At 48.1% G+C, this 72,089-nt stretch overlaps 2 protein-coding genes across 5 annotated transcripts in view; both read left to right on the top strand.

Annotated features, from left to right (window-relative positions):
- Positions 1–6,497, top strand: part of LOC137422918 (high affinity copper uptake protein 1) — a 29,564-nt gene extending 23,067 nt beyond the window's left edge. For both annotated transcript variants that reach the window (XM_068109578.2, XM_068109577.2), the window contains 2 exons: positions 3,669–3,837; positions 4,521–6,497. In XM_068109578.2, coding sequence (XP_067965679.1) covers positions 3,669–3,837; positions 4,521–4,722 — 371 coding nt within the window. In that variant the 3' untranslated portion in view covers positions 4,723–6,497. The remainder of the gene's footprint in view (positions 1–3,668; positions 3,838–4,520) is intronic.
- Positions 6,498–30,449: 23,952 nt separating this feature from the next.
- Positions 30,450–65,183, top strand: SAPCD2 (suppressor APC domain containing 2). 3 transcript variants are annotated; one of them, XM_068109581.2, is made up of 8 exons: positions 30,450–30,874; positions 34,193–34,860; positions 44,687–44,817; positions 46,066–46,170; positions 46,330–46,425; positions 46,529–46,621; positions 64,156–64,321; positions 64,665–65,183. In XM_068109581.2, exons 1-7 carry the CDS (start codon positions 30,858–30,860, stop codon positions 64,282–64,284), a joined length of 1,239 nt encoding a protein of 412 aa, XP_067965682.2. In that variant the 5' UTR covers positions 30,450–30,857; the 3' UTR covers positions 64,285–64,321; positions 64,665–65,183. The 3 variants fall into 3 exon arrangements, with proteins under 3 accessions (XP_067965682.2, XP_078631049.1, XP_067965681.2); XM_068109580.2 differs by having other exon boundaries at positions 30,474–30,533; positions 30,761–30,874; positions 64,156–65,183; XM_078774923.1 differs by having other exon boundaries at positions 64,156–65,183.
- The last annotated feature ends 6,906 nt before the right edge of the window (positions 65,184–72,089 follow it).

Genomic DNA, 72,089 nt, shown 5'->3' with positions numbered 1-72,089 from the left:
CACACGATCGCACCTCCTGTCTGCAAACCCTGGCTAAATCACCTGAGTTCATCCCCACCATACAAAACAACATCAAGCTCACCCTGTTCAATACCCGGTCCCTCAACAACAAAAGCCTCATCCTGAACGACTACATTCTGGATAATAAACTGGACTTTCTCTGTCTCACTGAAACCTGGCAACAACCTCTGGACTACTTCGCACTCAACCTCACTACACCCAATGGATATTCTTACATCAATAAACCACGCTCAGAGGGCCGAGGTGGTGGAATTGCCGTAATTCACCGACAAGACATCAAGACCAGCCTCATCTCCATCTCGTCTGCTCCATCATTTGAACACCTGGCTTTTAAACTCTCTGGTCACACACAGTCAGTCATGGCTGTCGTCTACCGCCCTCCCAAACCACACCCATCATTCCTGTCTGACTTCTCCTACTTTCTGACCCAGCTATGTTCCCTCTCCCCCTCAATCCTCCTCCTCGGTGATTTCAATATCCACATGGACTCCACTGACTCCACAATAACCACTGACTTCACTGATTTACTCACCTGCTTTAACCTCACTCAACATGTCAACTTTCCTACCCATAACCGTGGTCACATTCTGGACCTTGTCTGCTCTACTGGATTAATTTTGCACCATCTCTCTGGCTCCGACCTCACTCTCTCTGACCACCTAGCCATCACTATGCCCATCAACATCCCCACCCCAGCACCAAGGCATTATCGCACTATCAACTTCCGTAAGCTAAACGCTCTTTCACCTACCTCATTCTCATCCACCCTATCTGAAAGAATGTCCACTTCTCCCTTCGTTGACCTCCACACCCCTTCTGACCTCACTGACTACTACAACCACACTCTCTCCTCCTGCCTTGACCAGCTTGCGCCTATAAAAACCAAAACAGTTTCTTTCACCCATTCCGCTCCCTGGTTTACCCCTGAACGCCGCCTGATGAAAACTCGTGCTCGCCAACTTGAAAGACTCCGCAATAAAACAGGTCTCACAATTCACTCCCAAGCCTACAAGGACCACCTACAACACTACAAAGATGCCCTCTCCCGTGCCCGCTCCGCCTACTACTCTCAAATTATCCACTCTGGCTCTGGAAACCCAAAAGCACTCTTCTCTACAATAAACAAACTCCTCAGCCCCCTGAACACCACCACCCAGTCATTCACAGTAGACAACTGCATCTCCTTCCTTTCATTCTTCCAAAGCAAAATTGACAACATCTACAACAGCTTAACCACCACCGCACCCGCTCCCCCTCAAACCACCTGCCCCCCCCCTTATCCTGCCAACCCCTGTCTCAATTCTCCCCAGTCTCCCCTACTGGCCTCTCTGAACTCCTCATAGGAATGAAAACTGCCACCTGCACTCTTGACCCCATCCCCTCCAGCTTTGTCAAGGCCTCCCTTCCTGCTCTCTCTCCACTTATCACTGCAACAATGAACTCCTCCCTGTCTACAGGCATCGTCCCACCATCCCTCAAAATTGCTGCTGTTACCCCCATTCTGAAAAAACCTGGACTCAACCCTGACACCCTAAACAACTTCAGAGCCATCTCCAAACTACCCTTTCTGTCAAAAGTTTTGGAACGCGCTGTAGCCACTCAACTCAAACATCACCTCTCTGCCAATAACCTGTATGAAACATTCCAATCCGGATTCCGCTCCAACCACAGTACTGAAACTGCTCTCCTCAAAATCACCAACGACCTTCTCCTCTCCTCTGACGCCGGCTACCTCAACATTCTCAACCTCAACCTCAACCTGGACCTCAGCGCCGCCTTTGACACCATCAATCACACCATCCTCCTCACCCGACTTGAAACCACCTTTAACATTACCGGCACTGCCCGCTCTTGGATCAAATCATACCTCTCTGACAGACGCCAGTTCATCTCCATCAATAACTGCAAATCCCCCACTGCTCCCCTCCCCCAAGGTGTCCCCCAAGGTTCAGTTATTGGCCCCCTCCTCTTCATCCTGTACCTGTCCCCCCTTGGTCACGTAATCCGCCGTCATGGTCTCCAATTCCACTGCTTCGCCGATGACATCCAGCTTTTCATCTCCACCAAGTCCATCTCCACCGCCACCCACTCTATCCTGACAAACTGCATCACTGAAATAAAATCCTGGCTTCAAATCAACTTCCTCAAACTTAACTATGATAAATCTGAAATAATCATCATTGGCCCAAAAACGCTCACCAAATCCACCCATAACTTTGCCCTCAACATCGACGGTTTCCCAGTATCCACCTCCTCTCACATCCAGAATCTTGGCATCATCTTTGACCAAACCCTCTCCTTCGACAAATACACTAAACAGATCACAAAGACAGCCTTCTTTCACCTGAAAAACATCGCCCGTCTCCGTCCATCCCTCTCCTCCACGGCTGCAGAAACCCTCATCCACGCCTTCATCACCTCCCGTCTGGACTACTGCAACAGCCTCCTCTATGGTTCACCCTCAATAATCACCAATAAACTCCAATACATTCAGAACTCCGCTGCCCGTCTACTCACCCATTCCCGGACCCGTGACCACATCACCCCCGTCCTTTACAAGATTCACTGGCTCCCCATCCCCCAGAGAATCCAGTACAAAATCCTCCTCTTGACCTACAAAGCCCTCCATAACCTGGCCCCATCCTACCTGGCTGACCTCCTCTCCAGACACACTCCCACCCGCAACCTCTGCTTTGCTGGTACCAACCTCCTGACCCCCCCCCCCCCCCCATCCGGACCAAATTCAGATCCTGGGGGGATAGGGCCTTCTCCATCGCTGCTCCCACCCTCTGGAACTCACTACCTCACACCATCAGAGACTCCTCCTCACTCACCACATTCAAAACATCACTCAAGACCCACCTGTTCAACACTGCATTAAACATTTAACCCACAACATTTAACCCCTGACTATCTCTTCTCCTTCTCCTTCCTTTGCTTTGATTATTTACCTATTGATTTTTGTCTTTTTGCACTTGTTTTTTGTACTCTGTCAAAGCGTCTTTGGGCTTCTTGAAAAGCGCTATATAAAGTAAATGTATTATTATTATTATTATTTTATTAGACTTTTTTTTTTTTTTTTTTAAATGAAATTGTAAAGAAAAAATTTTAAATAAAATTTTTTTAATTTTTTTTTACTTATTATTATTATTATTGTTTTTTAGTGCTACCTTTACCTCCTACCTATTGTTCGTTAGCAATACCTTAACCTTTTACACATTGTTATTTGGTATAACCCTAATCTTCTGCCCATTGTTCTTTAATACCTCAACCTTCTCACCCTTGTTCTTTCATGCTTTACTATTCCACTCTACCCATTGTTCTTTACTATCTTAACATTATCCCCATTGTTGTTTAATATGCTAACCTTTGACCAATTATTCTTTAATGTCTTAATCCTCTTCCCATTGTTCGTTAATACCTTTACCGTCTCACGCTTGTTCCTTAATGCCTTACACTTCTACTCTACCCGTTGTTCTTCCATGAAGGTCTATTTGTCTTTTAACAAGAATTCCATAATTTTGTGAAAGTTGTCGATCATCTACCAGGTTATTTGTGATCGTCATTTGGCTCATCACATCCACTTCACATGTAAAATGATGCGAGCTGGTGTTTTGGGTTGATCGGGTGATTCCCCATGTATGCAGCAATGGCGGGAGCATTTCTTGCGGTCTTCTTGTTGGCCTTTCTTTACGAGGCTCTCAAGGTGTTTCGTGAGATCCTTCTGCGTAAGTCGCACATCAACATACGTTACAACAGCATGCATGTCCCGGGTCCACAAGGAACGATGGTCATGGAGACGCATAAATCAGTCGGGTGAGGACCTCGCACCAGGACCAATGAAACTCCATGTGTGAATGTGTGTATGATTTTTAATCGATCCTTTTTGTAAATTATTAGTACCGACACCACCCAAGGGGAGCGGAGCTAAGTGTTTCCGCCTCGCTTGTCTGTCTGTCTTGCTGTTTGTCTGTGAGCACGATATCTCAAAAAGTTATGGACGGATTGGGACGAAACCTGGTGGACATGACGTTGAGTGTGTGACAAGTACTAAATTAGATGTTGGTGAAGATCTAGATCTGGATTCTTCACCATTGAGAGATAGGACCAAAAACGACTTACAAGACGGTATCCCAAAAGGTAATGGACAAGTTATGACAAAACTAGGTGGATGAGGTGTCAGGTGACAAGAACAAGCCAATTCGATTTTGGTTCAGATCCGAATCCAGATGCGGCTTATCAGTGGGATGAAAAAGGTAGACTGTTCAGTCTGGCAGAGTGCCTGTTCTAGTTTAAATACTCAATGAGCAATGTTCTGGTTTCCTAGCAATAAGACTTCATTAGAACCCAAATATTGCTCGCTTTATCCCAGATACATTGGAATTACGTGAGCACAGTATGGGAAGAAAAGGGAGTAGCAAAGCATTGTGAAATACTAGGTTGTACCTGGTTAATAATGCTGTACTAACAGTGGTGTACCCGTGTGCGTTGCATGCCAGACAGAGGATGCTCAGCTGGCCGCACCTGCTGCAAACTTTCCTGCAGGTGTTACAGGTGGCCACGAGTTACGTGCTGATGCTGTTGTTCATGACGTACAATGGCTTCCTTTGCATTGCTATTTTGCTCGGTAGTGGCACCGGGTACTTCGTTTTCAGTTGGAAGAAAGCCATTGTTGTGGACATTACAGAACACTGCCACTAGACTGTGGGGCCTGAATAGCATGTGGAGCAGGAGATCGGGTGTAGATGGTGGATGGGAATGATGAGATGGGATTGATGGAGGTGGTGTTGGGTAGGTGAGGTTTTGGGGGTGAGATACCTTTGTGAAGATAAAAGGAACATGGAACATGAAGCAGGTGCATTTCCACTGGATGTGGATAAATAGAGATGATCGAAGTTGAAAGATCAAGTACTTGGCTGAGAACATTCCATAGATATTATTCTTTTAAACGTTTACTGTCCATATTGATTCTTCTTTTTTTTTGCAATTGTCTTTATGTTTTGCTATGCATTATGTTTTGCACTCTGTCAAAGCGTCTTTGGGCTTCCTGAAAAGCGCTATATAAAATAAATGCATTATTATTATTATTATTACTGTGAGATTTTTCACCTTTTAAATGTATCACAGCATGGAGGAGAAAACAATGGTTCGGATTCCAGCTAGGTGGCTATCACCCATTATTAGGGTGAATCGTTCGCATTGCGATACAAGCATGAAATGTGGCGGTGATGTTTCTATATAGACACTCCTTCAATTTACTCGATTAGCCAACTCGAACTTCAAAATGGCGGCAATCTTTTTCAAAATGACCGCCAGAATTACTAAAATGTGCCATAAACTTTTTAATATTTAATTTAGGATGTTATTTGAATTTTTTAATTATTTTTAATTTTTATTGTTAGAATTTTACCTAATTAAGAGAAATTGAAAATTTTAATGACTTTTTTTTATAGATAATATGTGGTTCTGTCATTTTGGATTGATACTCGTACGTCCTAAGTTCAATATTAAATAGTGGGGCAGCTTAGGTAGTGGATGGGGACATGCCGGATAAAAGCACCAAAATTTTATCAGGCAATCTTCAGGGTCCCAGCTATGATTCTATAACCGGCGCCGGTTCTAGAATTGAAGCTTAGATGCTGAGAAATGCACCCGAGACACCTAATTTTCAAATATTGTTTTAAAATACTTCTAGATGTTCGATTTTAAAAACAATTACACCAAAATGATCGGAAAAGACTATATTTCTCATTTCTGCAATAAAAACATTTCTTTTCCAAAAACCAAAAAAAACCAAAATTTCCAAAATTTTCCCAAAGAAATTTCATAAATAATAAAAATTTTCAAATAAGAGTGGTCATATCGCTTGGCGCCGGTTATAGAATCATAGCTGGGACCCTGAAGATTGCCTGATAAAATTTTGGTGCTTTTATCCGGCATGTCCCCATCCCTTTGAAATTCGGTGCTAAGCTGCCCCACTAAAAAGGTTTATGGCACATTTCAGCAATTTTGGCGGCCATTTTGAATAAAATTGCTGCCATGTTGAATTTGGATTTGGCTAATCGTCTGGATTTAAAGAGTATCCATATAAGAACATCACTGCCAAGTGTCTAGCTTGTATCGCAATGTGAACGTTTTCTTGCATTAGCCGCCGAGCTTTTAGGTGAGGGGGGAGGGGCGTTTGGATTAAAGATTACTCAGGTACAACAAGGTGTTGTCTTAAGATGCACAATCAAATCAACTTTTTTTTAAATTCAAAATGGTGAACCCGGTATTCCCAATTGTTGCAGGTGTGATGTCTGTAATGGCTTTTGTCATGATATCTGCAGCATAGTTATCTACCTTCAGCTCACAATGCTACCTGATGACTCCCTGCCCCCCTCCCTTCTCATTCCCCACCTACCGACTCACCTGTGCTGCCACGCGCCATTCAATAAATGAGTGGTCAAAGTTAATAAACATTAATCACACAACGAGTTCATGTCTATCTCCTGTACATCTCGATCATGTATGTCTCATTGGATCATCCTGGAGAAGCCAGGGTTGTTGCTCTCGACACCTCAAAGGCTTTTGACAAAGTGTGGCACAAGGGCCTCATCCATAAGCTAAAGTCATATGGCATTTCTGGAATATTGCTTGATACAATCTCTGACTTCCTTGCAAATCATCAAATCGTTGTGGGACATGAGGGTCAGTGGTCCCCTGTCCATCATCATCATCATCATCATCATACTAAAATACACCATTTCGTGTCTGTCTGTCTGTCTACCTGATGAATTTTTGACGCCAATACATTCCATCCTTACTTATCCAATCTCAACCAAACTTGACATGATGACGAGTTACATAATGAAGGTTGTAGTGTATTCATTTGTCCCCCTCCCCAAGTGGGTTTTCTCCCCCGAGCGGGTTTTCCCCACCATTGCTGTCAATGGGTTGCGTGTTGAGGTGTATATCCATGTTAAGTTAGCTTTATCGTGGCGTTTTTCCAAGGCCGCTTCGAATAACAAAACTAATGATAATAGCATAATATTAATGTTATTACAAAACAATATTAACACCATTAGTATCCCACCCCCCCCGCCCCCCAAAGTATTTTTTCCTCCTTGAACAAATCGAGTCAACGTTTATAAATAGCTCATCATCGCATTTCCGTGGGAGCAACGGCCTCTACCCACTGATCTCTACAACCACTGGATAGCACATTGGCTGATCGATCTGACGCCAAACGTACGAACCGGCCGCCATCTTAACCACTCGCATTGATTCTCCAAGAAAGCTTGCGTTAACACTCCTGCCAATACATACAGACTTGGCATTTAATATGGAATTTTTTTTTCTTTCTTGACTTGGGTTTACTTTCTTAACTCAGTATATCAATCTGGCGAGTTTCTTTTTCACTTTGGTGATTTCTTTGTTAAAAGAACCGTGTCACTGATTGTCTGTCGCAGCAAGAAGTCAACAGCAGGATTATATCACAGGTGTCGTGGCAAAATGTACAGACAGGTGCATTTGACGATTGGTTTCACAGTCGGGTATACAAGGGTTGTTGCGTTCTGCATTAGTGGAAAACAACTGCTGCACGTCTCCAAAAGTTATTGCCGCTTCCTCTGGAGATGGTCCGTCAACTCGACAATGCTGTTTGTCATGGAGTGGTGGCTTTACGAAATTACGGCATGAAACAGCGTGCTATTGCTCGGCAGTATGGCATCACTCAAGGTCAGGTGTCAAAGATCCTGAAACGAAATGCTCAGAGGGGTGTCTCTACTCCAATACCGAGGCCAGGATGTCCCCGCAGAACCACAAGGAGGGATGATCGCCAGCTGCACCGGTTAGTCCGCAATGGCCGTACCAAGTCAGCTAATCGGCTTAGGGCTGAGTGGCAGCAACTGACAAATGTGCCTGTATCCAGAAGCCTCGTCAACCAACGACTGGTTCAAGCAGGCTATCGTGCCAGGTGTCCCCTGAGAAAGCCACGCCTGACCAGACAACATCGCCAGCGCCGATTGCAGTGGGCCAGAGAGCACCGTCAATGGCAGCCAGGACACTAGAATCACGTGACCTTCAGTGATGAGTCTAGATTTCTGGTCTATCGTCAAGATGGCCACGTCCGAGTGCGCAGACAAGTGCATGAAGCCCACAACGAAGATTGTATGGTGCCAAGAGTCCAAGCTGGAGGTGGTGGGGTGACCGTTTGGGCTGCTTTTCATGCAGGGGGCAAAACTGACCTGGTTGTTCTGAATGGAAACCTGAACCAGTTCAAGTACAGGGCCATTCTGGAAGAAACATTGCTTCCATTTGCTCTGCAGCCTTTCGAGGGAACTTTGTCTTCCAAGATGACAATGCACGGCCTCATCGTGCTCGCATGATCCAACACTTTCTTGCTGACCGTGGTGTAGAGCATATGGAGTGGCCTGCCATGTCCCCGGATATGAATCCGATAGAGAACTTGTGGGCAGAATTAACGCGTCAAATCGACAACTTGGACCAGCAGCCTGCCTCTGTGCGTGAATTGCAGCAGGCTATTGTCACTGCATGGCAAGCGATTCCTGTCCAAACCTTGGCAAATCTCGTGAACAGCATGCCTCAACGTGTACGTGCTCTCCTGAATGCTCGTGGGGGTTACACGAAGTACTGAACTGTAATTTTACTGCCCGTAATCCCAGTCGTAATTTAACTTTTGTTTTTGTTAAAAAATTTTTTTGGCTAATGTTCAAAATAAATAAATACTTCGGGAAAACGTCCAGAAGTTTAACACAGTACTGTCCATGAATTGAGTTCGATATCAGTTTACATCACTTTCAAGGATCAATTTATTTGTTTAAAAATGTCAAATGTAGTTTTTGTTTCTTTTAAAGGTCACATTAACAAAAGCTAGAATAATTTCAACATAATTCCAATGAACTTTTGGTTCTAAGACATCTTGAAAAGTAAGTTCACCCCTAGAAAAAAAAAATTCCATATTAAATGCCAAGTCTGTATATAATTTTGATTCGTTATTACTATAAATGGACTCAAGATGCCTTCATGTGCTGCGGTCAACTGTACAAATAGGCAGTTCAAGGGTTGCAATCCAACATTTCATCTGTAAGTATAATAAAGTTACTGTAAATGAGACTGTTTAGAGTTAATAGCGTGCAACACATGAACGAGTTAGATGTTTGTACAGACCCATGTGTAGATTCCCTTATTAGTTGCTGTGTAAAAAAAGTTCTATATTTTAGATTTACATTACAATCTAACTTTTAGTTAGGCTACTTTAAAACAAACAGCTTTAAAACAAACAAAACCCAGATCATCGTGTGTTTGTACTCGTTGACATCTGTCACATGCTGAAGCTGATAAGAAACACACTGGCGGCAGGTTGGGTCATAACTTCACCTGATGGCGGCAAGATCAAATGGACTTACGTGAAGGAGTTGCACAAACTTCAGGAACAAGAAGGACTTCGCCTTGGCAATAAACTGAAGGCGCAGCACACATGGCCTGGGAAAAGCAAAAAATGAAGGTCAACCTTGCTGCACAAGCCCTGAGCAGTCGTGTGGCTGATGCAATCGAGTACTGCAACAAGGATCTCAAGCTTCCACAGTTTCGTGAATCAGAAGCCACGGTCGAGTTCATTCGGACCATCGACCACCTGTTTGACATCATGAACTCACGTAATCCTCTGGCACGAAAGTACAAGTCTCCGATGAGAAAGGAAAATGAGCATCTTTGGAAAGGATTCCTTACATATGCTTGCACCTACCTCACCACCCTCACACATGCAGATGGGCAGCCAATGTGCCTCACCAGGAGGAAAACTCCATTCATCGGATTTCTAGCTGGAATGAAGAGCTTGCAGGGCCTGTTTGATTCTCTTGTTAAATGCGATGAGCCCAAGCTTAAATACTTGCTCACCTGCAAGCTCTCACAGGACCAGGTCGAACTGTTCTTCTGTGCGGTACGGTCAGCCAATGGGACAAACAACAACCCAACAGCTGGACAATTCCAATCCACCTACAAGAGGCTGCTGGTTCGTCATGAAATCAAGGGGATGGGAGGTAATTGCATCGCGCAAGACAAGACACCGATCCTTCATGTGTCCAGTGTACTTGTCGGCCATGACAGAGAAGGCCGCATCACCGATGGGAGCGACATGTTTCTTATCAGGAAATATGACTTGGAAGATCGGCAGCCATGTAATGAAGACCATGATTACATTGATGCACCTAACATCCCTCCCTCGTCTCCAGTGCTACATGATGCTACAGGATACATAGCAGGCTACGTGTCCGTATGGTAAAGAGACGCACACCTTGCCTTGAATGTCAACAGGTTCTGACTTCAAATGGGATGGATGCTGGTGGACGCCTCTTGAAGAGAAAGAATCGGGGTGGCCTCATCAAATCTTCTGATGATGTGGTGAAGGTGTGCAAATCTACTGAGCGATGCCTCCAGAGACTGCTCCGTACAACAGACGGTGCTCTACCTCGGTCTGAAGGGATTGCATCTGCCCTACCGACGGCCGTTCTGCATGATGTCGGATCTCAATGTTTGTTTGCACAGCTGAACGATCACATGTTCGACAGTCCGCCAGACCACAATCACGTGTTTGTGCTTATCAAGTGCATTGCAGCATGTTACATCAAGATCCGGATGCATCACCTTGCCAAGTGCTTCACTGAGAAGATAACAGGACCCAAACTACGCAAACAATAATTGTCAAAGCTCATGTTATTTAGGCATGAGTAGTTCGAACTATTAGCAGCTTTCATGAACAAGGAAACTACCCGCATCCCATTACCATGGATGGACGTGCAGGATAACCTTTTAGATATTTTATATAAATCACTCCATCGATTGACTTTGTCAATGCAAACCAAAAGCTTGCAAGTCGAAGACCCACAGCAAATGTAGGCATATAAATGCAACTTGAGTCCCCCTGTGGCAAGTCGCTGTAATGAGAATAGCCTCAGTTGATAGCTCATTGTACCAGTACAATAGTACTCCTTTAAATACCAACGTTGCCAAAGGACGATCAATTACAAATTGCCTTTTATTGCCGCAACTGTACTTTTTGCCTTACATATTGCCTTTTATTGCCACAACTGTACTTTTTGCCTTACATATTGCCTTTCATTGCCACAACTGTACTTTTTGCCTTACATATTGCCTTTCATTGCCACAACTGTACTTTTTGCCTTACATATTGCTTTTTATTGCCATAACAGTACTTTTTGCCTTACATATTGCCTTTTATTGCCACAACGTTACTTTTTGCCTTACATATTGCCTTTTATTGCCATAACAGTACTTTTTGCCTTACATATTGCCTTTTATTGCCACAACTGTACTTTTTGCCTAACATATTGCCTTTTATTGCCACAACTGTACTTTTTGCCTTACATATTGCCTTTTATTGCCATAACAGTACTTTTTGCCTTACATATTGCCTTTCATTGCCACAACTGTACTTTTTGCCTTACATATTGCCTTTCATTGCCACAACTGTACTTTTTGCCTTACATATTGCCTTTTATTGCCATAACAGTACTTTTTGCCTTACATATTGCCTTTTATTGCCATAACAGTACGTTTTGCCTTAAATATTGCTTTTCATTGCCACAACTGTACTTTTTGCCTTACATATTGCCTTTCATTGCCACAACTGTACTTTTTGCCTTACATATTGCCTTTCATTGCCACAACTGTACTTTTTGCCTTACATATTGCCTTTTATTGCCATAACAGTACTTTTTGCCTTACATATTGCCTTTCATTGCCACAACTGTACTTTTTGCCTTACATATTGCCTTTTATTGCCATAACAGTACTTCTTGCCTTACATATTGCCTTTTATTGCCACAACTGTACTTCTTGCCTTACATATTGCCTTTTATTGCCACAACTTTACTTTTTGCCTTACAAATTGCCTTTCATTGCCACAACTGTACTTTTTGCCTTACAAATTGCCTTTCATTGCCACAACTGTACTTTTTGCCTTACATATTGCCTTTTATTGCCACAACTTTACTTTTTGCCTTACAAATTGCCTTTCATTGCCACAACTGTACTTTTTGCCTTACATATTGCCTTTCATTGCCACAACTGTACTTTTTGCCTTACATATTGCCTTTTATTGCCACAACTGTACTTTTTGCCTTACACATTGCCTTTTATTGCCATAACAGTACTTTTTGCCTTACATATTGCCTTGCATTGCCACAACTGTACTTTTTGCCTTACATATTGCCTTTTATTGCCATAAGAGTACTTTTTGCCTTACATATTGCCTTGCATTGCCACAACTGTACTTTTTGCCTTACATATTGCCTTGCATTGCCACAACTGTACTTTTTGCCTTACATATTGCCTTTTATTGCCATAACAGTACATGTATTCCTTAAATGATTTTTAAGATTCCTTCTTCCCCCCCCCCCCCCCCCCCCCCCATTTACTACTGAAAAGAGTTTACTTCTGACAAGAAATAAGAATGGAAATAAATCACTAGAAAGTAATTACCTTTTTTTAATTACTTTTATTCAGCAAAGAAAACAAATTACCATTCAATAAGAACTGTTAGTGGACGCCATTACTGATCTCGTCTGCAAAATGCTGCAACATTAACAGCATTGTTTTGTTTTGAAGAAGGAAGCAAATGTTTGGGACTCGGTGTAGTGGGAGACATTTTTTTGATGATTAAACAAGTTGATGTTGATGTAGGCCTCTATTACGAGAATACAATTTGAAACTATAGTATAAGGGATTTGATATTGTAGCGGCTGCCGCTGGGGTTACACAATCGCCTTGCACCTATCAAGGACGCGGAGCGATCACCAGGCCGGGCTCGTCCAGGACGCCCGGGCAGGCCCGCGCTCGACTTGCCAGGCCTCGGTCGGGACGCCCGGGCAGGCTCGCCCTCGGCTTGCCAGGCCGCAGCCGGCCCGCGGGGCCACGCCCCCTGGCGCCAGGCCTGGGCAAACCCCCTGGCGGAATAGATATATATTGCCGACCGTAAAACGTTTTTCCCAGAGTGCCTGAGTGTTTGATTCTAATAAAGCAGCTCAGATGAATTCAAGCTTTTTGTCGCGTCCATTCTTTCGATCGACGTGGGAGCCACAGCTCCTTCATTGGTGACCTACCGACATGGACACGGCAGTCGCCCTTAAACTGCCTACCTTCTGGGAGGCTCACGCGGCGGTTTGGTTCGCACAAGCGGAGTCCCTGTTCGCCCTGCGGGGCATCACGGCGGACGACACCCGCTTCCACCACGTGGTCGCTGCGCTCGGTTCAGCCACCGCAGCCCGCGCCCTGAGCCTCCTCGAAAGCCCGCCAGCCGCGGACAAATACGGCGCGATTAAGAAGCTTCTCCTCGATGCTTTCGCCCTCCCAGCGGCGGAACGCGCACGGCGCCTGCTCGATTTGCCGGAGCTCGGCGACACGCGCCCTTCCGAGCGAATGGACTACATGCTTTCGCTGCTCGGCGAGCACTCTCCGGCATTCCTGTTCCGGGAGCTGTTCCTCCGTCAGCTGCCTAACCCGGTACGCCTCGCCCTGGCAAGCACGACGATCACAGATCCCCGGGCCCTTGCCAGAGAAGCCGACAAAATCTCCGCCGCGGGACAGCGCATCGCAGCGGCGACATGGGACCCGCCGCCGCCTGATGCACCATCCATGGCGCCCGAGCACCCGGCGCGTTCGACGGCCGAACTGCCGACGCAATTGGCGGCCGCTATACCGAGCCGACCACGTTCAGCACGACGTCCGAAGCCTCCACCCGACCAAGCGTGGTGTTCCTATCATGCCAGGTTCGGACAGAAGGCCCGGACATGCCGACCCCCGTGCACCTTCGGCGGGTCGGGAAACGGCCAGGCCGGCGTTCATTACCTGCCATGAGCGCCGGCCACAGTCACACGGGCAACTTACTGTTCATCACGGATAAAGCGTCCGGACGGCGCTTCCTGTGCGACACCGGCGCCCAAGTGAGCGTCATGCCCGCCTCTGACCAGGACAGGCAATCCGCGGTTTGCGGCCCCTCCTTGGTTGCGGCCAACGGATCGACTATCCGCACCTTCGGCCCGCGCAACGTCACCCTCTGCTTCGGCGGCCAACGCTTCGCTTGGACGTTTGTAACCGCCAACGTGCCCATGGCTCTGCTCGGCGCCGACTTCCTCTGCGCACACGGACTGCTGGTGGACGTCCAACGGCGTCGTTTAATCAACGCTGAAACCTTCAGCTCCCTGGTATGCACATTGAGCAGCTCCGCGCCGACCGAGCTGGCATGCACCGTCCCGGCGGCGAACGAGTTTGCTCGCCTGCTCGCGGAGTTCCCGGCCCTCACGCGGCCGACGTTTTCGGCCGTCGCAGTACGGCATGGGATCGAGCACCACATACCAACCACGGGCCCGCCGGTCTACGCCAGGGCCCGCCGCCTCGACCCAGCCAAGCTTGCCGTTGCGAAGGCCGAATTCGACGCGTTGGAGCACCTCGGCATCGTGCGGCGCTCCGATAGCGCGTGGGCCTCGCCACTGCACATCGTGCCAAAGCCGGGGGGTGGATGGCGCCCGTGTGGCGACTACCGCCGTCTTAATGACGCTACAACACCCGACAGGTACCCGATCCCGCACATCCAAGACTTCTCCGCCCGTCTGGCGGGACGGGTCATTTTTTCAAAAATTGATCTCATACGGGGATATCACCAGGTACCTGTCAGGGCGGCCGACGTCCCTAAAACGGCAGTCATCACGCCGTTCGGCTTATTCGAGTTCTTGCGGATGCCGTTTGGTCTCAAGAACGCGGCTCAGGCGTTCCAGCGCTTGATGGACGGCGTGCTGCGTGACCTGCCGTTCCTTTTCGTTTACCTGGACGACATCCTCGTCGCCAGCACGTCCCGGGCCGAGCACCTCCTCCACCTCCGAACACTGTTCGGGCGCCTCAGCGAGCACGGCCTCATCGTCAACCCGGCCAAATGCCACTTCGGCACGACGGCCGTTGATTTTTTGGGCCACCACATCACCAAGAACGGGGCTGTGCCGCTGCCAACCAAGGTCGAGGCCATCACCACGTTCCCGCGTCCCCGCACCATAAAGGCCCTGCAGGAATTCCTGGGAATGGTGAATTTTTATCACCGCTTCGTGCCCCGCGCTGCTCAACTCATGCGGCCCCTCTACGAAGCCCTCCGGGGCAAGCCGGCCAAGCACGACATCGCCTGGTCCGCAGCAATGGATGCGGCCTTCCAAAGCTCAAAGCGGGCCCTCGCCGACGCAACACTGCTCGCTCACCCGGTGCTCAACGCTCCCATCGCCCTCACCACGGATGCCTCCGACTACGCGGTGGGCGCCGTACATGAGCAATGGGTGAACGGGGTTTGGCAGCCACTCGCTTTTTTCAGCCGGCAGCTCCGGCCGAACGAGCTCAAATACAGCACGTTTGACCGGGAGCTCCTCGGTCTACACCTGGCCGTCCGCCATTTCCGCCACCTCCTGGAGGGCCGACCTTTCACGGCGTTCGTCGACCACAAGCCGTTGGTTTACGCCATGGCCAAGGTCACGGAGCCATGGTCGGCCCGCCAACAGCGCCACCTCTCCGCCGTGTCGGAGTTTACCACGGACATCCGGCACGTCGCCGGCAAAAACAACGCCGTGGCCGACTGTCTTTCCCGGGCCAGCGCGAACGCGGTCCACCTGGGCGTGGATTTTGCGCTCATGGCGGCGGACCAAACCACCGACACCACGGTGCAAGCCCTCCGGGCGGCGGACACGGGCCTCCGCCTGGCCGACATCCCCTGCGCGGACACTGTCCTGCTCTGCGACGTCTCCCAAGGCCGGCCTCGCCCCATCGTGCCCGTCACCTGGCAACGCCGCATCTTCGCCTCCCTCCACGGCCTTTCCCACCCGGGCCGGAAAGCTTCCCAGAAGCTGGTGTCGGCGCGTTTCGTCTGGCACGGCCTTCGTCGGGACGTCCGCGATTGGACCAGCGCCTGCACCGCCTGCCAACGGGCCAAGGTCCACCGACACACCCAGGCCCCGCTGGCACCTTTCACCGTGCCCGAACGACGTTTCGACCACGTCAACGTGGATCTGGTGGGCCCCCTTCCCCCATCACGAGGGTTCACACACCTGCTCACCATGGTGGACAGGACCACCAGGTGGCCGGAGGCCGTTCCCCTCGTCTCCACCACCACCGCCGACGTGGCGCAGGCCTTCATCGCCACCTGGGTCGCCCGCTTCGGCGCACCGGCGGACATCTCGTCAGACCGCGGACCACAGTTCACCTCCGAGCTGTGGGGCGCGGTCGCCCGCAACCTGGGGGTCAAGCTCCACCGTACTACGGCCTACCACCCCCAAGCAAACGGGTTGTGCGAGCGATTCCACCGCTCCATGAAGGCCGCGCTCATGGCCGGCCTTCAAGACGGCGGTTGGGCCGACCGGCTGCCGTGGGTCCTTTTGGGCCTTCGCACGGCCCCCAAGGAGGACCTCCAGGCATCCACCGCCGAGCTGGTCTATGGCCAGGTGCTACGCGTCCCGGGCGAATTCGTGCCCGACGCTACCAGCCCCTGGTCCGCAGCTCGCCAGCGCTCGGACCTCCAGGAGGCCGCCCGACGGTTTGCCCCCGTGCCGACATCCCACCACGGTGACCCCCAGTCCTACGTCCCCCCAGCACTCCGCACCGCGGAGTATGTTTTTGTGCGTCACGACGCACATCGGCGGCCACTCCAGCCGCCGTACGACGGGCCCTTCCGGGTGCTGCGACGGGACGACAAGTCGTTCGTCATCGACATCGGCGGCAGGTCGGACCGGATTGCAGTGGACCGCCTCAAGCCGGCGCACGTGGACGTCGACCACCCACCACGGGTGGCCCTCCCGCCGCGGCGGGGCCGCCCCCCGTCCACGGTGCCCCCCACTCGACCGCCCACCACCTCACCGGACCCCCTCCCACGACCCACCAGGGGTCGCTTCGGCCGGGTCATCAGGACCCCCCTCAAGTTGACCCTGCCGGTGCAAGTCGATTCTGGGGGGACGTGTGTAGCGGCTGCCGCTGGGGTTACACAATCGCCTTGCACCTATCAAGGACGCGGAGCGATCACCAGGCCGGGCTCGTCCAGGACGCCCGGGCAGGCCCGCGCTCGACTTGCCAGGCCTCGGTCGGGACGCCCGGGCAGGCTCGCCCTCGGCTTGCCAGGCCGCAGCCGGCCCGCGGGGCCACGCCCCCTGGCGCCAGGCCTGGGCAAACCCCCTGGCGGAATAGATATATATTGCCGACCGTAAAACGTTTTTCCCAGAGTGCCTGAGTGTTTGATTCTAATAAAGCAGCTCAGATGAATTCAAGCTTTTTGTCGCGTCCATTCTTTCGATCGACGTGGGAGCCACAGCTCCTTCAATATAAAGTCCAGATCTGAAGGAAAGTAGCGAGCTTAGTTGGGAATTGCATACAAATTACGTGTTGTTCACTCCCTGACTCCTGACGCGTCCGCATCCGATGCGAGTGGTTAAGATGGCCGACCTGTGTGTGCGGCAGCGTCAGTTGTGTTGTGTGTGTTACGTTCAGTGGGCGATGCGCTATCCAGTGGTTGTCGAGATCAGTGCCTCTACCAGCAGAAAAAATATTATAAACCACAAAAACGTATGATTAGCTTTTTAAACGGTCGCTCATGCTATTTATAACACCAATATAACACTAAATTAAGAAATTTGGTGGAATCCCGACGTCCGTGAGGTAAGTTTTACTTACAGAACTGAGCGAAGATCTACTGTAATCTATATACCCCACAAGGGTTGGGGTAATAACATGACCCTTCCTGGCGCTAAAAGCCGCTGTCACACCTTGACGTTTTAGCCAACGTATGCCGACGTATGAAAAATTTGGCGAATACGCTGGCACACGTCGAATACGTTATGGGTAAGTTTTGTATACGTTAAGAGCACGCTGAAGCACGCTGGCATACGTCGTAGTACGCCAAGCTCGTCGACAAATTTTGTGCATGCACAAAATTTGTCGACGTATGCCAGCGTATGACTCACACCAGCACTCAATTTTGATACGTCGGCATACGCTGGCTAAATCGTCAAGGTGTGACAGGGGCTTTACGTGGCGTTTTTCGTTGCGAACTTTTGAAACTCTCTCCTGCTATTTAACACGAAACTGAAAGGGAGGAAGCCCGGGGTGTGCTCATTTGCCAGGCAGCTAGCTAGCGCTTGCCAAGCCAGCCGTTCCTTAACGGTTTTGAATGGAGTGCTTGCTCAAATGCTTAAACCACTCGGCGATCTCTTCACAAGGAACTTGGTAAATGAACAAACACCCAATGTTCTTGAGACCAGACCATAGATCGACTGTAATCTATATGTGTTTCCTCCAAAGAGGAATGACCCTTTTTCCGCTCCCGGGGTGAACGGGTGTACTAGTAATACAAATGCGGGTGTTCCTCAGTGTCTGTGTTGGGTCTGTGGAAGAATTTTATTAATTTGTCCTGTAGCGGTTACCGGCAGTTCCTTCAGTCCTCCATTTAATCGTGGATTACATGAAGCATCTATGTCCTCTCAGGAGAGGGAGAAAAGCATGGTATGACTTTCATGACAGCAGAAATACATGGATACTCAAAACACACCAACAATTACAGGTCGAAGTCTTCCAGCTCATATTTCTCCCCGAGTCCTCATACAAAAATCATTTATATAGTGTTCAGCTATTTAATATTTTCGAGAAGGTGGTTGTGTGAATTTGAGGTTGCAAGGCAGGGGGCTGGGAGGAGGAGGGTGGAGAAGGAGGCAAGGGGGACCTTGAGGAGATATCAACATTGACATCACAAAGTTGGATCCCAGCAATCCAGCTATTAATCCCGGTTGGTTACTGAGACAACAACATTCTCCAAGGCCCGAATTTCCCAGATATTAGATTGTAAACATGCAGTTCTCCCTCCGTAAGCCTCCGCCAAGCTGTCTGACATCAAAGGAGGACAGCCTTGAGATGCCCGACTTATAGTCAGGGCCCTGAGGGATATTTTGGTTCAAATTCTTCCAAAAGCATCAAATTTGGCGCAGATGTTGCCCATGCCATACTCTTTCGATTTTTGAGGGCGCCAAGGGCGGTATGATCCGGGGACCATACCGGTCCATCCCGCCATGTCACCTGACCTATGACGTCTTAATTAGGATATGCATCCAATCACATGGCGTACTATAAGTGGCCAAAGTTCAAAATGAATCGATCGAAAAATGAAGGCAGGGATTCATTTTTAAGGTTTTCATAAAATCCAATATGGCCGCCAGGTCACATGACCTATGACGTCATATTTATGACATGTATACAATCATGTATACATGAACCCGGATCATGATCGCACCAAAATTAAACACAAGGATATGGCATACAGTTCATAAAACATCAAAATCCGTACCTTTGTAATTAGACTGATGAACTGCATATGCCTGAAAATTAGGAAATAGACATGTAAATATTTCCTCTAATTGTCAAAAATAAGGTCAGAGTTCGATTACCCAACCCAGAAACATAAAATGGTGAACCTCGCGTAAATCTTGACAAAAAACTCAAAAACCGACATGTTTGACTCAAAAATGACCTTTAAGATGACCTTGAGGGTTGACCTTGACCTCGAATCATCAAAATAACATCATAATTGGATTCCTCGACCTCGAAAACCCCTGAAAAGTGGTATCATACATGATTCCAACCCTTTTGGTTATTTAACTGGTTATTCCATCATGAGCGCGAGTAATACATGTTTGACCGCCATCTTGCTTCTCTTCTGCCTGTTCGGTGCAAAGCAATCTTCCGGAAGAGGCTTCTGTCTTCGGAAGAGACCAAATCGCACGCGCCTCAGAAAAAGAAATATTACCTCAACATTACCTTCAGAACAACAACTACACCTCCGATAACAGGATCTCTCCAGAAAAAGAAATATTACCTCAACATTACCTTCAGAACAACAACTACACCTCCGATAACAGGATCTCTCCAGAAAAAGGAATATTACCTCAACATTACCTTCAGAACAACAACTACACCTCCGATAACAGGATCTCTCCAGAAAAAGAAATATTACCTCAACATTACCTTCAGAACAACAACTACACCTCCGATAACAGGATCTCTCCAGAAAAAGGAATATTACCTCAACATTACCTTCAGAACAACAACTACACCTCCGATAACAGGATCTCTCCAGAAAAAGGAATATTACCTCAACATTACCTTCAGAACAACAACAACACCTCCAATAACAGGATCTCTCCAGAAAAAGGAATATTACCTCAACATTACCTTCAGAACAACAACTACACCTCCGATAACAGGATCTCTCCAGAAAAAGAAATATTACCTCAACATTACCTTCAGAACAACAACTACACCTCCGATAACAGGATCTCTCCAGAAAAAGGAATATTACCTCAACATTACCTTCAGAACAACAACAACACCTCCAATAACAGGATCTCTCCAGAAAAAGGAATATTACCTCAACATTACCTTCAGAACAACAACACCTCCAATAACAGGATCTCTCCAGAAAAAGGAATATTACCTCAACATTACCTTCAGAACAACAACAACACCTCCAATAACAGGATCTCTCCAGAAAAAGGAATATTACCTCAACATTACCTTCAGAACAACAACAACACCTCCAATAACAGGATCTCTCCAGAAAAAGAAATATTACCTCAACATTACCTTCAGAACAACAACTATCAGGGACTCTTCGCGGTGGTTCAATACAAGTCGGGGGCCAAATCTTCCTCATTCTTCCCTGCTGTTCGGATTCGTCAGGGCAGCACGGTTGCATTCAGAGTGCTGATTGATCCCCTTGGGCCGGCCCTCTCCCTCTTGTCTCTCTCTGTCTGTGCTCTGTCTCCCTCTAACTCTCTCACAGCCCTGACTTTGTGAAGGCGAAGGTACGCCATCCTATTCTATATGCGGGGGATCTCTGGGTCGCTCCTGCTCCTCGGGACTCGCGACAGATACAGTTATGGATGGGCTGAAACTGCCAAATGTGAAGAGTGACTGAAACTATGCTCAGGTGGAACAACCTGTGATGGACCCTCAGAGCACATTCCGTGGCAATATCTGTAGAAAAGGCTCAAGGAAGCAACAGAGCGGTGGACTGAGAGAGGTTCCAGGGATGATGCCAACTCCTGTCCCACCAGAATGGCAGCATGTCGTTAGATTCAGTATGGGGGGGGGGGGGGGGAGGGGGGGGGGGTCATAAATAACAACTAAAGGTGTTTCTCCTTGAGAGGCAAACTTTTAAGACATATTAGGGATAGATCAACTATTGGAGAATAACATATCACGCGAAATGGATTTTAAATTCGACACACTGTAATCAGATGGGGTGAGAAAAAAGTCTATTATACTCTCATGCCAGGCGGCAGTAATAGTCAGGGCCCTTAGGGATATTTTGGGGCCGTTTGGTTCAAATTCTTCCAAAAGCACCAAATTTGGCCCAGATGTTGCCCATGCCATACTCTTTCGATTTTTGACGGGCGCCAAGGCGGGCGCCCCCCCCCCCGGGGGCCCCATATTGGCGAAATAATAAATGGCCGCCACCCGGATTAGAGGAAAATCAGTTAAATAACCAAAAGGGTTGGAATCATGTATGATACCACTTTTCAGGGGGTTTCGAGGTCGAGGAACCCAATTATGATGTTATTTTGATGATTCGAGGTCAAGGTCAACCCTCAAGGTCATCTTAAAGGTCATTTTTGAGTCAAACACGTCGGTTTTTGAGTTTTTTGTCAAGATTTACGCGAGGTTCACCATTTTATGTTTCTGGGTTGGGTAATCGAACTCTGACCTTATTTTTGACAATTAGAGGAAATATTTACATGTCTATTTCCTAATTTTCAGGCATATGTAGTTCATCAGTCTAATTACAAAGGTACAGATTTTGATGTTTTATGAACTGTATGCCATATCCTTGTGTTTAATTTTTGTGCGATCATGATCCGGGTTCATGTATACATGATTGTATACATGTCATAAATATGACGACATAGGTCATGTGACCTGGTGGCCATATTGGATTTTATGAAAACCTTAAAAATGGATCCCTGCCTTCATTTTTCGATCGATTCATTTTGAACTTTGGCCACTTATAGTACGCCATGTGATTGGATGCATATCCTAATTATGACGTCGTAGGTCAGGTGACATGGCGGGATGGACCGGTATGGTCCCCGGATCATACCGCCCTTGGCGCCCGTCAAAAATCGAAAGAGTATGGCATGGGCAACATCTGCGCCAAATTTGATGCTTTTGGAAGAATTTGAACCAAAATATCCCGAAGGGCCCTGACTATAAGTCGGGCATCTCAAGGCTGTCTTCCTTTGATGTCAGACAGCTTGGCGGAGGCTTACGGAGGGAGAACTGCATGTTTACAATCTAATATCTAGGAAATTCGGGCCTTGGAGAATGTTGTTGTCTCAGTAACCAACCGGGATTAATGGCTGGATTGCTGGGATCCAACTTTGTGATGTCAATGTTGATATCTCCTCAAGGTCCCCCTTGCCTCCTTCTCCACCCTCCTCCTCCCAGCTCCCTGCCTTGCAACTTCAAATTCACACAACCACCTTCTCGAAAATATTAAATAGCTGAACACTATATAAATGATTTTTGTATGAGGACTCGGGGAGAAATATGAGCTGGAAGACTTCGACCTGTAATTGTTGGTGTGTTTTGAGTATCCATGTATTTCTGCTGTCATGAATGTCATACCATGCTTTTCTCCCTCTCCTGAGAAGACATAGATGCTTCATGTAATCCACGATGAAATGGAGGACAAATTAAAAAAATTCTTCCACAGACCCAACACAGACCCTGAGGAACACCCGCATTTGTATTACTAGTACACCCGTTCACTACGGGAGCGGAAAAAGGGTCATTCCTCTTTGGGGTATATAGATTACAGTCGATCTATGGTCTGGTCTCAAGAACATTGGGTGTTTGTTCATTTACCAAGTTCCTTGTGAAGAGATCGCCGAGTGGTTTAAGCATTTGAGCAAGCACTCCATTCAAAACCGTTAAGGAACGGCTGGCTTGGCAAGCGCTAGCTAGCTGCCTGGCAAATGAGCACACCCCGGGCTTCCTCCCTTTCAGTTTCGTGTTAAATAGCAGGAGAGTTTCAAAAGTTCGCAACGAAAAACGCCACGTAAAGCCCCTGTCACACCTTGACGATTTAGCCAGCGTATGCCGACGTATCAAAATTGAGTGCTGGTGTGAGTCATACGCTGGCATACGTCGACAAATTTTGTGCATGCACAAAATTTGTCGACGAGCTTGGTGTACTATGACGTATGCCAGCGTGCTTCAGCGTGCTCTTAACGTATACAAAACTTACCCATAACGTATTCGACGTGTGCCAGCGTATTCGCCAAATTTTTCATACGTCGGCATACGTTGGCTAAAACGTCAAGGTGTGACAGCGGCTTTTAGCGCCAGGAAGGGTCATGTTATTACCCCAACCCTTGTTGGGTATATAGATTACAGTAGATCTTCGCTCAGTTCTGTAAGTAAAACTTACCTCACGGACGTCGGGATTCCACCAAATTTCTTAATTTAGTGTTATATTGGTGTTATAAATAGCATGAGCGACCGTTTAAAAAGCTAATCATACGTTTTTGTGGTTTATAATATTTTTTCTGCTGGTAGAGGCACTGATCTCGACAACCACTGGATAGCGCATCGCCCACTGAACGTAACACACACAACTGACGCTGCCGCACACACAGGTGGGCCATCTTAACCACTCGCATCGGATGCGGACGCGTCAGGAGTCAGGGAGTGAACAACACGTAATTTGTATGCAATTCCCAACTAAGCTCGCTACTTTCCTTCAGATCTGGACTTTATATCAAATCCCTTATACTATAGTTTCAAATTGTATTCTAATAGAGGCCTACATCAACATCAACTTGTTTAATCATCAAAAACATGTCCCCCACTACACGAAGTCCCAATCATTTGCTTCCTTCTTCAAAACAAAGCAATGCTATTGTTGCAGTTATGAGGATTGTATTTTTTTTATTGTGTTGTATTGTATTGTAAATTGTTATGAATTATTGTTTAGTCTGAGCCCTCCTTGCTCCAGTGTGTATAAAGGTCAAAGGGCGTTCCGGTCGTTAATTCCATAAAAGCATACATGAAGGACACCATAATATCCCCGTTCAGTAGTTTATTTTCTTATTATGTGTTTTAGGGTAAGGCCTTGTCTTCCATTAAAATGACACTCCATTGCACCAAGTGAAAAAGATAGATTCCTTTCATTCCCCATTCCCACCCCCACAAACCTCCATTTCCCCTTTCATCATGGCCAAGCCTCAATCTGCCAATTACATCCCCTCTAAGTCTCCATTGCCAACTGCACTGGGCAGTTGGCCAGTTTGTTACAGCTGTGGGTTGTTTTCGCCCCAAAGCCGCCATTGAACATGTGCTCGGGTTGGGGAAGAAAGGCGTGCCCGCCCGTCGTCATCAAGGGCGGAGCCAGAGGGTCGCGCGACCAACCAGGGCCGAGGTGAGCACACCGATGGGCGTGTCCAAAAAGCCGGCGGCTTAATCGCCGGAGGCGTTATAAAAGCGCGCGCGCAAGAGTGATGAAGAAGCTGCGTAGAGAGGTCCATGACAAGAGAGGTCCATGAGTAGGAAGGTCCATGACAAGAGAGGTCCATGACGTTGAGTTGTCGGTGGTGAAGAGTGGTTGGACCAGGAAAGAGAGAGGAGAGAACCCTTCACGCCAGACCCCCCACCAGCGCGTCGGCTCCACCAAGCAGCTCCGACCCGTGATCCCGCGCACACGACAGGATCGGGGGCATCAGCGGCCGTCGAGGTCCAGCCCGACGTCCCGTGCGGGATCAAGCTCCAGCCACACACCTCCTTCCAGCCAATCCTGCCTGCAATTTCCCCATTCGTGTATGTGAGTTTGTTCTGTTTGTTCTGTCCTGGGTATTTAATTAAGTTTGTATAAGCTAGTATTAGTAATTTTCACTGTGTCTCTAAAAAGCTTCTGTATATTATTTTCTATCTTTCCTTCTCTTGGTTATTTTGAGCCTGTAAATAGTAATAAATAGTAATCGTATTTCAAACCTTTTTGCCTTCGTCTTCCTCTTCTTAACATCCGTGTCGTCTTTGTCTTTTCCCTCATTGAATAGCTGTGGCGCGATACGGCCAACGTTCGGGGAATCGGGTTTAGTCGGGGAAAAACTGTTCGGCCGCGGCGCCTCCGCTCGGCAAACAACATCTTATCCGCGGACCGTAACACTATTAATGTTGCAGCATTTTGCAGACGAGATCAGTAATGGCATCCACTAACAGTTCTTATTGAATGGTAATTTGTTTTCTTTGCTGAATAAAAGCAATTAAAAAAGGTAATTACTCTTTTCTCTTTTCCGAAGTAAACTCTTTTCAGTAGTAAATGGGGGGGGGGGGGGGGGGGGGGGGGGGAGGGGGGGGCATGAAGGAATCTTAAAATCATTTAAGGAATACATGTACTGTTATGGCAATATGTAAGGCAATATGTAAGGCAAAAAGTACAGTTGTGGCAATGCAAGGCATGTAAGGCAAAAAGTACAGTTGTGGCAATAAAAGGCAATATGCAAGGGAAAAAGTACAGTTGTGGCAATAAAGGCAATATGTAAGGCAAAAAGTACAGTTGTGGCAATATGTAAGGCAAAAAGTACAGTTGTGGCAATAAAATGCATTATGTAAGGCAAAAAGTAGTTGTGGCAATATGTAAGGCAAAAAGTTGAGTTGTGGCAATAAAAGGCAATATGTAAGGCAAAAAGTACAGTTGTGGCAATAAAAGGCAATATGTAAGGCAAAAAGTGCAGTTGTGGCAATAAAAGGCAATATGTAAGTCAAAAAGTACAGTTGTGGCAATAAAAGGCAATATGTAAGGCAAAAAGTACAGTTGTGGCAATAAAAGGCAATATGTAAGGCAAAAAGTACAGTTGTGGCAATAAAAGGCAATATGTAAGGCAAAAAGTACAGTTGTGGCAATAAAAGGCAATATGTAAGGCAAAAAGTACAGTTGTGGCAATGCAAGGCAATATGTAAGGCAAAAAGTACTGTTATGGCAATGCAAGGCAATATGTAAGGCAAAAAGTACAGTTGTGGCAATAAAAGGCAATATGTAAGGCAAAAAGTACAGTTGTGGCAATAAAAGGCAATATGTAAGGCAAAAAGTACAGTTGTGGCAATAAAAGGCAATATGTAAGGCAAAAAGTACAGTTGTGGCAATAAAAGGCAATATGTAAGGCAAAAAGTACTGTTATGGCAATAAAAGGCAATATGTAAGGCAAAAAGTACAGTTGTGGCAATAAAAGGCAATATGTAAGGCAAAAAGTACAGTTGTGGCAATAAAAGGCAATATGTAAGGCAAAAAGTACAGTTGTGGCAATAAAAGGCAATATGTAAGGCAAAAAGTACAGTTGTGGCAATAAAAGGCAATATGTAAGGCAAAAAGTACAGTTGTGGCAATAAAAGGCAATTTGTAAGGCAAAAAGTACAGTTGTGGCAATAAAAGGCAATATGTAAGGCAAAAAGTACAATTGTGGCAATAAAAGGCAATATGTAAGGCAAAAAGTACAGTTGTGGCAATAAAAGGCAATATGTAAGGCAAAAAGTACAGTTGTGGCAATAAAAGGCAATATGTAAGGCAAAAAGTACAGTTGTGGCAATAAAAGGCAAAAAGTACAGTTGTGGCAATAAAAGGCAATATGTAAGGCAAAAAGTACAGTTGTGGCAATAAAAGGCAATATGTAAGGCAAAAAGTACAGTTGTGGCAATAAAAGGCAATATGTAAGGCAAAAAGTACTGTTATGGCAATAAAAGGCAATATGTAAGGCAAAAAGTACAGTTGTGGCAATAAAAGGCAATATGTAAGGCAAAAAGTACAGTTGTGGCAATAAAAGGCAATATGTAAGGCAAAAAGTACTGTTATGGCAATGCAAGGCAATATGTAAGGCAAAAAGTACAGTTGTGGCAATAAAAGGCAATATGTAAGGCAAAAAGTACTGTTATGGCAATAAAAGGCAATATGTAAGGCAAAAAGTACAGTTGTGGCAATAAAAGGCAATATGTAAGGCAAAAAGTACAGTTGTGGCAATAAAAGGCAATATGTAAGGCAAAAAGTACAGTTGTGGCAATGCAAGGCAATATGTAAGGCAAAAAGTACAGTTGTGGCAATAAAAGGCAATATGTAAGGCAAAAGTACTGTTATGGCAATAAAAGGCAATATGTAAGGCAAAAAGTACAGTTGTGGCAATAAAAGGCAATATGTAAGGCAAAAAGTACAGTTGTGGCAATAAAAAGCAATATGTAAGGCAAAAAGTACAGTTGTGGCAATAAAAGGCAATATGTAAGGCAAAAAGTACTGTTGTGGCAATAAAAGGCAATATGCAAGGCAAAAAGTACTGTTGTGGCAATAAAAGGCAATATGCAAGGCAAAAAGTACAGTTGTGGCAATAAAAGGCAATATGTAAGGCAAAAAGTACAGTTGTGGCAATAAAAGGCAATATGTAAGGCAAAAAGTACAGTTGTGGCAATAAAAGGCAATATGTAAGGCAAAAAGTACAGTTGTGGCAATAAAAGGCAATATGTAAGGCAAAAAGTACAGTTGTGGCAATAAAAGGCAATATGTAAGGCAAAAAGTACAGTTGTGGCAATAAAAGGCAATATGTAAGGCAAAAAGTACTGTTGTGGCAATAAAAGGCAATATGTAAGGCAAAAAGTACTGTTATGGCAATAAAAGGCAATATGTAAGGCAAAAAGTACAGTTGTGGCAATAAAAGGCAATATGTAGGGCAAAAAGTACAGTTGTGGCAATAAAAGGCAACATGTAAGGCAAAAAGTACAGTTGTGGCAATAAAAGGCAATATGTAAGGCAAAAAGTACAGTTGTGGCAATGCAAGGCAATATGTAAGGCAAAAAGTACTGTTATGGCAATAAAAGGCAATATGTAAGGCAAAAAGTACAGTTGTGGCAATGCAAGGCAATATGTAAGGCAAAAAGTACAGTTGTGGCAATGCAAGGCAATATGTAAGGCAAAAAGTACTGTTATGGCAATAAAAGGCAATACGTAAGGCAAAAAGTACAGTTGTGGCAATGCAAGGCAATATGTAAGGCAAAAAGTACAGTTGTGGAAATAAAAGGCAATATGTAAGGCAAAAAGTACAGTTGTGGCAATAAAAGGCAATATGTAAGGCAAAAAGTACAGTTGTGGCAATAAAAGGCAATATGTAAGGCAAAAAGTACAGTTGTGGCAATGAAAAGCAATTTGTAATTGATCGTCCTTTGGCAACGTTGGTATTTAAAGGAGTACTATTGTACTGGTACAATGAGCTATCAACTGAGGCTATTCTCATTACAGCGACTTGCCACAGGGGGACTCAAGTTGCATTTATATGCCTACATTTGCTGTGGGTCTTCGACTTGCAAGCTTTTGGTTTGCATTGACAAAGTCAATCGATGGAGTGATTTATATAAAATATCTAAAAGGTTATCCTGCACGTCCATCCATGGTAATGGGATGCGGGTAGTTTCCTTGTTCATGAAAGCTGCTAATAGTTCGAACTACTCATGCCTAAATAACATGAGCTTTGACAATTATTGTTTGCGTAGTTTGGGTCCTGTTATCTTCTCAGTGAAGCACTTGGCAAGGTGATGCATCCGGATCTTGATGTAACATGCTGCAATGCACTTGATAAGCACAAACACGTGATTGTGGTCTGGCGGACAGTCGAACATGTGATCGTTCAGCTGTGCAAACAAACATTGAGATCCGACATCATGCAGAACGGCCGTCGGTAGGGCAGATGCAATCCCTTCAGACCGAGGTAGAGCACCGTCTGTTGTACGGAGCAGTCTCTGGAGGCATCGCTCAGTAGATTTGCACACCTTCACCACATCATCAGAAGATTTGCACACCTTCACCACATCATCAGAAGATTTGCACACCTTCACCACATCATCAGAAGATTTGCACACCTTCACCACATCATCAGAAGATTTGCACACCTTCACCACATCATCAGAAGATTTGCACACCTTCACCACATCATCAGAAGATTTGCACACCTTCACTACATCATCAGAAGATTTGAGAAGGCCACCCCGATTCTTTCTCTTCAAGAGGCGTCCACCAGCATCCATCCCGTTTGAAGTCAGAACCTGTTGACATTCAAGGCAAGGTGTGCGTCTCTTTACCATACGTACAACGTAGCCTGCTATGTATCCTGTAGCATCATGCAGCACTGGAGACGAGGGAGGGATGTTGGGTGCATCAATGTAATCATGGTCTTCATTACATGGCTGCCGATCTTCCAAGTCATATTTCCTGATAAGAAACATGTCGCTCTCATCGGTGATGCGGCCTTCTCTGTCATGGCCGACAAGTACACTGGACACATGAAGGATCGGTGTCTTGTCTTGCGCGATGCAATTACCTCCCATCCCCTTGATTTCATGACGAACCAGCAGCCTCTTGTAGGTGGATTGGAATCAAGAGAATCAAACAGGCCCTGCAAGCTCTTGATTCCAGCTAGAAATCCGATGAATGGAGTTTTCCTCCTGGTGAGGTACATTGGCTGCCCATCTGCATGTGTGAGGGTGGTGAGGTAGGTGTAAGCATGTGTAAGGAATCCTTTCCAAAGATGCTCATTTTCCTTTCTCATCGGAGACTTGAACTTTCGTGCCAGAGGATTACGTGAGTTCATGATGTCAAACAGGTGGTCGATGGTCCGAATGAACTCGACCGTGGCTTCTGATTCACGAAACTGTGGAAGCTTGAGATCCTTGTTGCAGTACTCCATTGCATCAGCCACACGACTGCTCAGGGCTTGTGCAGCAAGGTTGACCTTCATTTTTTGCTTTTCCCAGGTCATGTGTGCTGCCTTCAGTTTATTGCCAAGGCGAAGTCCTTCTTGTTCCTGAAGTTTGTGCAACTCCTTCACGTAAATCCATTTGATCTTGCCGCCATCAGGTGAAGTTATGACCCAACCTGCCGCCAGTGTACTGTGCACATGACACATGTACTTCCGCAGTCACCTCCGGGCCGGGCCCGGGAGTGCCGGACGCGGAACATGGCTTGCTCGAACTACTAACGTCTCCGTGTCCTTTTATACGAGCGTCTGAAACAGTCTTGGCATTCATTAAAATGCTTTCTTACAGGACCCATGATATTTTGTACTTTTCAAATGAAAGCATGTCTATTTTGACTCCAGAATGGATTGGGCGGTGTATGAGCAACGCACCTCGCATGCGGTTCATATTCACGCTGTAATGATTTAAAAGCTAAATTAAATTTTTATCGAATTTATAAAAAATACACTACATATATTTTTTTTATTTGAAATAACGAACATGTTTGACGATTTCGCCGAATGAATGAAAATATATTTATTCCTCAACCAATCAATTCAAAGCCGACGTTCACCTCTGCTCCTCGCATTGGGCGCAATGGGCGGTGCTTCGCGTGTTTGTAAAACATATGCTTTTTGATTTCCTATCATTGCTGCCCAAATGTATGTAATATCCGTTTGTACAATGTTTCTACGGATCGATTGTTGTTTATAATACAACAAAAAACAACTCCACACTATTAGTGTTACCGTACTGTGTTTGAATCCTAATCAAGGAAGGTCCTGTGTCCCGATCCCGATCCCTCATCCCTGTCCTGTGTCCCGATCCCGATCCCTCATCCCTGTCCTGTGTCCCGATCCCGATCCCTCATCCCTGTCCTGTGTCCCAGTCCCAGTCGCTATCCTGTGTGCCGGTAGCCGTCCCGTCCCACGTTCCTGTGTTCCGGACTTCCGGTCCCTTGGCTTTGTCCCTGGTTCGGCTGATACATGGATCGACCTCCCAGGTTCGTGCTCCCTCACCACTGGTGGATCTTTGTCTGGCATGCGATGCATGAATTCCCTACCCAACATTGTACAAGAGTGTGTGTGTGTGTGTGTGTGTGTGTGTGTGTGTGTGTGTGTGTGTGTGTGTGTGTGTGTGTGTGTGTGTGTGTGTGTGTGTGTGTGTGTGTGTGTGTGTGTGTGTGTGTGTGTGTGTGTGTGTGTGTGTGTGTGTGTGTGTGTGTGTTAGAATACATTAAATCCAATTGCGAGTAAAGTTGGAATAAGTGATGTTGCATTGATCACTTATTCCTGAAGTTTGAAAGACTGACTGCCTGGACGCAACTGATGTTGTGGATCTACTGATGTACCATCTATTGATGTGGATCCATGATCGAGGTTGTGGATCTACTGATGTGCCATCTATTGATGTGGATCCACGATCGAGGTTGTGGATCTACTGATGTACCATCTATTGATGTGGATCCATGATCGAGGTTGTGGATCTACTGATGCACCATCTATTGATGTGGATCCATGATCGAGGTTGTGGATCTACTGATGTGCCATCTATTGATGTGGATCCACGATCGAGGTTGTGGATCTACTGATGTGCCATCTATTGATGTGGATCCATGATCGAGGTTGTGGATCTACTGATGCACCATCTATTGATGTGGATCCATGATCGTGGTTGTGGATCTACTGATGTGCCATCTATTGATGTGGATCCATGATCGAGGTTGTGGATCTACTGATGTGCCATCTATTGATGTGGATCCACGATCGAGGTTGTGGATCTACTGATGTGCCATCTATTGATGTGGATCCATGATCGAGGTTGTGGATCTACTGATATGCCATCTATTGATGTGGATCCATGATCGACGTTGTGGATCTACTGATGTACCATCTATTGATGTGGATCCGTGATCAAGGTTGTGGATCCGCCGTTTGGAGAGGTCCTGGACTGAAAGGATCGAAACCTCGAGGAAGAACAGTGCTCAGCTGGTGATCCGTTCAGTCGAGAAACTGGTCGTTTGCTTACAGGTTGAGGTTCTTGCTTTAGGTAGAGGAATTATGTTTTGAGGTTTACAATTTAAATAATGTTGAATATTGGATGTTGTGAAATTAACATCATTTACAGCAATCCTTTAAATTATTAACAATTAAGTTTAGGAACAACCAATACTGTACAATTAATTAAGTGTGTGTGTGTGTGTGTGTGTGTGTATATATCTGTCACTGTGTGTGTGTGTGTGTGTGTGTGTGTGTGTGTGTGTGTGTGTATATCTGTCACTATGTGTGTGTGTGTGTGTGTGTGTGTGTGTGTGTGTGTGTGTGTGTGTGTCTGTCACTGTGTGTGTGTGTGTGTGTGTGTGTGTGTGTCAGTCACTGTGTGTGTGTGTGTGTGTGTGTGTGTGTGTGTGTGTGTGTCAGTCACTGTGTGTGTGTGTGTGTGTGTGTGTGTGTGTGTGTGTGTGTGTGTGTGTCTCTGTCTGTCAATGTGTGTTTGTGTGTCAATGTGTGTGTGTGTGTGTGTGTCCGTCACTGTGTGTGTGTGTGTGTGTGCGTGTCCGTCATTATGTATGTGTGTGTGTCTGTCATTATGTATGTGTGTGTGTCCGTCATTATGTATGTGTGTGTGTCCGTCATTATGTATTTGTGTGTGTCCGTCATTATGTATGTGTGTGTGTGTCCGGCATTATGTATGTGTGTGTTCGTCACTGTGTGTGTGTGTGTGTGTGTGTGTGTGTGTCCGTCGCTGTGTGTGTGTGTCCGTCACTGTGTGTGTGTGTCCGTCACTGTGTGTGTGTGTCCGTCACTGTGTGTGTGTGTCCGTCACTGTGTGTGTCCGTCACTGTGTGTGTCCGTCACTGTGTGTGTCCGTCACTGTGTGTGTCCGTCACTGTGTGTGTCCCTCACTGTGTGTGTGGTATCTTTTATACTGAAATGATTTGGTGATCGTCATTCAGTTTGAGCCCAAACTTGTAGGATCTGTGAACTGACTTCCGCTGCAAGCACCACTATTCTTGGTTGTGTCACGGGAAGTAACGTAGTTCTAGTAAATCGCTCTAAGATTGTCGGTTGTTTATGTCCATTTGTATATACTGTACTGTGCTTGTTCTGACAACATCACAGGGAAGCGGGACTATCGTGCTATCCACAGACCAAGAGAAGATTTATTTCAACTTTGAATGTGGGATACAGTCGCTCTGCATCACCTTAACGGCGAAGGCCCGGTTGCATAAAACTCCCTTAACCTTAAGGAAAGATTTCCTTTAAGGTATGTTGTAATTCCTTCGCTGCGGATTTTCTTAAGTGCAGTTGCGTAAACCTGCCTTAAGGTTAAGGATTCCCTTAGGCGTAAGGAAATCCTTCCTAGCCGTTGCCATGCCAGACAACTAATCAGATTGGAGATAGGAAGAGACGTCCGAAAGCAAGAGCACGTGGCTTTAAGGAAATTATAACTTTAGGGGAGGATTTAAGGAGAAACTTGAGGATATTCGTATATACAACCATCCTCAACCTAATGATGTCCTTGAGGGAAAAGCTAAGGAAATCCTTAACCTTTCCCTTAAGGATGCTTTATGCAACCAGGCCTAAGTCCTTAAAAGACTGCAGTGCGACTCGTATGGCATTAAAACCCAACCACTGCCTTGGATCCTTACATGGAACGGCAAAGTCTTGTTATAGGCCAAATTCAGTGATGCTGGTCATAATCCAGGCAAACCGATTTATTGAAGGTCTGCGTACTGCTACCTCGTGGTCTCTCCCATAATCTCCACGGTGACCCTTATTATACCCATTTAGACCCTGTTACCTCTCTTCTCCTGCATCCCTGTCCTTGTGCAGTGGTGCAGCTGTTTGTTGGCCCGCTTTGTCTGTTAATCCACTGCCTCCTGTTTGTCTGCTCTTACATGAGCCTCGATGGGTGTGTAGACGGGTCAGTTCCTGTATTCGGCCAATGCGGAGGAGGTAGGCTATGCAATGACGAGTGGTGGCCTGTGCGGAGCTGACCAATGTAGATTGCTCACCATAGGTCACACCAAAGTGGAAACTTTCTTCCTGTGCTTGCCCACCAGTGCTTATGGTGGACCTGTCACCATATTCTCGTTAAACAATCGTCAGATGTCACTCTCACTATCTCATTCATACAACCTTTGAAGGCTCCATGAGTGACCGTGGCTAGGCCTCAAGGGTACTGCGTCGCACTGATGTCTGAGCGGTAGTTTGATCACATTAACCAAGCAATGGTAGAAAATAAACTATCAATGTCCAGAACTGTATCTGTCATTTTTTTTCAGGAATGTATTCTGACTTAATGGTGCCTTGTGTAGTGTGTTTCTACAGACGGTACGACCATTGTTTAACCTGCTTGATGATGAAGGCCGAGGCATCGTGAACGTCTCTGTAATAGAAGCACAATGGCATTCTGGCCATCCCAACCGCACGATACTCTCCTGCCTCCGTCGCTTCGCCGACTCTGATGGCTTCCTGTCCTTCGAGCGGTTTGCTGCAGCGCTGCGGCTTGCTGCGCTCAGCGTGGACACATCAAATAGCGAGGACTTGAGAAGTTTGGTGAAAACATCAGGAGATGATGGGGATGGGACGATCGTAAGAGACGAGGCTGTACAAACGGCAGCCGCTTCTGCCGATGAAGGGACCTTAAGGAAAATCAAGGAAAATCCAGGCAATTGTGCGGACGCTGCACCTGCTATTGATGTCTGTATAAAGGTCGTAGATACGACTCGGAATCAAACCAAGGACGGATGCAAGAGGGTTTGGAAGAGGCAAGATTGTATCACGACCACGAGGGCCAGAGGAAACCTCCAGAGTAGCAAAAGCTCAGCTTCCACAATCAAAAAGTCGTCTCTCGAAGAAAATAAATGTGCTGGCAAAGTGTCCGCAGAAAGATCACGACCAGGAATAACGCTACCTTCGCAAGGACCCGAGTTGCTCGATGCACCCGTGCACACCGGGTTTGTGGGCAGTGCACTTAATAAAGGTGATGTTTTAATATAATTACTGTACACCACATTGGGAATGTCTGTGATGTAGTACGTAGTACGTATATGACGGTTGATCCGGGACTGTTTTTCAGGAGAAGGGGGAGTACCAAATTTATTCAAAAATTAATAATATAAATAGTAAACCTTGAACTAATGTAACAAACAAGTCAGTACATTTATCTGCACAATTGTAGCTGCACTATTATCTGTATTAATGCTTCAATCACATTTATTTGGATTTTGAGATTTCTTGTACTTGGGATGCCTCAAAACTTCCAGGAACTCGATGTTTGAATTATGCCGCACGAGCTGGGATACCCGGCATTGTTCGGTGCTGGTCTAGTCCTATTGGCATGTTGAATAAATCAAATTTTGTTTTTCTTTCTACATTTCTTGTGGGGGGCCTAAAACACTTCTGTACACCCGCTAAGAAATGGAGTCGAGGAGCATTTAATATTCGAGGATCCACATAGGAACGTTGGACCTCACACCCATGATAATCCCGTTGGCTTGCGCCGATATCTTAGGCCCACCCACACACGAGCTAAGACAGGAGAGAGGTCACAATACAGAAATACCTTCCCACAAGCGGGTGGTGTCGCTACTGGTGGCGGTGATTCTGGTGCCACAGGCTGCGGCATGTCCGGGATCTGTGGGTGCCAACCGACTTTGGCATTCCACTTGGCGTCTGTAACTTCTTGGGTGCTCTGTCGATTTTGTTTGTTCAAATGCTTACACCAATGCACACGCGTGCTTTCAAAATGATTCAATCACAGCTCTCCCTGCAGCTTTGTCTTCCAGCTGTCATGTTCTGCCCTGTTCTCCCACGTTCTCCGCCTGCGCTTCATGCTTCTCACACTCTGCATTCTCGAGGCATCGATTCCTCGGGTACATTTCAACTCCTCCAGGGTTGGCCCCTTACCTCCCGCACAGTCGGCACTGCGCTGTGCTTCCTGCCTTCAAGATCCTCTTGCCACCTTCGGGCGTTCGCTGTTTAAAAGATTTAAGAAAACATTTAGACATTGTACTAATGGGGAACAAACGAGAGGATTAGTGTAGAGGAATGGCGGGGCCTTTTCGACACATTAAATAAATATGTGGGTGAGCAGGCTGGTGGGCACCTTTATTCCGCTGCTAAAACGTGCGTCGACACATGTCCTACCATTCTACACAGAAATCAAACACTTTGCTGGACACATGCTTGACATCTATAAATGAAATAACTTCCCTTACTCTCCTGTTACCACCGATGACCATTCCAACAACAACATATATTATTATATTATTATATTTTATATTATTATATTGTTGCGGATCTGTCGCCGGCCTTCTCCCCTTACCAAGGGGGGATTAGTCCCCTTGTCTTTGACTGACCAGGTGCGACCCGAGACCTATGACGTCCCTTCCGGACAGTGCGAAATAGGGTATCAGGACCAAATTTGCTATTACCTAAATACTCGCGCTGCCCTGAAGCGAGGAGACAAGCCTCGCACGAACCACGTGTGTTAATACGCCGAGCGGTTGCGTACACGCGATCCGCGCCGTTTAGATGGTGGAACACGATTCAAGCAGTTTTATTCGTACCACGCTTAGTCAATGGAGAAATCACAGGTACGATCGAATCAGAAAGGAAGAACAGGTTTATTTACACTATACACAATGATTCAAGAGCAGAGACACAGCAAATTCTTAAAAACAGTCTTACTTAATACCCAAAGACTACGGGCCCGTTTCACTCACACTCACACGGGGATTGCAGATGCAGGATGATGGTCTGCGCGTCCGGGGATGGCTCTTGTGCAGCTTCCTCCGGTCCCCGGCACGTTCCGTGTAGATGGATGGAACAGAAGACAGGAGCTCGTAGTGTGCCGTTTGGACGCAATGGTTATCTTGGGGCGAACGGTAGGGGGCGGACTCTGGCGCGGCTGGCGGTTACTCACTCGCGGCTATTACCGCATTTACTCGCGTGGCTGAAAAGCGCTATTCGCGTTCCCGGCGCGTCTGGCTGCGCCTGCGTACGTGTACCGCCAACGCTTCTCCTTCTTCCCCTGGGCGCGCACGTTATACTGTGAGGTTACAGTTCACAATGGCGTCTCCACTGAACAAGTCCTTCAAATCCTCTTGCATCAAAGTCCTCGCACAACGAGCAAGCCCCCTTAAGTCCTCAACACGCGCTTATCAAACCACTGGACGAGTCCTCACTGAACAAATCCTTCAAGACCTTTCCAACAAGTCCTTTCAACCAGTCCAGTCCTTATCCTTTCGCCACCGCCGTTCAAGTCCTTTTGAGGGCTTTGCGCAGCGCGTCATATAGGCATGCCCCACGAACCTTCTCGAACTCACCAGATGCGCTTTACCACGCCCTCTCACGCCATGCCACTAGAGCCCTGATTGGCTGGTGGCTCTTACCGTCTTCCCCACGCTGCTCACCCCGACCCCGCGCTCCTCCTTTTCAGGCCTACCTCGTGTTACTCGACTAGTGGTCAGCCGAATGGGGCGCGGGATCAATTACGCCCATAGAGGTAGAATTGGAGGGTGGACGCAAAATGAATGGGGCCTACTCTCCTGTCTTTACACAACGCAGGCACTAAGAGGGGAAATGGCCTATTCTTACACATACTAAGGCATAACTATACTACAAATAGGCCTTTATGTTGCTCGTGTGACTAACTATGGGGGGCAAACCTTTAACCTTTAATGCCTTCAATGTGCAAATCTCAAAACCGCAGCACTGCCCCCCTCCATTGCCAGACTCTTCCCCAAGTCGAACCCACACAAGTGAGAACGACCGGTTTTGAGAAAGGTTTTGGACTAGTTTTTAAATTACGTGTGACACTTAGATGTGGTTCCCCTCTAACATTTAATCTAACTCCCTGTATGTGACATTTTTACAACACTAGATATGTCCCACCGACTGCGTTGTGTAACTAACTCTAACCGACTCACACCCATAGCTAACCGAATTGCGGAATGAATTCTCAAACTAAACATAAAGCCGGTGGGTAGCATCTTATTTACAACACTAAACCTAATTATTTACATTTCTATAACCCAGGACCTGTTCTTTTTGGAAAGAAGTTTGGAGGGGAGAAAACACACTAATGCACCAATGCACCAATACACATCTCACAAAAAGTTCACATTTCAAATGTCTTATTTGCTGCTTGGCTGCATCTTCTTGCTTCCTGCTTCATCTTCGGTGTGCAATAAAAAAAAACTTAAAGGTCTTCTTTCCTGGCACACCAGAATACAATGTGTACAAACCGTGTCCGTTTTTATTGCCAGCAGGGCCAATCTCATGTGGTCCGACTGCGTGACATCGACGCCACTTAGAACCAGTGGTCCGCAGGTGCAAGGTAAGTTTGCAGCAAATGACTGCTCAGCAAAAATGCAAGGCCACAGAACGTGTGGTCCATAAGGTGTATTGTGGTGCAGCAGGTGTGCCGCACAGGTGTAGTCAGTTGCAGCTGCACAGTTCAGTGTTCCTGCACACTTCCCCTCCAAAATGGGTCCATGGGTGGGGAGGAAGACAAAGCACAGTTAGCAAAGGAAAGGACGCAAAGGTACACATCAATACGAGGCAATGCAACATGAGGGGCGCGGGAGAGCGAGCAGAGCAAGCGCGTCCCTAACCATTCATAACCCCCCATGTCAGCTACACTACAGTACCTTTACCCCTCCCTGTATTTACACTTTACAAATTCGTCTCTACGTCCTGTCTCCCATATCCCCCTCTAAACCAAATTCGTCTTCCAATCCCTCCCAAGAAGGAAGGAATGGAATAAGCACATTGTCAAATCACGTCGAGATGCGTCTCACCCACTCAAATCGTTCACAAAACCTGGTGTGGTGTCCGTCTCCCTTGGTGAGTGGATGTGGATGGTGCGAAGAGATTTCTCATCCTACCTATCCTCTAATAACTAACTCGGTTACACTACCCAGGGTCTTGCCCTGCCAATTCAATTGGCCATCGTTACACTATGTGGTTCTAAAAAGCAATTCCCATTGACCATCCTGTGATGCCATCCAATTTGGGTCTCACTCCCCAATTTTTCACTACTGTGCCTTTACACAATTTCGGGGCTGGGCTGTGTGGCTCCACTAGCAGGTCTAACTATCTGCGCACCTCTGCCACTGAAGTCGCCACCCGAGCTTACCTTGCTCCTTGCGACTACCCTAAATCGGGGAAGGCCCCTCCTGGCTCTCTCACCCCTCTGATGTCCTCTCTGGCATTGGGCTACCCGGGTCCTTCTCCTGGATCCTCGGGCCCCACTGAACACTACTCTGACTGGCTCCCAGAGCCTACCTGTGGCCTCACCTGGCCGACAAACTACCAGTGGCGGAGTGCTCCAATAACCATACGCACCAACAAAGCCCACACGCCCAGCCATTCCACAGACTCATGCACCCATCCAAGCACTTCCTGCTACTTCCTGCACCACAGATGTCAATATCCAACAATTTACCGAAGCCCTCTACCTGACTTTTAAACTACCTTTCCGGGGTATTCGTGAAGGGGTCCATCTCCCGCCCATTCACTCCTTCGCACCATGCACTCCACACCACTCATTCCACACCATTTATTCTCGCACACACCAAGTTCTCTTGCACACCTCTTGTGCTCTTACACCTTTCCCCACTTGCACCCCATGCAAGTCAATTCACTCAACACAATTCCACTTGCCTCAATACACCACCACTGGTTATCCCCAACCAATTCCTCATTTGCGCCTCAATCTCAAGCTCAACACACACAGTGATTCCCATTCAATTCCTCATATGTTCAAGCTCATCCACACACACAATTTCTCCACACTACTACACACACAATTTCTCCACACTACTACACACACACAGCATCATCTAACTAGCTGCTTTTCCCCCTAACACTCGTGCTTTCCCGTCTTCCCTTACACTAAGCACTTCCCTCGTCATTATCAACCATCTAATCTCTCTACGTCCCCTCTACCTGTACAAAAGTCACCACTTAAATCTCGTCCCTATCATCTCTACATCCCTAACAATATCCTAGCCCACCCTTGGCTAGTTTACAATGCCACCCCATAATCTATTGCTCATGTGCCCCAAAAATGAGGGATGGTAAAACTTCCATTCCCCTACGCCGGGTACCATTCCCCAATACTACTGCCATTTGTCCACTATACTTGAGCCTCTCGGTGCGGAAATACATCGTCGTCACAGCTCGGCTTCGAAAAGCCGAGCAATGCATGCGGGTGGTTGGTCTTCTGTTGGTTGGGTCCGTCCGGCATTTTCGATTCAGGGGAGGAGGTTTTGTTGGGCCAAGGTTCCAGGCGCCATCCCTGCGCGGAGCCTTTCGGTCCCCGGCACGATGGCCCAACCTCCCCCGGTCGGAGCACTGTGGCCGCCAGGGGGCGAAGCTCCCACCTCTCCTACCCCCCCTCGAACCGTGCCGATCGCCTTTCCCGCCAAGGCGCGGCACCGACCATACAGGGCGGGGCCCGGCACGAATCATGCACGCTGCCGCGGCAACGATCTCCGCCGGTCCCCGCTGCACACAAAGCACACCACGCACCGAGGGCTCGCGTCGGCTATCCGTCGCATTCTCACACCCACACACGACCCACTCCTTACTTGCACACCGAGGTGCTCCAGCGCCTCCCATACACTCCCTGCATTCTATTACAGCATTCGTTCTTCGCTCACGGTCCGGTGCGCACTCGTTTCCCGCACACTCCGGTGCACACGTACCACTCACACACTCTGTTGCACACTTGGCCATTGCACACACTCACGTACACTCTTTTGTTACACACTCAGTAACAACCATGGGTGTGCACTTTCCCGGTACACACCCAATCACACGCTCTGGTGTGCACTCCTGCACACTCTACCACACGCTCGGGTGTGGATTCTCGCACACTCTTTGGCCATCGCACACTCTGTTTCACACTCGGTTTCACACTCTTCCCACATACATTCCGTCATACACTCGCGCTTCGGTGCGCACTGTTTTTGCACACGCGCGCCATTCACCCGCGTACATCGCACCACGGACCTTCCACGAGCGCCCGGGTTACGTCGCGATCCCAAGCGCGCCAAAAATCTTTTCGCGCCAAACATTTTCGCGCCATACATGCTCCTACTCACCTTCGGGATTCTCTTCTCCGCCAGCACCTGCAAACCTTTATTGGGGTTAGGCAGCACGACATCACGATGCAGATGCAGACTTTGAGTACATTCCATTTCAATCTCTGATTTAATTTCTGACTCTGCCGTCTCTTCGGCCCCAATTTCAATTATAATCATTTCATTTTCTTTTTCCTCGAAGACCGCCGGTGCACACAAAATTTTATTTTCCAACTCGGCGGCCGTCGGCTTTCCCATACCCAGAGTCGCGATTTCTACCCCCTCAGTCAACTTGGCTGCGCTCCGCTCTACTTGGCTCTCCCTGTGTTCCTCGCATCGCGTTACCCCGTCGCATACCAATGCGACTTCTTCGCTCAACCCGTGCCTTATGTCCTCCCCCATTTCTTTTATTTCTTTCTTTGATGCCACCCTCATCTTTTCCAACTCCCGGGTGGAATTGTTACTTTGGGCGTCCATTTTGTTTTCCAACCTCAAAAACACCCTCAAAAAAGAAACCCATCTTTCATCTGACCCCCCATTTCTTTCGATTGATTAGCCATTTGCCCACTCATTCCTTTCAGGCTATCCTCCGTTTTGGCCACAAAGGCCATCATGTGGGTCACAAATAGGCCCCAGTCCACTGGCGCCGCGGGCTCGGCTCTCGCCGCCACGTGCCACGCGCCGCCATTTTCTACCCCAGCTACCAGCCCCTCATCAATGTCCACCTCCATTTCTCCCAATTCTTCCCGGTCCTGGGTTATTAAATCTTCTACCTCCCCTACCCCCTCATTTACCCCCACCGGCATTCGACCGCTTTGGCTAGCCATGGTACGAATTTAATTTAGATGTTAATAATTAAATTTTGGCCGCTCGTAATTTTCGAGTGCGTTCAGTGCACTTCGGGTCCTAATCCCACCCCTGACACCAATTGTTGTGGATCTGTCGCCGGCCTTCTCCCCTTACCAAGGGGGGATTAGTCCCCTTGTCTTTGACTGACCAGGCATGACCCGAGACCGATGACGTCCCTTCCGGACAGCCCAAAATAGGGTATCAGGACCAAATTAGCAATTACCTAAATACTCGCGCTTCCCTGAAGCGAGGAGACAAGCCTCACACGAACCACGTGTGTTGATACGCCGAGCGGTTGCATACACGTGATCCGCGCCGTTTAGATGGTGGAACACGATTCAAGCGGTTTTATTCGTACCACGCTTAGTCAATGGAGAAATCACGGGTACGATCGAATCAGAAAGGAAGAACAGGTTTATTTACACTATACACAATGATTCAAGAGCAGAGACACAGAGCAAATCCTTAAAAACAGTCTTACTTAATACCCAAAGACTACGGGCCCGTTTCACTCGCACTCACACGGGGATTGCAGATGCAGGATGATGGTCTGCGCGTCCGGGATGGCTCTTGTGCAGCTTCCTTCGGTCCCCAGCACGTTCCGTGTAGATGGATGGAACAGAAGACAGGAGCTTGTCGCGTGCTGTTTGGACACAATGGTTATCTTGGGGCGAACGGTAGGGGGCGGACTCTGGCGCGGCTGGCGGTTACTCACTCGCGGCTATTACCGCATTTACTCGCGTGGCTGAAAAGCGCTATTCGCGTTCCCGGCACGTCTGGCTGCACCTGCGTACGTGTACCGCCAACGCTTCTCCTTCTTCCCCTGGGCGCGCACGTTATACTGTGAGGTTACAGTTCACAATGGCGTCTCCACTGAACAAGTCCTTCAAATCCTCTTGCATCAAAGTCCTCACACAACGAGCAAGCCCCCTTAAGTCCTCAACACGCGCTTATCAAACCACTGGACGAGTCCTCACTGAACAAATCCTTCAAGCCCTTTCCAACAAGTCCTTTCAACCAGTCCATTCCTTATCCTTTCGCCACCGCCATTCAAGTCCTTTTGAGGGCTTTGCACAGCGCGTTATATAGGCATGCCCCGCGAACCTTCTCGAACTCACCAGACGCGTTTTACCACGCCCTCTCACTCCATGCCGCTAGAGCCCTGATTGGCTGGTGGCTCTTACCGTCTCCCCCACGCCGCTCACCCCGACCCCACGCCCCTCCTTTTCAGGCCTACCTCGTGTTACTCGACTAGTGGTCAGTCGAATGGGGCGTGGGATCAATTACGCCCATAGAGGTAGAATTGGAGGGTGGACGCAAAATGAATGGGCCTACTCTCCTGTCTTTACACAACGCAGGCACGAAGAGGGGAAATGGCCTATTCTTACACATACTAAGACATAACTATACTACAAATGGGCCTTTATGTTGCTCGTGTGACTAACTATGGGGGGCAAACCTTTAACCTTTAATGCCTTCAATGTGCAAATCTCAAAACCGCAGCAATATTATTATATTATTATATTATTTTATTATTGTATTATTATATACACTAGGGCATTGCCCGTACTATATCTATATCTAAAATTATATCCCCCCCCTCTATTTACATGAAATGGTTTGGTCCAAAGCGAACGGCTTGCGAGTACGGTGACAATCCCCCCCCTCTATTTACATGCAATGGTTTGGTCCAAAGCGAACGGCTTCCGGAGTTTGGTAAAGAAATCGCCATCGCGTGCACAAACGCGCAGGAAAGCGAATGAATCGCAAATTCGGTTTTATTAGTTTTAAAACATAGTTTAACGCCAACATAGTTTGCAAACGTGAAATAAATGAATACGCTCTCAAATGTGCCATCCGAGGCAGAGTGTGTCCTCCACGTTCGGCACACGCGATCGTTCGCTGCTCTCTGATTGGTTGAATCGTTTTTTGGACATAGCTCGGTAAGTAATTGTCCGATTAATATGAAACCTTGAAAAGGCACATCCTCGGGTCCCCAGCAATATACCTGGCAAGTTAAAAGTATATCGGACCGGTAGTTGTCGAGAAACAGCGGTCACAGACAAACAAACAAACGTACAGACGTACAGAGATTACTGGAATTATAGATAGATATATATTATTATTTTTTGCCATTGTTGCTATCTTCAGTGGTGGGCTTTTATTTTTTACATCTCGTTAAAAGTAAAAAGCCTGTCGCTTGACTCCACCCACAATAGTGCTGAGATGAAATATGGCCGCCATCTTGTTTCTGGGGCCAAGTGCATTTGGCCTATAATCGGCCTCTGCTGATCATAATACACTGTCCGGCTTTGTTGCATCAGATTTCCAAGAAGGGGGAAGAGGTGACCGTATAGTATGTTTAAGATTGATTATGTGGCTGGGTGATGCACGGAGACGTGCAGAGAATCGTTGAGGGTAAATCAAGATGTGGATGCACCACGAGACAGTGCTGTTCCTTTCCGTCTGCTTTTGCTGCTCAGTTCTGTCGATGTGCTCTGCCTCTCACTGGCCCTGACATTCTCAGTTCGTTCTGTTTGTCCCCAACACAAACCTTAACCGAGCATTTCATTTTAAAACCCTTCTTGCGCAATGCGCAGCTCATGATTCCTTCCTACTGCATGCTCATGATTATTCTTGCGCATGCTCATGATTCCTTCCTACTGCATGCTCATGATTATTCTTGCGCATGCTCATGATTCCTACTTCCTTCTCTTATGTTTCCCTGCTCTATTCTGCCTTCACTGCTTTGCCCTTTCTTCCTTTCCCCATTAATCTTAACTTTGATTGATCAATCCATTTTGATGTGCCTGATGACGTGTTGGGTCGGGCAAATTAAGTATTCCGCTCTCAATGTGCCGGCAGGCTTAAAGTTGGACCACTCGCAGAAGAGAGACCATTGCACCGTGGAAACGAGATACGCAGCTGAAGGATCTGTACATTTGAAGACCCTTACTGGAGAGAAAGTAACCATCTTAAATGACAACTGCTCTGAGGTGAATCTTGGTTGTTGGTTGTAGTACAATCTCGCTGACATTGTAGTTTGACATCCATTTGTTTGCATAGGACGTGAGCATTTTTCCACCAGCCCAGAGGTCAGGTGTGCCAAGGAAGGACCTTGTACGACGGAGGATGCCTAGTCGGCAGCTGGTTTTGGAGGCCAAATTTGAAATGTCGTTTGCCCAAGAAATCATGGCTGATCGAGAGACCCGGGAGTTTGAATGAGAGGAACACAAAGCTAAATGTACTCCAATGGGGGTGACACGTGAGACGAAATATGGTCGCCATCTTGTTTCCGGGGCCTATTACATTTGTCCTATATAGGCCTCTGCTGATCATAATACACTGTCTAGCTTTGTTACGTCAGATTTCCATTGGCTTTGTTTGGGTCAAGTGTTAAATTATTAGTGTTAGTGACGAGTGTTAAAGGTTTAATCAAGCCGGTACGCACCTCCCTAAAAAAAAAAATAGCGTTAATTTTTGAATGCCGCCATTTCCACATTTCCGAATTGGCCCGTTGCCTGATTTTTTAAAAGCCAAATCCATCGCACTTAATAAAAAGTTCCGTACTTTGAATGACCACGTACAGGTTTTTTGAGCAAATGGTTTACTACCACAGAGAGAGCAGGAGGGCAGACACTTGCTAATTGAATACACGTGAAGTTCTTGAGGCCTGAGCCTAGATCTACTGTAATCTATGTACCCCACAGAGGATAATAACATGACCCTTTCTGCTGCTCCTGTCCGGAGTGGTTGCACTAGTTGCCTGAAACCAGACCCAGCTGTACGTCAAACTCGTAATTGATGAGTTAAGTGGACAGAGGAGGCAAAAAATATATATTGTGTTGCAGGTTGTGACCACAGTGCGGTCATTCTTGTTAATATGTAACGGAGTTTTTTTTTTGTCCGAAAATGTTCCTTTATTTGGCAATCAGTTGGAGGTTGAACACTGGATTGGCTGCACTATCGCCGAACAATCCCGGCACGGCCTTCACATGAGCGTTTGATGTTTTGGTGTATTCACATGAGGTTTTTCAGATGTAAATGAAAGGCCAAAGTTTAAAGTGAACCTTTTTGGCCTAGCAGAAGCAATTGAAGCTAAGGAGATTAACAATAAAATGAAGATCAATGATAGTTACGTGATGTCCTCACTCGGTTTATCGTGCACTTCTATATCTTGGTTCTCTTGCTCTCTGACCCAGTCAGTCCTGTTACTTTATCCTAATTTTCCATTGTTGTTGTAGATGGACCAGGAGCAGGACCTTTTCCTGCAGGGTCTGCAGGCGGTAGAGAGAGCACACAGTTGGCTGTGTCAACAGCCTGGCAATGAAGGAGTACAACGGTCTCAAGTCAGATTCTTTAACTACATTCTTCAGGAAGCACTGTCATCCACACACACAATCTGCTTTTAACTCTTAAACATTCAACTTTATCCAAAACAATCATCACACTTGGTGATTGGTGATCACATTGGTGCATTGGTGATCACATTGGTATGTGTTCGCCAGGGAGGTGTCGAGGAAGTTAGCAGGAACAGGACCCGAGCGATGAAGGTGAAGGAGGCCGTGAGGCGTTTGCTGGTGGAGATTCAGCTGCTCTTGCCGGTGAGGAACAGCATACCCCTTGGTGCCACCAATTATGCACAGAGTACCGATGGCACCATCTTGTGTCAGGTCAACCTCTCGCCTGGTGCTGTTGTTCCTGTAGGCCAGCTGCTCTGAGAATAAAATGGAAGGCTCGCTGGCCTGTGCTTCTCGACCCACTCGGCTGTTGCGAGAGCAGAACCGGATGCTCTCACAGGTGGGTTGAGGTCATTACAGAAGATGAGATTAGATAAAATTGATGAATGTTCAAATGTTATTGGAGAGCATTGTGGATGATTTGCTTTCGGCTTATTGGCCTAGGTGGATTTCCATGGAACAGAACTCGAGGTATTTTTTTTTGGGGGGGGGGGGGGGCGGAAAGTTGACAAACACTTTTACTGACATATGAGTATTCTCAAACCATTTGTGGTGTGTGCCACGCTCGATTTATACCTTTAGATACTCAAATATTGAATTTGAAATGCGATATGATTTTAGAGATCACACAGGAAATGCATAGTTATACTATTGCAGGTGGAGGGGGTACGTTCAGGCTAGGATCTTAATTTAGCATGGTCCGTGTGTTCGCGTAGGATAGAACATTTTCTGTAACCAGGAACCGGTTAGATTGAAGTTGTCCTGTTTTTATGTATGCCGTGAGGGGCGGTATAGCTAGCTGACATAGGGAGTTGATAGGAAAGTGTAAATAATACGTGCCCTCTCTAAAACGAGACAAGACACCAGGTAAGGTTAGAATAGGGGTGGACCTGGATGTGTCAGCGGTTCGTGTGCGAGCTGATAAACCTCCCTCATCGCTCGGAAGGAGTACAAGGAGTCTGGCATGGTCCGGTCCGGGAGAGGGTACTGCATCCTTCGCTCGAGTGCAGTCTCCATTAAATCAGCCGTTCACAAAGTACGCTGTTTCGGGGCGGCGGTACCACGTTACCGACCTCGTCGATGCGACAATACAAACCAAACTGTAAATTGATATTTCACAATATAACTTTTTTTTGTATTTGTAGTATAGAAAGCAAAAAAAAGTATCCCAAAAATTTCCAAAAGAAACCTTTCAGTTTTATTTAAAAAAAAAATGTTAATCTATATACATATTTTCAGAGCCTGGTGTTGGCTTAGCAGTTAGGGTGCCGGCTTGGGATCCTAGGATCCTGTGTTCGAATCCCGGTCAATCGCTGAATTAATGCCAGGGGTGTTGACAGCCTGTCATCCTTCCGAGGTCGGCAAATGGAGTACCAGTTCACTGGTAATTCCTTGTGTGTTGCAAGAGGCGACTAACAGGGTTGGCAGCAGGAAGGGCATCTGGCCATAAAACATTGCTTCAAAAAGGAGACCACGGTGCCCAAAAAAGGCCAACCCCTGCTCTGCGGGGAAAAATGGCCTCTAAAGGTGGTTCTATATACATATTTCCAAGTGTTTGTATGTTATTCTTTCATGGCCGAACCGTAGCAACTAGAGGCCCCAAATTTTAGCGATATGTACATCAGAATCTGGTCACGGTTTTAAGCCACCACACTTTTACCTTGACGTCTGTTTTGAGGTGATCACAGGTTGCTATAAAGTGTATATTGGGATGTGGGGTCGGGCAGTGCTGCCACCGGCCCGTAGACCAAAGGTAACCACCATGAGGTCAATAACTCCATAGCTTTTCAATGTCCAATATGTCCCGAAACCACCGCTGGAAAAAGCTCATCCAGCTGGGCAGTGCCTGCTAGTAAAATAAATAGATATGATACAAGTTTCTCACGACAGTTATCAGAAGAACACTTGATGTTTAATACACTGACGATGTGTTTCGTAAACATAACTAAAAGCTGAAAATATTTTAATACCAAAGAAAGGTGATTCTTAAAGCAATGGATTTATTCAATGTGGAAAAGATACCTCGGCAACTACCATTTTGCAAAAGGGGAAATTGCATGCAAGACTAATGCGCAGTGTGGTTTTATCACCTGCATATATCGTTGTTACAATTCTCAGCTTTGTCTGTACAGCTACAGATTGAACAGCATGGTGGACAAGCTTTTCTGCATTGAACCGTAAACTTGTGATTATTTTCCAACATGCCTTGAGAATTGAAGGAAGTGACATGAGGATTGGAAGCAAATAATTATCCTCCTACTTCCATCCCATTGCACCTGGTACTGGAAGGATTAGGTACCAACCATGAACTCGCAACCGCTACGGGTGTCTGATGGTGACGTCGTTGGATGCAAAATATCAGTGCGTCACTTAAAGGTGGAATATATTCAGGTGACCGATTCTTCAAGAAGGGCTGACATTTTGGCAGTGTCCGCTGTTTTATGATCATTTTGTAGATTCTCTAAATGAATGCTTCCGGATTATTTGTCGTCGCAGTCGAAGATCACTTTTGCCCTAAGTCTTTCTTCAATTAATGATGGCTCTGTAACACTCCCCAAGCTGTTTTCTTTCCATGTCCGGCATAGAAGGAAGTGGTAATGCTACTTGACCAGGCATGAAATGGGAGAAGTGTTTCCAGTACACTTGGACCGTATTGAATTTGCGAAAACATATGCATTGGGATACAATTTTAGCTTGTTTTCTGTTCCAGATTTTAGGCACGACCTTGGAAGGTCATCCTGTGAAAGTTTGCCAAGAGATGTCGGTGTTATGTGAAGCAACGACAGTGTTTCCTGCATCGTTTTGAATTCATTGTAACACAAGAACGGCACGAGGTAGAGCACATACCTCTGCCAGACTGAACACTTTGCCTTCTGTATCCCACCAATAGGCTGGATCTGAACCAAAATCGAATCTGCTTGTTCGTGCCGCCATACCAACCATCGTCCATCAAGTTTTGTCAAAATCCGTCCATATCGTTTTGAGATATCATGATATATATTTATTGACATATGTGGGAAAATTACATGCACAGACCAGGAATCGAACCCAGGTCCTCTGGAAAACCGTACCAGTGCTCTGCTATCTGGGTGACCCTGACTGAGCATGCAATTTTCCCACACATATGATTGCCACTCTCTTTCCGTCAGTGCTTCCGGGGCACTCGCTGCCAACCACAGGAGCACCATCGGCCTGCTCATGAGAGGGTCTTCCTCCAATGGGAGGACAAATCCATGTCCGCTATTGCAAACACCACTGGGGAGGTAGAAACACAATTAGATAAATGAACAGGATTATAATTAATTAATTGACACATGTGGGAAAATTTACATGCCCAGACCATGATTATGATGTCGAGTCTCCTCGGGCAATGATGATGGCATTGTTTTTCTATGGCTGGTACACACGGACGATAAAGTGCGGTATATATGGGGGATCACCACTCCTCTCCGTCTCTCTGCTGGCCTTTGAGAAATTCACCCTCTTCCGCCCGTGCTGTTGGAGTCGACTGGACTCTCATCCACCAGATGTGCAGAGCCATCTGCCATTTAAACCGCATGGCTGCGGACCGTTACCCTGGTAAGGGGTGCTGACAGATACTACACCTTGCCCACAGGTGATCTGGGGTGATGCAAGGCAGTGGCGTACATCTCCCTGAGACCATGATGGCAGATGGCAGAGCACTGGTACAGTTCAACAGAGAACCAGGGTTTGATTCCTGGTCTGGGCACGGCCGGCATAGAAGGAATGTCACGGGCCAATGTCTGGCCTACCACTTTGCGGCTGAGCTGTTGTTGCTCCTAGATGTTTCCACTTCGCAATAACAGCACTTACAGTTGACTAGGCAAGCTCTAGCAGGGGAGAAATTTAATGAACTGACTTGTTGGAAAGGTGACATCCTATGACGGTGCCACGTTGAAAGTCACTGAGCTCTTCAGTACGGCCCATTCTACTGCCAATGTTTGTCTATGGAGATTGCATGTCTGTGTGCTTGATTATATATACCTGTCATCAATGGGTACCCTGGTGTGTACCCTGGCACCCTGGTTTAGAATAGGTACACCGTATCCCTGCGTGTCGTAAGAGCCGACTAAGAGGGTTGGCGTCAGGAAGGGCATCCAGCCATAAAAACATTGCCTCAAAAAGAGAACCATGACAATTAGAACTACATATGAGCAGGGTACAGCCCGAAGTGGAGATCGGTTTCTGAGGTTTGGGACATGGAATGTAGGGACAATGACAGGGAGATCAAGAGAAGTGGTGGAAGTATTGATCAGAAGAAGAGTGGACATATGTTGTGTGCAAGAGACGAGATGGAAGGGAAGTGGTGTGAGAATGGTGAAGGGTAGGCAGGGACAGAAATACAAGTTTGTGTGGCAAGGGTGCCCGGAGGGCGTGAATGGTGTTGGTGTCCTGTTTTCTGAGGAGTTTGTAGACAGTGTGGTGAGTGTGACTAGAGTGAGTGATAGGTTGATGATGGTGAAAATGATGATTGGAAAGCTCTTTGTGAACGTCATCTCGGGATATGCTCCGCAGGTTGGTCGGAACGATGAAGAGAAGGACAAGTTCTGGTGTGCGATAGAGAAGCTGATGGAAAACGTGAAAGATGAGAAAGTTGTTGTGGTAGGAGGAGACCTAAATGGACATGTGGGAAGGAGTATGGACGGTTTTGAGGGAGTTCATGGGGGTTACGGATATGGTGTGAGAAATGGAGAAGGTGAAAGGATTTTGGAGTTTTCTGATGGAGCTGATTTGTTGATTTGTAATACTCAGTTCCAGAAAGAGGATAATAAGCTTGTTACATACACGTCAGGTGGGTCGACGACAACCGTTGACTACCTGATGGTGCATAGGCGAGATAGGGGGCACCTCTGGGACACAAAGGTGATCCTGGGGGAGGAGGCTGTTTCACAGCACCACTTGGTTGTCTGCGACATAAGGGTGAAAGGTGCGAGGAGAGCTTGGCGGGTGAAGTACCAACCGAGAATGAAGGTGTGGAGGTTGAAAGAGGTGACAATAAGGGAGGCATTAAAAGAGAGGCTGAGTAGGGTGGAGGATGATGTGGTTGAGCTTGAAAGTGGTTGGATGTCAATGAAAGATAGTCTGTTGGGAGCCGTTGGTGAGGTATGTGGATGGACAAAAGGACCACCGAGGCACTCGGAAACATGGTGGTGGGATGATGAAGTTGGAAAGAGGATTGACGAGAAGAGAAAGAATTTCAAGGAGTGGCAGAAGGCGAAGGGTACGGGAGCAGAAAAAGCAGAGCATGAAAGTTATAAGGCAGCCAAGAAGGCTGCAAAGAAAGAGGTAACAAAGGTGCAGGAGGTATGTAGGAAAATGTTCGGAGAACGCTTGGATTCGGAAGAGGGTCAGAGAGCGGTATTCAGGATTGCAAAGCAGACAGCGAAAGAGAGGTGTGATGTGATGGGGGTGAGTTGCTTGAAGGATGAAGTGGGACAAATCGTTGTGGACCCAGATGGAATTAAAGGAAGATGGAAAAGATATATGGAAATACTGTTGAATACAGAGAATGAATGGAATGGCAACATAGAGAGTAACTCAGTTTTAGGACCGACAGAGAAGATAACTGAGAAGGAAGTTGAGGAAGCAATAAAAGCAATGAAGAGTAGAAAAGCGGGAGGGCCGACGGGAGTTGTGGGAGATATGTTGAAGGCAGCAGGAAGTTGGGGTGTGAAGAGAATGACAGAGATCTGTAATCTGGTGGTGAAAGAAGGCCGCATTCCAGTGGATTGGGAACTGAGTACCCTCGTCCCTCTATACAAGGGGAAAGGTGACCCTCTGGAGTGTGGCTCGTCCCGAGCGATAAAGTTATTGGAGCATGGAATGAAGGTATTGGAAAGGGTGTTGGAGAGGAGGATAAGGAAGAAGGTGAAGATCGACGAAATGCAGTTTGCATTTATGCCAGGAAGAGGAACGACAGACGCGCTCTTTATTGTGAGGCAGTTGCAGGAGAAGTACATGGAGAAGAGGAAGAAGTTGTTTCTTGGGTTTGTTGATCTGGAGAAAGCATTCGATAGGGTTCCACGCGAAGTATTGACATGGGCATTGAGGAAGTTAGGAGTGGAGGAATGGTTGATCAGAGTCGTGATGGCAATGTACAAAAGAGCGCGCACAGCTGTAAGGACAAAGGACGGGAACAGTGGTGAGTTTGTGGTGAAGGTGGGAGTGCATCAGGGGTCGGTAGTTAGTCCACTACTATTTGTAGCTGTGATGGAGGTGCTGGCTCAGAACGTAAAGGAGGGTTTACCGTGGGGGTTGTTGTATGCAGATGATCTGGTGTGGATTGTGGAAAGTATGGATGGACTGAAGGAAAAGATGAACAAGTGGAAGGAATGTATGGAGACAAAAGGTCGGAAGGTGAATATCGGAAAGACAGGTGATGGCAAGTGGTAAAGCATGTGGTGAGGTGGAAAGAACTGGGAAGTGGCCATGTGCTGTGTGCAGGAAGGGTGTCGGAGTGAACTCCATTCAATGTACAATGTGCGCTGAGAGGGTTCATCAAAAATGCAGTGGTCTGAGAGGGTCATTAACCAGTGTGGCAGCTACCTTCAAATGTAAGGTGTGCACAGAGGGAGCTGCAGATGGCGGAAATGTTGAGTTGAATCTTGGAGACGGCGTGAAGCTGGAAGGTGTGAAAACATTTTGCTACCTCGGAGACATGCTGAATGGAGAAGGTGGATCAGACTCGGCAACGGTTGCTCGAGTGAGATGTGCATGGAAGAAGTTTCGGGAACTGAGTGGCGTGCTAATGATGAGGGGAGTGTCGTTGAAGCTGAAGGGAAAGGTGTATGCTGCATGTGTGAGAAGTGTTATGATTTATGGGAGCGAGACATCGGTAATGAACGTAGAGCAGCAACGAAGGCTGGAAAGGGTGGAAATGCGAATGGTTCAGTGGATGTGCGGAGTATCGTTGAAAGAGAGGAAGACAAATGATGAATTGCGAAAGATGATTGGAATAGAGCCTGTGATTGATGCTGTGAAGAGGAACAGGTTGAGATGGTTGGGTTTGGTCATGTGTTGAGGAAGGATGAAAGTGACTGGTTGAGAAGAGTGATGGAAATGAATGTAGAAGGAAGCAGAAGACGGGGAAGCCCGAGAAAGACTTGGCTAAAGATGGTGGAAGAAGAAATGCGGGCAAGGGGGTTAACAAGGAGAGATGCAGAAAATAGGGCAAAATGGAGAAGATTGTCATGGGGACCGCAAGGCTAACCCCCGCTCTCACGGGGAAAATGGCCTTAAAATGCATGTTGTGTTGTTGTTGTTGTCATCAATGGGTGTGGCTGAAAGAGCTGGATCCACAAATTAGAAGGGGTGTCCGCATACTTTTGGTCATGTAGTGTATGTCCAGAGAGATGCCCCTGATCACATCTGACATTGACGGCTCCATCCCTTGTTGGGTGAGTAAAGTGAGGCCTCCATCCTCTTTAATGACATCTCCATTAAAGAGGATGGAGGCATCATTCAACTATAACGGCACTCGGTAGAGTGCATACCTCCGCCCGGCTGAACAGTTTAGGTTTTGTATCCTACCGATAGGCCAGATCTGGATCCGGACATGAACCAAAATCGAATTGGCTTATTGTCACCTAACTAACTCTTATCTAGTTTTGTCATAAATCATCCAGAAGTTTTGAAATATCATTGTGTAGCGGTTCCCGCTGAATGTACACAATCGCCTTGCACCTGCCAGGACGCGGCCAGGGCGCGATCGCCATGCCGGGCTCGTCAGGACGGGCCCAGACGCGCCTCTCCTGGGCATGCCCGGAATCGCTGTTCCCGGGCATGCCCGAACCTCCCGGGCACGCCCGGTCTCGTCTTTCCCGGGCATGCCCGCTCTCGCCTTTCCAGGGCTCGCCCAGAGCGCCCGGGCATGCCCAGCCTCGACTTGCCAGGCTGCGTCCAGGACGCCCGGGCATGTCCAGACTCGCCTTTCCAGGGCTCGCCCAGAGCGCCCGGGCACGCCCAGCCTCGACTTGCCAGGCCGCGTCCAGGACGCCCGGGCATGTCCAGACTCGCCTTTCCAGGACTCGCCCTTGACACCCGGTCTCGGTTTTCCCGGGCAAACGCCCCGGCATAAATGTGTATATATATTGCTGCCCGATAAACGGGCTTGTCAGAATACCTGAGCTGTTTTGTTTCAATAAAGTGTTACGAATTCATGTGAATTACTATTCAGGTCTTTGCTTATCAATGTGTAGTCGATTAAAGGTTGTTGTGATTAAAGGGTCAGGAGCCCTTCTGGGAAAAAGGAGACCGGAAACGGAAGGAAAAAGACACGAGGTCCTGGGGAAGGGACGATCTTTTTTTTCTTCCTCGCCCAGCGCCGAGAAGAGGGTATCGATATTGAGCAGCGTGGAAAAAGCTGCGTTTAAAAGCCCGTCTGGCGAGAGGGGTTACCGGGACGTGTAACTACCCTTTTACACGTCAAGTCGCCGTGGGTTCGTTTACGGAACCAAGCGTCCAGCACCGTTCGTTCGCCTGACAGTCTACAAGGACGCGCACGGCAGGCGCCTTGGGCCTCGTACGCATTGCGAGCCCCGAAGCCGCGATCACGAGCACCGACCTCGGTGGGCTGCCGAGGAGGTGTCCGCGGCAGCAGCTGTTCCCGGTACGCGACGTGCCCGGTGGAAGCACGTCGGGAAGGGTCCGTTCAACCGCCCACGTGCGGAGATCGAACTACAGGAGTACGGAGACATTGTGAGAGACATTGACCATGGAGGGAGTCGGGAGTGGGGCTCACGTGAGGAATGTATAAGATGGCCATCTTAGAGTTACTGTAGATGAGTTTACATCTTTGTAGTATTGATTGCTGATTGTTGATGGTGGTTGATTGCTCGGGGAATATATCATTGATTGTTCCGGATCCTTGGTGTGGGGTGTCTTATTGATTGGAATTCATATTGATTGCGTTACAAAAGCGCATAAATAATATATCTTTCTGGCGGAGTTCCTCTCACGGTCCGGGGGTCACCGATACCAGGTAGTCACCGGGAGGACCACGTAACAGAATTGGGGGCTCGTCCAAATTACGATTTGCGGATTTGCAATTGGGTCTATGTCCGGGATCTAAAAATTGTATAAAATAATAAAATAATATTTTTATTAATTAAAATTTATTAATTAAGTATTAATTGGTAATTTTTTGGGGAAATTGGGGGTAAAGTCTTGGGTGAAGGTTAACAGGTGTTAACGATAGGCACCATGGCGTTTGTGGCACAGAACTTTGCGGTAACCCCGAGTGAGGCACAGTTCCGAGCGTTACTAAAGTCGGACCTCTTGAAATTGGCCAAACATTTTAACTTGGAGGTCCGAACTAATTTGAGGAAGGCAGAGTTGCAGACCACGGTGATACAATCTATGGTGGGATTAGGAACATGGGACGAGTTAGCCTGGGAGTGGCTACCCGAAGAACCAGAAGACGTTGAGCTCCGGAAACTGGAGTTGCAATTACGGAGCCAGGAACGGATCAAAGAAGAAGAAAGGAAAGCAGAAAAGGAAAGAGCAGAAGAAGAAAGGAAAGCAGAAAAGGAAAGAGCAGAAGAAGAAAGGAAAGCAGAAAAGGAAAGAGCAGAAGAAGAAAGGAAAGCACAAAAGGAAAGAGCAGAAGAAGAAAGGAAAGCAGAAAAGGAAAGAGCAGAAGAAGAAAGGAAAGCAGAAAAGGAAAGATCAGAAGATGAAAGGAAAGCAGAAGAGAGGAGAGAAGAGAAACAAGCAGAGGAAAGGAGAGTGGAACGAGAACTCCAGGAAAGGTTAGAAGGGAGAAAAGCAGAGGAGAGGAGAGCTGCAAGGGAACTCGAAGCAGAGGAGAGAAAAGCCGAAAGGGAATTAAAGGAACGTGACATGGCGCTTCAGCAAGAAATTAAATTCAAGGAGCTGGAGTTAATGAGAGAACGGGGAGAGGTACCACCCTTGCTGACTGGGCCGACACCTAGCCAGAACACCTGGGATGTGGGCAGATATGTGAGGCTGGTTCCACCCTTCAGTGAAAAGGAAGTCGCTAAATTTTTTCCACACTTTGAGAAAGTGGCTCGACAGTTAAACTGGCCGGAGGAGGCCTGGACCATACTAGTGCAAAGTGTGCTGGTGGGAAAAGCTCAAGAGATTTATTCGGCGCTACCAATGGACCAATGTGCAGATTATGAGGTATTGAAGAAGCACATCCTCAAAGCCTATGAGTTGGTTCCGGAAGCTTACCGGCAAAAATTCAGAAATGCCAGGAAGAGGGAGAGTGAGACCCATGTGGAGTTTGCTAGAGTGAAAGAAAATATGTTTGATCGGTGGTGTGAGTCAAAAGGAGTCGGGAACGACTTCGAAGCATTGCGTGACCTGATGCTGGTGGAGGAATTTCAACAGTGTGTCCACGAGGACATCAAAGTGTACCTGCAGGAAAAGAAAGTACCGAAGTTGTGGGACGCAGCCACCATGGCAGATGATTATGCCTTAACACACCGGATAGGGGTCCACGAACCTAACTCGTCGCCTAGATCTCCGCAGGGGAGGTGTGGAACAGCAGGTGCGGAGAACGACAATACATGGCGGCGGCCTCGAGATGAATATGGGGACAACGCTGATACCCGAACTGTTCGAAATCAGGGGGCTACGGGCCCAAGACAAACTTATTTTTCGGGGGGCCCGAGGCAGACCACGAGTTTTTCCTCCGGGCCTACTTGCGCTTTTTGCAAGAAACCTGGACACTTGATGTCCAGTTGTTACCTCATGAAAAGGGACAACCCAGAGTGGAGTCCGACTAGTACAACTCCGAATGCGATGGCAAGCGTAAGAAATCGCCCACAGAAGAGTTACCAACCATTTATTTATGAGGGGTTGGTCTCACTCAAGGGAGACTTGACTAACCCAAGACCGGTTAGGGTTTTGAGGGACACAGGAGCCCATCAATCCTTAATGCTTGAAGGCATTTTGCCATTGTCAAAGAGTACCGCAACTGGTGATAGTGTTCGGTTACAAGGGATCGGTGGCTGTGTTAGTGCCCCACTTCATGTCATCCATTTGGAATCCGATTTGGTGTCAGGACCGGTCACCGTCGGTTTACAAGCCACGCTTCCTGTAGAGGGAGTATCTGTGATTATCGGGAATGATTTGGCCGGGGGGCAAATTTATGGTAACCCGAGGGTTGGTAAAGAGCACAGCAGGGAAAATAACACCACACCAGCTCGGGATGGCGACAAAAGTTCCAAGTTATTTGTAGGGGGACTGAACTTCAACACAGAGGAAGAAGTTCTGACCTCTGTCTTTAACAGATATGGGCTGCTGGTGGAAGTGCGGGTGGTAAAAGACAGGGAAACGCAACGGTCAAGAGGGTTCGGCTTTGTCACGTTTGCAAGCACAAGAGACGCCAGGGAGGCAGAGAAGAATTGGAATGGTAAGGATTTGGAAGGTCGGACCATAACAGTAGGGAAGGCATTTCGTAGGCGTCGAGAGGTCTACAGAAGAGGACCACTTGGCGGTAGTTTTGGTGTTGGCAGCAGCCGATATTACTATGGAGGCTCCCAGAGTTACGGCACCTCCTGAAAGAATGAATGTCAGAGCACTGGCCGAGAAGGAGACCGCCAGTCAGGTAACGGCTGGGACAAGGGGTCCCACCGTAACTGTTAGGAGTCTGGAGAAGTTGAAGCACTATATACGGTGGAGCCGCCGAGCCGGGGCTCCTACACGGACTAACCGTGAACGCCACGTTCTTAAAGGCGTCCAGGTAGTGAACTTTCCTGCACGGACTAACCGTGAACTCCACGTTCTTAAAGGCGTCCATGTAATGAACTTTCCTCCCCGGACTAACCGTGAACTCCACATTCCTTAAGGCGTCCATGTAGGGAATACTCAGCTCGGCCTCCCAAAAAAGTGCTATCGAGAGGTTTAACTTTGGGGCTTTGGTCACCACCTCTTAACCGTCATTCAAGAGAAACTAGAAGTGGTTGACGCTTGGTCCAGAGGGAATTAATCGAGGGGATTGTGTGAAATTTTGTTGCTTTATTTTTAAGTGGTAACTGTGCCCGGGGGGAACTGATGATTTGGGGGTGTGAGTTATCTGGTTTGTTTATCCAAGTTGGCCGGCAAAGAAAGTTTTCGCTGCGTTCAAACTTTCTTTCTTGAAAGGGGGGAGTGTTACGAATTCATGTGAATTACTATTCAGGTTTTGCTTATCAATGTGTAGTCGATTAAAGGTTGTTGTGATTAAATGGTCAGGAGCCCTTCTGGGAAAAAGGAGACCGGAAACGGAAGGAAAAAGACACGAGGTCCTGGGGAAGGGAGGATCTTTTTTTTCTTCCTCGCCCAGCGCCGAGAAGAGGGCATCGATATTGAGCAGTGTGGAAAAAGCTGCGTTTAAAAGCCCGTCTGGCGAGAGGAGTTACCGGGACGTGTAACTACCCTTTTACACGTCAAGTCGCCGTGGGTTCGTGCACGGAATCAAGCGTCCGGCACTGTTCGCCTGACCGTCTACAAGGACGCGCACGGCAGGCGCCTTGGGCCTCGCACGCGTTGCGAGCCCCGAAGCCGCGATCCCGAGCACCGACCTCGGTGGGCTGCCGAGGAGGTGTCCGTGGCAGCAGCTGTTCCCGGTACGGGACGTGCCCGGTGGAAGCACGTCGGGAAGGGTCCGTTCAACCGCCCACGTGCGGAGATCGAACTACAGGAGTACGGAGACATTGTGAGAGACATTGACCATGGAGGGAGTCGGGAGTGGGGCTCACGTGAGGAATGTATAAGATGGCCATCTTAGAGTTACTGTAGATGAGTTTACATCTTTGTAGTATTGATTGCTGATTGTTGATGGTGGTTGATTGCTCGGGGAATATATCATTGATTGTTCCGGATCCTTGGTGTGGGGTGTCTTATTGATTGGAATTCATATTGATTACGTTACGAAAGCGCATAAATAATATATCTTTCTGGCGGAGTTCCTCTCATGGTCCGGGGGTCACCGAGACCAGGTAGTCACCGGGAGGACCACATAACAAAAGCAACTCAGACGAATTCCGTCTTTGGTCGCGTCAATTCTTTCGACTCGCGTTGGAGCGCAGCTCCTTCACTGGTGACCTACCGACATGGACACGGCAGTGACTCTTAAACTGCCTACCTTCTGGGAGGCTCACGCGGCTGTTTGGTTCGCCCAGGCGGACTCCCAGTTCGCCCTGCGAGGCATCACCGCGGATGACACCCGCTTCCACCATGTCGTGGCAGCGCTCGGTTCCGCCACCGCGGCCCGTGCCCTGAGCCTCCTCGAGCACCCGCCGGCTGCTGACAAGTATGACGCCCTGAAGACGCTCCTCCTCGACGCTTTCGCACTCTCACCGGCGGCACGCGCACGGCGCCTGCTCGACCTGCCCGAGCTCGGCGACACGCGCCCGTCCGAGCGCATGGACTATATGCTCTCGTTGCTCGGTGAGCACTCTCCGGATTTTCTGTTCCGCGAGCTGTTCCTTCGCCAGCTGCCTCACCCGGTACGCCTCGCCCTGGCTGGCACGTCGATCACCGATCCCTGCGCCCTCGCCAGGGAAGCCGATAAGATCTCCTCGGCGGGCCAACACATCGGCGTGGCTACCTGGAGCCTGCCGCCGTCCGAGGCGACGCCCGAGCGCCCTGCGCGGTTGGAGGCCGAACTGCCGGTGCAACTGGCGGCTGCCACTCCGCGCCGACCGCTTCCGACACGACGGCCGGGGCCTCCACCTGACCAGGCGTGGTGTTATTACCACGCCAGGTTCGGACACAAGGCTCGGACGTGCCGACCCCCCTGCACTTTCGGCAAGTCGGGAAACGGCCGGGCCGGCGTTCATTCCCAGCCATGAGCGCCGGCCACTCGGGCAACTTGCTTTTTATTCGGGACAAAGCGTCCGGGCGGCGTTTCCTTTGTGACACCGGAGCCCAACTGAGCGTCATACCCGCCTCCGAGCAGGACAGGCGGGACGCCGTTTGCGGCCCCTCTTTGGTCGCTGCTAATGGCTCGGCCATACGCACTTTCGGCCCGCGCGACGTCACCCTCTGCTTCGGCAGCCAGCGCTTTCAGTGGACCTTTGTGACCGCCTGCGTCCCCATGGCTTTGCTGGGCGCCGACTTCCTCTGCGCGCACGGGCTGCTGTTCGACGTCAAACGACGTCGCCTTGTCAACGCCGAGACCTTCAGCTCCCTGGCGTGCACGATGAGCAGCTCTGCGCCGACCGAACTGGCGTGCGCCCTCCCGACGGCGAACGAGTTCGCTCGCCTGCTCGCGGAATTCCCGGCCCTCACGCGGCCGACGTTTTCGGCCGTCGCAGTGCGGCATGGGATCGAGCACCACATACCCACTACGGGCCCGCCGGTCTATGCCAGGGCCCGCCGCCTCTACCCGGCCAAGCTCGCCGTGGCAAAGGCCGAGTTCGACGCGTTGGAGCACCTCGGCATCGTGCGGCGCTCCAATAGCGCGTGGGCCTCACCACTGCACATCGTGCCAACGCCGGGGGGCGGATGGCGCCCGTGTGGCGACTACCGCCGCCTCAACGACGCTACCACCCCCGACAGGTACCCGATCCCGCACATCCAGGACTTTTCCGCCCGTTTGGCGGGACGGGTCATATTTTCCAAAATTGACCTGATACGGGGATACCACCAGGTACCTGTCCGGGCGGCCGACGTCCCGAAGACGGCCGTCATCACGCCGTTCGGCCTGTTCGAATTTTTGAGGATGCCGTTTGGCCTCAAGAACGCGGCCCAGGCGTTCCAGCGCTTAATGGACGGCGTGCTGCGCGACCTGCCATTTATTTTCGTCTATCTGGACGACATCCTCGTTGCCAGCACGTCCTGCGCCGAGCACCTCCTCCATCTCCGAACACTGTTCGGTTGCCTCAGCGAGCACGGCTTAATTGTCAACCCGGCCAAATGCCACTTTGGCACGACGACTGTTGACTTTTTGGGCCACCGCATCACCAAGACCGGGGCCGTGCCGCTGCCGACCAAGGTCAAGGCCATCATCACGTTCCCGCGTCCCCGTTCCATCAAGGCCCTACAAGAGTTCCTCGGCATGGTGAATTTTTATCACCGATTCGTGCCCCGCACTGCTCAGCTCATGCGGCCCCTTTACGAGGCCCTCCGGGGCAAGCCGGCCAAGCATGACATTGTTTGGTCCGCGGCCATGGACGCGGCCTTCGCGAGCGCAAAACGGGCCCTCGCCGACGCAACGCTGCTGGCTCACCCGGTGCTCAACGCACCCATCGCCCTCACTACGGACGCCTCCAACTATGCGGTGGGCGCCGTCCATGAACAATGGGTGGACGGGGTTTGGCAGCCACTCGCTTTTTTCAGCCGGCAACTCCGGCCGAACGAGTTGAAATACAGCACGTTCGACCGCGAGCTGCTCGGTCTATTCCTGGCCGTTCGCCATTTCCGACACCTCCTGGAGGGCCGCCCGTTCACGGCTTTCGTCGACCACAAGCCGTTGGTGTACGCAATGGCCAAAGTCACGGAGCCGTGGTCGGCCCGCCAGCAGCGCCACCTCTCCGCCGTGTCGGAATTCACCACGGACATCCGGCACGTCGCCGGCAAAGACAACGCCGTGGCCGACTGTCTTTCTCGGGCCAGCGCGAACGCGGTCCACCTCGGCGTGGACTTCGCGTTCATGGCGGCCGACCAGACCACCGACACCTCGGTGCAGGCCCACCGGGCGGTGGACACGGGCCTCTGCCTGGCCGACATCCCCTTCGCGGGCACCGTCCTGCTCTGCGACATCTCCCAGGGCCAGCCTCGCCCCATCGTGCCCGTTTCCTGGCAGCGCCGCATCTTCGCCTCCATCCACGGCCTTTCTCACCCGGGCCGGAAAGCTTCTCAGAAGCTGGTGTCGGCGCGTTTCGTCTGGCACGGCCTTCGACAGAACGTCCGCGACTGGGCCAACGCCTGCACGGCCTGCCAGCGGGCCAAGGTCCACCGCCACACCCAGGCCCCGCTAGCACCTTTCACCGTGCCTGAACGGCGTTTCGACCACGTCCACGTGGACCTGGTGGGTCCCCTGCCCCCATCGCGGGGGTTCACCCACCTGCTCACCATGGTGGACAGGACCACCAGGTGGCCGGAGGCCGTGCCCCTCACCTCCACCACCACCGCCGACGTGGCGCAGGCGTTCATTGCCACCTGGGTCGCGCGCTTCGGCGCACCGGCGGACATCTCGTCCGACCGCGGCCCACAGTTCACGTCCGAACTTTGGGGCGCGGTCGCCCGCTCGTTGGGGGTCACGCTGCACCGCACCACGGCCTACCACCCCCAAGCCAACGGGTTGTGCGAGCGGTTTCACCGCTCCATGAAGGCCGCACTCATGGCCGGCCTTCAGGACGACGGTTGGACCGACCGCCTGCCGTGGGTCCTTTTGGGCCTCCGCACGGCCCCCAAGGAGGACCTCCGGGCGTCCGCCACCGAACTCGTCTACGGCCAACCGCTCCGCGTCCCGGGCGAGTTCGTGCCCGACGCTACCAGTCCCTGGTCCGCCGCACACCAGCGCTCGGACCTCCAGGAGGCCGCCCGACGATTTGCCCCCGTGCCAACGTCCCGCCACGGTGGCCCCCAGTCCTACGTCCCCCCGGCGCTTCGCACAGCGGAGTACGTCTTTGTGCGTCATGACGCACACCGGGGGCCACTGCGGCCGCCGTACGACGGGCCCTTCCGGGTCCTGCGACGGGGCGACAAGTCCTTCGTCGTCGACGTCGGCGGCCGGTCGGACCGGATCTCTGTGGACTGCCTCAAACCGGCGCACGTGGACGTCGACCGACCACCACTGTTGGCCCTTCCTCCGCGGCGAGGCCGCCCCCCGTCCACAGTTCCCCCTGCTCGACCACCCACCACCAGATCGGACCCCCCCCACGACCCTCCAGGGGTCGCTTCGGCCGGGTCATCCGGACCCCCATTAAATTGACCCTGCCGGTGCAGGTCGATTCTGGAGGGGCGTGTGTAGCGGTTCCCGCTGAATGTACACAATCGCCTTGTACCTGCCAGGACGCAGCCAGGGCGCGATAGCCATGCCGGGCTCGTCCGGACGGGCCCAGACGCGCCTCTCCTGGGCATGCCCGGAATCGCTGTTCCCGGGCACGCCCGAACCTCCCGGGCACGCCCGGTCTCGTCTTTCCCAGGCATGCCCGCTCTCGCCTTTCCAGGGCTCGCCCAGAGCGCTCGGGCACGCCCAGCCTCGACTTGCCAGGCCGCGTCCAGGACGCCCGGACATGTCCAGACTCGCCTTTCCAGGACTCGCCCTTGACACCCGGGCATGCCCGGTCTCGGTTTTCCCGGGCAAACGCCCCGGCATAAATGTGTATATATATTGCTGCCCGTTAAACGGGCTTGTCAGAATACCTGAGCTGTTTTGTTTCAATAAAGCAACTCGGACGAATTCCGTCTTTGGTCGCGTCAATTCTTTCGACTCGCGTTGGAGTGCAGCTCCTTCAATGCTATATATAGAAATATCATGCTCTATAAATCCTACTTTGGAAGCCATCAGAAAGGAGAGTTGGTCGGCCGAACGTGACGTTGATTAATATTGACTGCAGCGACACTGGGCTGCATACGGACGAACTGAAATCCGCCGCAGCTGACAGAGCTGTTTGGGCAAATCTGACAAAGTAACTTTGTTCTTTGTCGCTCTCGTTTCTTTTTTTTGTGTTTTGTTTGTGATTGTCTGGTCAACATAATGTATAAACAAGTAGTCGTATATAGTTTTTGGTATATATCGTATATAACCTCACTCCCTAACAGCTATTAGGGAGTGAGAAGGTTATCCGAAATTGCATTTTGAATCTTCTATCAGATACAGTACCCTGAGATTCCCTCTTCCCTTTAACTTGTGTTTCCCGACTTGTTCCTTCCCATCCCTAAACATGATGACAGGAGGTGGCTGCACAGGGTCTGCTCATCGTGCGGCTTCAAAGGGAGAAGGAGCAGCTTATCCGACAGCTGTTCGAAGCCCGTTCACACTCCGTTCAGGATGGGAATCCAATCGACTCCACATTTATTTGACGTCTTCTGGCAAGGCCGGCACGAGGAGGTTTAATAAGTGAGTGAGTCTTCCAAGCACTTCTCCCTGGGCGAGCTCCATTATTTGAAGAAAACTCTTGCTTATGCAAGCCCGGGTCCACTCATAGTAAATGGTCCGTTTTTGGTACTTGAAAGGGTATTTTGTGGTATTGTTGTTCCATCTGTAACATTGTCTAAAGGTTAATTGTCGAGTAAAAATGTTGATGTGTTGGGTGTTTCAAGACGAGATTGCGCGACGCTGTTAGGTGAACCAGTGACTATCAGGTGAACCAGGATGTTGTTTGATCAAGCGACCATATCTAGTGAATCAGCTCGTGATTTTTTTTGTGTGTGTGTGTGTGTGATCATGTGGGGTGAACCAGCTCGTCGTTTGATCGAACGACCTTATCAGGTGAGCAGGCACCTCATTTGATTGAGCATTCACGTTGCGTCAGCTTATCGTCTCATCGAGTGATTGTGTTGGGTCAACCGACTCGTGGTTTGATCGAGCGACCAGTACGGTTCTTGATTTAGAAGGAATTTTTGATGCTTCTGACGTAGTCTTGTCAAGTGATTTGCTGTTGTAAAGGTACGCTGATAGTTGTTGCATCATGGCTGTTTCCTTCTACATTTGCAGCCTTTATTGTGATAAACCAAAAGCAATTACTGCCAGTGAAACCAGAAACATAATTTGTTATTTCCTTTTTGTATTTGTTTAACGGTTTTCGTCGCCTGTGGAAATTTGTCGAGTCTCTTGTGTTGAATGTAGTGTCGAAGAAAGAAGTTGAAGTCCTGAATGAAATATTTTCATCATGGGTATTATTTACTTGTTTCTACTGCGTCCGGCATTTGTTTGCCATCTCTGCCTCATTTATGCTACAATACATGATTTTTATACTTAATCTACTCTGTCTCTTTATATTGTAGTGGTCAGATAACTTCGATGCCCAACAAAGTCTATAAAAGGAGCACAGACACCATCTACAACAATCACCTCTGGCTGGATCTTCGCGCCCAGGGTTGGTTTACCATACCTGAGATTATTGAAGCATATGGAACCGTGCCTGCGACTGCGTAATGGCGTTTCATTGGCAGAGCGAACCAGTGTTGCACCATATCGTCTATCGGACCAATTAACCACTTGGGCTAATTACCCCCAGGAGCGCTATCTCAGATCAAACCTGTGCAGGGTAAGTCAAGACGCGACATCAGCTCTTTCATGGGGTTTATTTTACAAGCAGGAAATTTGCGGGAGAAATGGCGGTTGGGAAATCAGGATTTGCAACACAATCGATATTCCCAAATGTACAAGCACATATGGCATCTACTCCCCTTATCCCCTTGCCATATACCTGCCATCGGATGGCTTGTGCAGTTACTTTTAGCACGCTACGCAAATTGATCCAGACACCAAAATAAATGAAAAAAAAAGAGAAAGAGAGAGAGAGAGAGAGAGAGAGAGAGAGAGAGAAAGAGAAAGAGAAAGAGAAAGAGAAAGAGAAAGAGAAAGAGGAAGAGAAAGAGAAAGAGAAAGAGAAAGAAAGAAACAGGGGCAGAGGCAATGAGGAGTGTCGTCTACATACCCTGACACACCTTCCACAACCCGACTGCAATCCTCGGCGGTTTGGGTTGGCCTCCCATGCACTCACTCTTCCTCCCTCCACTCTGTTAGCTCCCCGGTCATATGGGGAGGCCTGAAGTTCTCTGGCTGAACATGATGTTCTGCATGACTGAGTGGAAATATTGTCCGTTGTTGCAAGGCAGGCAGCTACGCCGTGGCATTGTGACAGCCGGGCTGAGATGAAGGCGTGTGTGTGTGTGTGTGTGTGTGTGTGTGTGTGTGTGTGTGTGTGTGTGTAAAAAGCTGTGAAGAATACGAAATAACGTGTTGAAAGAGTCGGTAAGATGGAAAGAACATCAGAAATTGAAGAAAAAGGGCGGAAACAAAGTCAGAAAATGTCACAGCGTATCAATAAGTGCCTGGAAAAAGTATGTACAAAGAGTCGAAGGGGTGCCTTGGGAGAAAAAGATGTAAGCCAAGTCAAAAAGCTCTTCCTTTCTCGTGCTCCCTTACCTCCTTTCTCATCCCTTGGCTTTGAGCCCCCCCCCCCTCCATTGCTCCAGGACTTATGGGGGTGGTCGGTACACCTCTTGGTGGTGATTGGTGGGGTCGCGTCCCTTTGCCTGGCAACCGTGTCCGATTGGTGGAATGGGGCAAAAGTGCAGAGGAGGGATTTCCGGGAAGTGGTGGGAGGGGTCGAGAACTTGCGCTCATTGATGGGTGGCTTCCATTCGGGGAGCGTTGTGTCTTCCCTCCTCCTCCATAGCCTCCTGCTATTCGCACCAATTTCTCCGCTAATGTCGTGTGTGTGTGTGTGCGTGCGTGCGTGTGTGTGTGTGTGTGTGTGTAATGGTTCGAGTTGAGAATGTCAAGGAAGGAAGTAACATGTACTTAAGCTAACTCACATTCGCAACACACATGAACACGATAACTTAATTGCAAAACAGAATTCTAAGGCATAACTACCTTTAATCTCATGTGAATGTGCTTTATCGTCCTATGGGGATCAAAACCATCATAATACTCGTATTTTCTTGTGTATGATGATACTGTGTGTGAGTTGGTGGTACGATGATGGGCGGTGTGTGACAATTTATTAAAGCTGTGTGGCACTGTCCATGGTTGCATCACTATAGTGTTTGGGTGCACACTGATTTGGCAGCTGCTTGTGCATTTTATCATGTGTGGGACAAACCGATGGATTGCATATGGACTGGGAGAGGGGATTGGGGGGAGAAAGAGGAGTTTTTCACAATCTCATCTCCTCCATCTTCCTCATCTCCTCCTCTTCCTCTTCTTCTCCTCCCTCCCTCCTCCTCCCTCCTCCCTTCTCCAGCTCCAGCTCCTCCACCCCCCACACGCCTCCCCACTCTCCAACATTGTACTCCGCCCCTTCCTATTACATTTACAGAAGCTGTATGACGTCATGGTGGGGCGATGACGTGCGCCGAAAGGGCATACTCTGTTTTTACTCCGTTTGTTTCTTGCGAAAATCGGAATTTTTTCAAGTAAATTGGTTGGTCTTGTGTGTTATTCTGTCTGTCTGGTTGTCTGTCTGTTTGTCTGCATGTCAGTCACCTACAGGTCACAATTTTCAACCGATCTTCACGAAACTTCACCAAACGGTAGTTGGTTATAAGCAAGAGGCCTATTGTTTTTGGGGTCGAAAGTCAATAGGTCAAAGTTCACCAACTTTGTCGAATTTTTAAACGATTAACTTGAAATTTGAAGAGGACTTGCATATCTGGTCACTGAATTCAACCACCAAGTATTTTTGAGGTCAACATAGGCCAAAAGGTCTACATAGGCCAATTTTCTAAAATCCTCAATTTTCATCCAATAAACTCAATTTGAAGAGCATTTGCATACCAGGCCACTGAATTCAACCACCAATTATTAGTCCCCTACCGGTGTACACCGGAGGGGACTATAGGTTTGCAGGCCGTCCCTTCGTCCGTCAGTCTTCAGTCCGTCATGCAAAGAACAGTTTTCTGGACTTTTTTTCGAAACACTTAATGCTAATGATTTCAAACTTGGTACATCGTTTCCTCATGATACGTTACAGATCACATTCGAACTTCACGACGTTTCGATCATTTTTGACAAAGTTATGGCACTTTGAACTTTGGGAATTCTGATAATTCTGATGATCCTTAACTCAGTGCCATTTTAAGTTTTAATTTCCTTTAAAAAAGATTTTCTCTGCAATAATTGGACCGATTGAGATCAAATTTTCACCATAGGAGGGACTCGGTCTGTGGAATATTTTAATGGTAATTATGACGTCACAGGTCACGTGGTTCGGCCGCCATATTGTTTTTCGTGAAAACACGAAAACCAATTTTTCTCTGCAACGGCTGAACAGATCGAGGCCAAACTTTGCAGGCAGAATCGCATACCCATTATGAACAAAAAAGTCAGCGAGCATGACGTCATGCGTCACATGGTTTCAGAGTTATGACGTTTTTAAGCATGAACCTTTAAAACCGAGCTCCTCCCTCCCTCCTCCCTCCTCCCTTCTCCAGCTCCAGCTCCTCCACCCCCCACACCCCTCCCCACTCTCCAACATTGTACTCCGCCCCTTCCTATTACATTTACAGAAGCTGTATGATGTCATGGTGGGGCGATGACATGCGCCGAAAGGGCATACTCTGTTTTTACTCCGTTTGTTTCTTGCGAAAATCGAATTTTTTTCAAGTATATTGGTTGGTCTTGTGTGTTATTCTGTCTGCCTGGTTGTCTGTCTGTTTGTCTGCATGTCAGTCACCTACAGGTCACAATTTTCAACCGATCTTCACGAAACTTCACCAAACAGTAGTTGGTTATAAGCAAGAGGCCTATTGTTTTTGGGGTCGAAAGTCAATAGGTCAAAGGTCACCAGCTTTGTCGAATTTTTAAACAATTAACTTGAAATTTGAAGAGGACTTGCATATCTGGTCACTGAATTCAACCACCAAGTATTTTTGAGGTCAACATAGGCCAAAAGGTCTACATAGGCCAATTTTCTAAAATCCTCAATTTTCATCCAATACTCTCAATTTGAAGAGGATCTGCATGCCAGGCCACTGAATTCAACCACCAATTATTAGTCCCCTACCGGTGTACACCGGAGGGGACTATAGGTTTGCACGCCGTCCCTCCGTCCGTCAGTCCGTCAGTCCGTCACGCAAAGAACAGTTTTCCGGACTTTTTTTCTAAACGCTTAATGCTAATGATTTCAAACTTGGTACATGGTTTCCTCATGATACGTTACAGATCACATTCGAACTTCACGACGTTTCGATCATTTTTGACAAAGTTATGGCACTTTGAACTTTGGGAATTCTGATAATTCTGATGATCCTTAACTCAGTGCCATTTTAAGTTTTAATTTCCTTTAAAAAAGATTTTCTCTGCAATAATTGGACCGATTGAGATCAAATTTTCACCATAGGAGGGACTCGATCTGTAGAATATTTTAATCGTAATTGTGACGTCACAGGTCACGTGGTTCGGGCGCCATATTGTTTTTCGTGAAAACACGAAAACCCCTTTTTTCTGCAACGGCTGAACAGATCGAGGCCAAACTTTGCAGGCAGAATCGCATGCCCATGACAAACCAGAAAGTCAGCGAGCATGACGTCATGCGTCACATGGTTTCAGAGTTATGACGTTTTTAAGCATGAACCTTTAAAACCGAGCCCCTCCCTCATTTTTGATCCAATCGAGGGGAAACTTCACAGATCTGTTCAGCATGTCAGTCTACTAAAATGTCCTTTTGGAATTTGCGATAGGGCACGTGGTTTGGGAGATATCGTTAATTAAACGAAAATATTTTAAAAATGGATATTTCTTGTTTATTCTAGACTTCTCCTCAAGCCGCACCGCGCGCCCTCAGCCTCGTCTCGCGAATGTCAACAGCGCGACAGCGCGCGCTTTCGGGAGGGGCAGAGCCAAGCCGAGCAACATTTATATATACACATCGATCATTGATCGTGAACCGGAAAATATAATAAATTACTGATATTTAGCGACTCGAAAGGTTCTTTATCAACAACTTATTTTCTCGTGCTTCTGCTGACCTGTCTGCAAGGTGTATAAATCGAAGTCCCGAGTGCGAATCACAGGTGAGCCCGTCCTGAGGTAATTAGCGATTGGGAACGAATCAGAACCTGTGGGTAAATAACCCTTGGTAATTTCCCCAACAGTTTTCCGGACGACAGACTGCCGGTAGGGGACATGTATTGCAGCGCAATACTCACAATGCTTGTTTTTTTGGTCATCATAGGCCAACGACTTATTTTAGGGATTTTGGAAGTATCGTGCTGTGCACGACATAGTTCTTGTTTGTTTGTTTGTCTGGGTGATATCTCAGCCATCCTTTGAGCTGGGCAGCTGAAATTTGGGCACAACAGTGATCAAGTGATTTGGCTACGAAAGGTATTTTTGGTAAAAAGACTTTTGACTGAGTTAATCATTGGATGCTGCTTAAAACTCCTTTCATCCTCCAAGGCCTGCATCTGCAGCTTGATGGAGTGCTGCTCTCCCCTATGGGCTGGTGCCCCTGCCTCACATCTTGCTCAGCTTGACGCCGTGGAAACAAAGCTCTTTAAGATGATTGGAATCTCCCACGATGAAGCTGAGTCTATGGGTCTATCACGACACCACCCCATCGCAGACTCGCATCCACCACTTGCATCGAAACCATCGCAGTGGTTTCTCTGTCTACAACCATCTCCTTTCTGGTCTTGCACCTTCTGCTCTTTCCGTGCTTTGTCATCCCTCCTGAAATGAAACTGCCTAAATCCAGAAACACTGCTCATCTCCACTCACCTGTTCCTATTTTTTGCTGCCTGTGGAATCCACTTCCACATCCTCTTCAATCTCGTTCTTCAAGACAGCTGTTCACCGCCACCTCAGATCATCCCCAATCCAAAACCATTATCTTTTCTACCCTCGATAACCCCATCCAAATCCCTCCTCCTTCCAATTTTCTAGTTTTCCTTCTTTGGTGTTTCTGTGTCCATCTTTTTGCCACATGCATGTACCTAACTTAAATTTTTTTGCTTTTTGCTTCCGGTTTTTGTCTTGCGTCCTGATCTGTTCAGTGTATTAGCTCTTCCACAAACCTCAACTATGTATCAAAAACAATCTCAGATTGTCTCCAATGCAAAATTATGATATTTTCTTCCCTTGTTAAACCACCACTCCAATCCCACCTTCTTCCAAATTTCCAATTTTCCCTCTTGAGAGTTCCCTTCGGTATCCATCTTTTCCACCCCATGCACTTTCTCCTCCCCCACCCATTGTTTGTCCAAGTCTTGCTCTGTCTCAGCCTTAAACTCTGTTGTTGGTTTTCCCTTAATCGAAACTGTCCCTTTTGTCTTGTGTCCTGATCCGTTCAGTGTACTAGTACAAGCCCTTCCAGGAGCATCTACTGTGCATACAAAAATAAGTTGTTGGATCGTGGTGTGTCCAGTTGCCTCATACATCTTTTGCAAAACTGGTTTGGGAAACAAATTAATGTTTATGTTCTCTGCCTTCTAGCCAAGTGGAAAACACCGATCGTTAGGGTGAATCGTTCATATTGTGATGCAACCATGAAATTTGGCATTGATTTTCGGATATACATGATCTTTAAATCCAGTCGATGAACCAACTCGAAATTCAAAATGGCCGCCAAAATTGCTCGAATGTTGAATTTTAGGATGCACGAGTATCAATACAAAATCACAGAACTACATGCTGCACTTTTCGGCCTCATGTTAGTGTTGAAAAACACTTTTCGCACTTGCGCCAGTGTTGAAAAACACTTTCCGCACATGTGCTGGCGTGGAAAACCACTTTCAGCACTTGAGCTAGTGTTGCAGAACCACTTTTCGCCCTCATGTTAATGTTGAAAAACACTTTCGCACTCCTCTTAGTGTTGAAAAACACTTTCCGCACTTGTGCTAGTGTTGGAAAACTACTTCCCGCACTTGTGCTGGCATTGAAAACCACTTTCCGCACTTGAGCTAGTGTTGCAGAACCATTTTTCGCACTTGTGTTAGTGTGACAAAACCACTTTTGGCGCTTATGCTGGTGTTCAAAACCACTTTCCACACTTCAGCTAGTGTTGAAAACCACTTTCCGCACTTCAGCTAGTGTTGAAAACTACTTTTCGCACTTGGGTTAGTGTTGAAAACCACTTTTCGCACTTGTGTTAAAGTTTCAAAACCACTTTCCACACATGTGCTGGCGTTGGAAACCACTTTTTGCACGTGTTGGT

Source organism: Myxine glutinosa, chromosome 3 (assembly GCF_964187855.1).
Source record: "Myxine glutinosa chromosome 3, kmMyxGlut1.1, whole genome shotgun sequence".
In the NCBI taxonomy this organism is placed as follows: domain Eukaryota; kingdom Metazoa; phylum Chordata; class Myxini; order Myxiniformes; family Myxinidae; genus Myxine; species Myxine glutinosa.
This window is presented reverse-complemented; position numbering and strand designations above follow the sequence as displayed.

What these genes read in the sequence shown, in the direction of transcription:
- SAPCD2 (XM_068109581.2), top strand. An exon ending in GGGCAGTGCACTTAATAAAG is followed by an intron (nt 34,861 to 44,686) that starts GTGATGTTTTAA and finishes ATGTGCCGGCAG; the next exon opens with GCTTAAAGTTGGACCACTCG. An exon ending in TAAATGACAACTGCTCTGAG is followed by an intron (nt 44,818 to 46,065) that starts GTGAATCTTGGT and finishes TTGTTGTTGTAG; the next exon opens with ATGGACCAGGAGCAGGACCT.